At 37.1% G+C, this 72,089-nt stretch overlaps 6 protein-coding genes and 1 long non-coding RNA gene across 9 annotated transcripts in view; 3 read left to right on the forward strand and 4 right to left on the reverse strand.

The window, feature by feature from the left end:
* Positions 1–753, forward strand: part of LOC116187190 (germin-like protein subfamily 1 member 14) — a 2,473-nt gene extending 1,720 nt beyond the window's left edge. The window contains exon 2 of the mRNA XM_031515820.1: positions 8–753. Coding sequence (XP_031371680.1) covers positions 8–564 — 557 coding nt within the window. The 3' untranslated portion in view covers positions 565–753. The remainder of the gene's footprint in view (positions 1–7) is intronic.
* Positions 754–14,973: 14,220 nt separating this feature from the next.
* Positions 14,974–17,443, forward strand: LOC116187191 (germin-like protein subfamily 1 member 13). Its single transcript, XM_031515821.1, has 2 exons — positions 14,974–15,174; positions 16,698–17,443. Exons 1-2 carry the CDS (start codon positions 15,060–15,062, stop codon positions 17,252–17,254), a joined length of 672 nt encoding a protein of 223 aa, XP_031371681.1. The 5' UTR covers positions 14,974–15,059; the 3' UTR covers positions 17,255–17,443.
* A 6,427-nt stretch (positions 17,444–23,870) lies between these two features.
* Positions 23,871–25,461, reverse strand: LOC116188828 (probable aspartic proteinase GIP2). The gene is made up of 2 exons (XM_031518295.1): positions 25,368–25,461; positions 23,871–25,174 (listed from the first exon to the last, which is right to left on the reverse strand). The coding sequence occupies exons 1-2, from the start codon at positions 25,459–25,461 to the stop codon at positions 23,871–23,873; spliced, it is 1,398 nt and encodes a 465-aa protein (XP_031374155.1).
* Positions 25,462–28,268: 2,807 nt separating this feature from the next.
* On the reverse strand, positions 28,269–29,808 carry LOC116187130 (probable aspartic proteinase GIP2). The gene has a single exon (XM_031515731.1). The coding sequence runs from the start codon at positions 29,772–29,774 to the stop codon at positions 28,440–28,442; it is 1,335 nt and encodes a 444-aa protein (XP_031371591.1). The 5' UTR covers positions 29,775–29,808; the 3' UTR covers positions 28,269–28,439.
* Positions 29,809–33,221: 3,413 nt separating this feature from the next.
* Positions 33,222–34,028, reverse strand: LOC116189345. Its single transcript, XR_004152380.1, has 2 exons — positions 33,778–34,028; positions 33,222–33,533 (listed from the first exon to the last, which is right to left on the reverse strand). It is a non-coding gene; the product is annotated as an uncharacterized LOC116189345 (long non-coding RNA).
* A 9,635-nt stretch (positions 34,029–43,663) lies between these two features.
* Positions 43,664–45,204, reverse strand: LOC116215897 (probable aspartic proteinase GIP2). The gene has a single exon (XM_031551707.1). The coding sequence runs from the start codon at positions 45,178–45,180 to the stop codon at positions 43,855–43,857; it is 1,326 nt and encodes a 441-aa protein (XP_031407567.1). The 5' UTR covers positions 45,181–45,204; the 3' UTR covers positions 43,664–43,854.
* Positions 45,205–52,580: 7,376 nt separating this feature from the next.
* Positions 52,581–56,470, forward strand: LOC116189369 (R3H domain-containing protein 4). 3 transcript variants are annotated; one of them, XM_031519012.1, is made up of 8 exons: positions 52,581–52,864; positions 53,203–53,394; positions 53,473–53,544; positions 53,656–53,764; positions 54,604–54,686; positions 55,103–55,261; positions 55,557–55,658; positions 55,987–56,470. In XM_031519012.1, the coding sequence occupies exons 4-8, from the start codon at positions 53,701–53,703 to the stop codon at positions 56,137–56,139; spliced, it is 561 nt and encodes a 186-aa protein (XP_031374872.1). In that variant the 5' UTR covers positions 52,581–52,864; positions 53,203–53,394; positions 53,473–53,544; positions 53,656–53,700; the 3' UTR covers positions 56,140–56,470. The 3 variants fall into 3 exon arrangements, with proteins under 3 accessions (XP_031374872.1, XP_031374871.1, XP_031374870.1); XM_031519011.1 differs by lacking the exon at positions 53,473–53,544; XM_031519010.1 differs by lacking the exon at positions 53,473–53,544 and having other exon boundaries at positions 52,583–52,864; positions 53,203–53,273.
* The last annotated feature ends 15,619 nt before the right edge of the window (positions 56,471–72,089 follow it).

The following is a 72,089-nucleotide window of genomic DNA, read 5'->3' on the forward strand; positions in this document are numbered from 1 at the left end:
TATGCAGTGTTTGTGAATGGAAAATTCTGCAAGAATCCGAATCTTACAGTCGCAGATGATTTCTTCTTCCAAGGGCTCAACGTTCCCCGAAATACTGATAATAAGGTCGGGTCCTTTATCACTGGTGTCGATGCTAACTTGATTTCGGGTCTCAACACTTTAGGGGTTTCTGTGGCCCGCGTCGACTTTGCCCCTTATGGCGTGAACCCACCCCACCTCCACCCTCATTCCTCTGAGGTCCTCATGTGCATGGAGGGTGAGCTCTATGTTGGGTTCGTCTTATCGAACGTGCTCGGAAACAGGTTCATCACCAAAGTTCTGAAGCCTGGGGACTTGTTTGTCTTCCCATTAGGGATGATTCACTTCCAGCTCAACATAGGGAAGACCCCGGCAGTCGCATTCGCAAGCTTTGGCAGCCAAAATCCAGGTTTTATAACAGTTGGTAATGCGGTGTTTGGAGCTAACCCACCAATTGACCCTGAGGTCTTGATCAAGGCATTCCCGTTGGACAAGAAAACTGTAGATTATCTCCAATCCCAGTTATGGTACAACAACCACAATTAAAACCAAATGAGAGAGTGAAAGAGTATATTGTTTATATAATTCATCAAATAAAACCGTATCGTTAAAATATATTCGATCTATGTTCTCGCAAGGTGGAAATCTTCAATATTTCTTGTATGTTTATGTATTATGGTGGAAGTGTGGTATATCTTTCTCAATAAAAACGATGTGTTTAACTTTCATTGATCATGTTATTTCTTCTATTTTAATTCCCCCAGATCGCTCTCTCTCTATCCCTCTCTCCCTCTCTCTCTCACATGAGTGGAAGGTTGAATCAATACCCAACCTCGAGACCAACCTCCCACTCGATCTCATTTTTTGACAGTGCAAGTTTCTTTGTACTGGCTCATCCATCCATATGAAAGGAGTGCAAGTTCCTTTATAAAGGAAAATTTCGACTTGGAAAATGAAATTCACAATTGAGAGGGTTTTACTTTTTAGTGAATCACTATCACTTCGACTCGAAATATGCGGGTTGAAAAGTTACTCATAGATTTAGAGTTTGTGTTGTACCACAAGGTGAGCACAAATTGAAACCCAGATAGGGAGATTCTATGGTGCAGTCACAAAAAATAATAGTACAGCATATTCAAGTGTTTTACTAAAACTTTAAGTAAAAGTTGCTTACGGTTTACTATTATTGTAAGTAAATTACTAATGAAGTAGGTAATTTATTAAGAATTTAAGTAACTTTATCATAATTAATTTCTCAAAATACATGTAGTTTTCTCGAAAAACACGTAAATTACTCAACAATTGATCTACTTTACTCTAATTTAAAGTAAATTACTTATATGTATGATGCAACCACTTTTAAAGTGATTGAACCTAGACCTTTCTGCCAAGGGAAAATTATGCAACATTATGACATCAACTTGTTGCTTATATAATAGTATTAGATATTGGTTGATATTGGTGTATATTTTTTGTCACTGAAATGAAAAGATGAGTTGATGCTTATGGAGCTTATGCTTCCAATCAATTTAACCGGCTCATTCTAATGAGAAAGGTTTGAATCTGCACAAGAAGTGGAGAGTAAAACTAAGATGTAAAGGAAGAGAAGCGGAGTCACCAATCTATACATATATATATATACCTATTTTTTAGTACAATGCAATTGAAGTACTACATATATAGACCGGAAGAATTTTGAAAGTTCTCGCGGAAAGTAAGTTCGTCTTTCACGCTCTCGAATTTCTCTTTTACTTTTTAAAAAAAATGTAAATAAATTAATGTAAATATAGACATTACTTAATCATGAAGTAAGTAAATAAGTATGTAATAATAATCACAATAATATAACATAATAATATAATATAATATTTATAATATAATTATTCTTAATTCAATCTTATAGGTTGATTTATAAAGTATTTAAATAGGAATTGTTACATGTGGAACTTGAATAACCCAACAATACTGTGGATATGATGCATCCATATAATAGTATAATAAGGGTCGGTCGAAGAATACATCATATATTTTAATAAGGATATTGAATTGTTAATATTTTCAGATATTTTATAATGATTGTATTAAATTGAAGTAGAATTTAACTATGAAGCAAGTAATATATGTTTTTCATCATATATATATATATTGTGCATGATTTTATTTATTAGTTTTCCTGTGCATTGCACGGGCAACCCTACTACAATATGTATGTTAGGTGAATGGGGCTCTAATAATTATGATTTGTAGCTTTTTCTCTTTTTTTCTTTTAATACGAAAATGTGTATTGAACCATTTCCAATAGAAAGTAAGATTACAATCCTTAGTTTTTACTAATCGCCATGAAGTTATACGGGCATTGTACGTCAAACATTCTTAAATTAAGTTAGAATGCATATGATACTGAAATGATAGATCATATGCTTCTTCAGGAATTGATGTGGGGGTTGACGTCAGTCTTCAGCACTCCAAGCTCCGGTTGCCTGTGCAGAAGGGAAGGCCGCCGGGGAACTTTGAAATTAGCCTTTCATAATATTTTATTTTTATAATTGTTAAAAGTCCACCTAAATATTTTTCACTTATGTAATGTTTTCTTTTTTCAGTATGAATGTTGGTATCCGGATATCCAATTGAGCCATGACTAATCCAGTAGAGCTGAGTCAGCCTACTACAGGATAAAAGTACAATGATCCCGAATTTAGTGGGTGGCTCAAAACCAAGTCAGTTTTATGTCTCACGAAAAGCACAATGATTCCAAATCTGTAATCCTGAGTTTCCATGGTAATAAAATGCATTTTGGATGTGGAATTTGTTGAGTGACGTATGGCCGAAGATGGCCCATGGTATTGATTGGACTGTTTGCTTGGGGAAGCTTGCCAAGTTCTCGTTGTATAATTTGGTCTTCGACAATGGATTTACCGACTTTGCTAGTGGACCTGTTCCTTCGGAATGGAGAGAAGCTTCTGTCAATGCATTTGCAGCTCGTCATCAAGCCTGGAACTAGGAGTATATTCGAATCTACTGCCATCACAAGTCCTGCTACTGTTGCTGCGACACTGCCACCCGATGTAGAGGGAGGAACAGGTCAGGTATTTTGGAGCCTATCATCGAATGGAAAATTCTTGTTTTTTTTTTTGGTGAATACATTTATTGTCCAATTTTAGCATATATCCTACCATGTTACTTGTGTAGATACCTAATTTCGGTCCAGGCCCGAGCTCAAACAGAAAAAGGAGCCCCGGACCTATTATCAGTTGAAGAACGTAACTAAAAAGAAAAAGATGCTAAGGGATAACTCGAGAGGACGGCTTTCAAGACAGATCAAATAAGTCCTTGAGTTTTCTCCTTACCCGTTTCAGATATTCGGTGTCGTTTTCAAAAATAATACAGTTGTCGATGGCATTTTTTTGGGGCCCTCATCAAGAAAATCAATTTTTAAAAAAGGCGTGTGATCCTCGATATTTTGTTTTGACGAGACAGGTCCGCCGCGCGACGTCAGCGACGCCCATCTTTTCCCGCCTCACTCCACCGCCCCTGAACATTTGCCTCCTTTACAGAGAGACCCTTCCACCCTGCCTCTTCATTTCAAATGCGCTGCTTTTCACCCCTGTAAGTTCTCCTTCTTCCCAGTGACGCCCACTGGGCTGCGCCTGCTTTCCAGAAATGTTATCCCGCCGCCAGAACGTTTTAAATTGTCACAAAAACCTCCTCTAGCCCTCTTTCTCTATAAATTGAGGGCCACCTCCAATTGAAGACAACTTTTGGCAACTTCATGAGTTGAGCTCTTGCCAAGAGACCCCATATGCCAATTTAGCCCGTAGTTTTCCTGATTTAGTAAGGAGAGAACCCGAGGAGTGTCGTGACGTTCGTTCCCGAGCCTCGTGCTTCCTGAAAACAGCAAAATGAAATGTAGAACCCCACTTGGAGTGGGCTGGTCATTTCTTCCTTATTCTTTCATTTCCCGCACTCATATGTACATATATACTTAAATACCGCATTTTACATTATCAGTTTTACATTTGGAGTTAAATTCCTACACTTTTTTTCTTCTTTTTTACATTTCTTCTCGGTTTTCCACTCCCGTTGAGACCCTCGATATTGACATTCGGTAAAGGAGAGGGGTCGGAATGTCTCGAGATTTTTATTTTGTTAATTGCGCACTCTTACATTCATGCTTATATGCAGTATATATTTGCATATATATGTTATATGTATAATGATGTATATGCTTCTCCCACATCCTCGAGCGGACCTCTCGATGTTGGAATCCTGACAAATGAATGGAAGTCGGGATGTTTTTACGTTATTAACGTGCCTATTTATATATATATATATATATATACAATATGCTTATATATACACCATATTTATATTTACGCCGTTATAATACCCATTTATGTTTGATTTTTTTATCACGTTCATTAAGCCCGATCTAAGATAAAATCGGAGTAGAGGCATAATTAAGGAACTTAATCTTGATGGACATTGGGTTCCTTTTTTTTTTTTTTCCTTTACTAAGTCTCGGTCACCAGTTGGTCTTTGCACATGAATTTGTGTGAATGTAAATCTCGGGTCATCATTAGGAAACAGAAGTCAAAATGGAATCCATTGTCATTTGGAAATTGAATTGCAAAAATGGTTTAATCTATTTAGGATCACGACAGGGTGATTAAAACAGATCAAACAGGGTGATAGGTCACGGCCATGTCTGGATTAGACTCACAACTCAATTAATTTTGTTTCCACTAGACTCAAATTTGATTGCGACAAGCATGATTGTTCACGGCAATGTAGGGTTAGAGGTTTGGTTAGCTAATTTTGTTTATTAGGATTCCAATTGAGTCATTTTTGTTAATTAAATAAAGATTTGTGTTGAATTGGGTTTGTAGAAGCCTCGGTCATTAGGAATAATTGCTTGAAATTGAGGGAATTGATTTCAAATTGGAATCGGAATGAAATTGCCAAGTTTGTGCATATGTGTGGGTATGGCCGAGACATCTTCTTGACGTCTAACGGTCATATTGCGGTTCAATTAATCAATTGGAAGTCCAATTCGGATAATTACGTACACATGACTCTAAATTCACAGGAAAATCGAGGATAATCACGCACTTGAAAATTGAAGAGTCTAGGATGAGTCTGGAAGATCTTTGCGATCTTGAGGGTAGGTTCATTAAGATCGGGAAAATAATCGAATAAAGTCCTATTTGGTGAAAAAGGGATTTAATAAAGAAAATGGACGAATTTCATGTGAATAATGAATTATTCGCCTACCGAAAAAAAAAAAGAATTAATGGACCTAAAAAGGGAAAGTCACTTTAATTCGGCTTAATTCACGGTTTAAGGAAATTCTCTCGTCAAATGAGTCATAGGATTAATTTTGAAGGTCTCTTGGTCTTGAGGAATTAGGGATTTTTATAAATTTGGGAAAAATTGGTCAAGCATGTAAATAAGGATTTTCAATAAAATTAGAATAAATTGGAGGAGATGGAATTGTAAATAAAATTGGTAGATTTAGGAAATTGAACATAGATTTTTTAGGGTTGGGGTCTTAGACCCATTTTCTTATTTTCGAGCTCTAGGCTTACTTTCTAAGTCTACTTGGCCCGATCGACCTATGTGATGAATGACATGAATAAATGTAAGTAAGTATCCTGAATGTATGGATACACGTGCTATGTACATATTGTTTATAAACCAAAACACTCACGAATAAAGGCTCAAACTCGCAAAAACTTAAAATTTGTAAAAGATTTAAAGCTCGATAATGACTCTCAACCTGGAACATGTGGAAACAATTGGACTTAGAGTAAAATAGACAAGTTGGGAAATTAAACCAGTGGATGAGTACCAACTTGGGTGTACGGGTTTTACCTGCACGTAATAGGGCCCCCGAACTTAAATCACTCAAGACCGACAAATAAATTCCTAGGTTGTTAGTATCTTGACCACTTAGTAATTTAAAATAGCTGGCTTACAGGCCAATAAAAACGGTTAAGTGACTATTCTAAACTCCGGGTCCCAAGCTCACAATCAAATCTAACCTAATCATCATAAGTCGGTCGGGAATTAGAAACTCCATGCCGACAACTTGAATGATGAATCATTGGCCAAACAGAGCAATAATCACATGTCTCTTGCTTTCCTTCAGGATTAATACAAATAACAAGGCTGAAATGATACAACTATACCAAGAATCACTATACTTCCCTCATTTTCATAATTATGCTTATATTTATTCGACTTTCTGAATGCGAAAGAAATGATCGATATTATAGAATGAATATCTTAGCCTCGGTTGACTTTTAAAGGGCTGCCAGTGATGTTAAATTTACTGCAACTTGTGCCTACGCTCAACAAGGTACCACCGAACCCGACCCTCGACTTTGCTAGGTCGAAGTGTGCACCAATTTATGCTGGAACTGGTATGCTCCAATCATTATAGATGTCCTCGGGTTTGCTCCTCCATTAATAAATCCGAGACACAATGTGTCGTCGTTTAATTGAACCAGCGAGTTCAACCTTAGTATGGAGAAAACAGGTTGCTTGTTTTGCCATGTCAAGTAAATGTATGGCGCTTCAGGTCCAAAGCTCGTCCTTTCTACGTTCTTTGAGCTGAAGCACATGCCGAATGGCTTCACAGACTTGACCCTCCTGACGTTTGCAGCTGCCAATCCGGAGATGAATTCCTTTGTGACTACTCTGAAGATGGAAGTTTCGAGGGCGATATAGCAATTGACGATGCTGATCTTGGTCCTGCCCTTCCAATACAGTGTCATATATAGTTAGCTAAATTCTTGTCTAAAAAATTTAAGAGGATTATAGTTTATATTGAAATCAAAACAAACTTGAATGTTCAAAGCTTTTATTTAAACTGGTTCGTTTGGATTTATCAAAAGAAAAAAAGAAACTGGTCCGTTTGGTACTTTTCTAAATAATATTTTGTAATATCCTCATCTCAAGATATTTCAATTTTATTTTCTTATATTACCATATGCTCATAAAAGTAGCAGCTTGTCAGGATTGATTTTAATCTAATATGTGTGATCAACTCATCTTTGCAATAGAAATTATAGTAAAATCAAATTAAATATTTATTAGTTATACTAGTTTAAATTTTATAATTATTATTATTATTATTATTTTGGAATAATGATATATTTTATTAGGGATATTAATTGCTTAAGTAGTCAGTAGATAGATTTTCTTTGTTATTATTTTTCAACTTGATAAACACAAGAAATAGAGTACTTACTTGACAGACAGATGTAAAGTTCTCCAAGTCCATAGAAGTTATTATAAATTACCTGATTAATATATCATAACTAATCAACGTCATTTCTCTCATTATAATTCATATTATCTTTTCAATAGTAAGGAAGCTCATTGTCTAGCATAGGAACAAAGGAAGGGAAGTAAAAGAACATCGAAAATCTTTACTGTGAAGAATCAAATGTGAAATCTCTTAGTTCTAATGGGGACAGACATATAGCTCCCTTCTGAATTCAATTTATTTAGTTAGTATTTGATTTTGTGATTTGATTTTTTTTCATAACAACAAGAGAAGAAATGAACCTAGTAAAGTTAAAAATCAATAGAATGGAAGTGCACGAGAAGCCCCTAGCCAAAATTGATACCTGAAACCTCTTATTTACATTAATGAAATATCCTATACTATAAACCATTATTAATTTTGGATTTATCACTCAAAAAATCACAATCTTTATACTTTTTCCTAAATATCGCACGATTTTAGAAAATAGCACAGAAATGCACGATATTTGCATTTTTTCTTAAATATAGCATGACATTTTAAGAGTAACACAGAAAAGTACGATCTTTATACTTTTTCCTAAATGTAGTACGACATTTTAAAAAATAACACAAAAATGTATGACCTTCATGCACGATCTTCTTTTTTTTTATCGGTGTGAACCTGGTATATGAAAGCCCAATTGACTTTCGACTAATCCAATCAAGCAAATGCATGACTACTTTGTTGACGAGTTGGTGTATTCTGCTGAGACATTCTAACGACGGTTTAGAATGAGGAAGCACTTGTTCTTTCGAATTGTCGAGGGCCTCTCAATTGTTGACAAAAATCATTAGTGGCGACTTCAAACTATTCCCAACATCTTGACCAAGTTAGCCCCACATCAGTCCGGGCAAATGAATAGCACAATTTACAATGAATATGTGCAACAATTTGAAAATAATTTTAGAAAATTCAACTGATTTATTTTGTATTTTATAATCTGCCCTTAAAGCATAGTTTTAGGGGAAAAGTTGGGGTTTATGATGCAGGCTGTTAATTGCTGTTGGGAAAACAAGAGTAAATTAAGTACTATTTTTATTAACTAACTTTATAAAAAAGATATTAGTTTCTTCTTTCCCCCTTGACGTTATATTTGTGTCTTTGCCTTGTCCTTTGGAAAAAGAAATTTACTAACTAACTAGGAAGCAAATCCGCGCTTCACGATAGAGAAATATATCGATGTTATAAATATGATTATTATTTAGTAATTTTCATTTATATTTTATGTTTTGCAATGCCATTGAATTTTTCATATTGTTGGCTCTGATTAAATTGGTTTATGTATGTCTTATTATTTATTAGTTTGATTACTCATTATCTTGTATAATGGACATATTTTGGTGGCGTAGACATAACAAAACATTCGCTGGTTGGCAGTATATATGTATAATATAGTCAAATTTATTCATTTATAACTCAAACTCAAATTTTAACATGCTTATAGAACTTCCGATCTAATTATCCATTAGTCAATGTTTTGAATACCCACATGATATTAGAAGTACTTTTTACAATTACAAGAGAAAAATTAAAGTTTGTTTCTTTGTGCACCCTTTGATTAGCCGTCAATAATATTACTAGTACATGTATTAATTTATATAAATCCAATTTTCTAGTTATGATAATATTCGTGGAAATTATAAATTATAAATTTACAATAATTTTTTATATGTTAATATCATAAATTGATCATCACGTCCCAAATCACACATTAATTGTGCAAATGGGAGATATTATATTTACATTTAAGGGCCAATAACCTCAATCAATTATTAATATTATTGTTGTTGTTATTATTGTTATTACTATTATTATATAATAATTAATTTATCAAATACAACTAATTAATGTTTGTAGTATGTGTGTGCATCCGAATTTCGTCTCGTTGAGGCCCGCATACGTGCGCTCGATCGCATGGCTTGGAAGTATTCACCTTCTCATGGAGACGCATGACGGACACGCATGAAAATGAGTCACCACTACCTGTTTATGATCTAGAAGTCAAGGGCCAGTGAGTTGCCCGAGTCTAGGGATAATGGATACACCTAGTTTGCTAAGACATATGGTCTTGCGGAACCAGGGGTTCCGAATTCGAGGGTCCTGTTGTGTGTAGGTCTATATCCCGCAATCCCTACCGATACTCTAGTTTGTCTAAGATTTGTCATTTTTAGTTTATTTACCGCGTTAATTAGGTTTTGCTCATCTCGCTCGTTTTGACACCGTAAATTCGTAGAAATGATCAATTCGGCTTAAGGGATCGAAAGAGGAGCGGATCCTCAGGTCAAGGAATCGATCCACCGTCCTTGCACCTCGACTAGCCGGGCTACGATGGTCGGTTCACTACGTGGACCGGGTCCGTGACTCGTGCGGTCCCGCTCGTCTCGGGGACTTGCAAGCCGACGCGATTGATTCCAACTCTCAGACTTCAAGCTTGCCGACCGGAATCATAACATAAATAAATGTATAAATAAATACCTCACACTATACTCACAATTAATAAATACAAATTACAACAAATGGATCCTAATCGACTCACATTCGGTAATATTCCGATCGCGCTCACCGTTAGTCCTGAAAAGACCGAAATCAAAATTAATGCAATGCGGGCTCATAGGAGCTGGGGTCAGGTCTGACCGAACCAGCGTATCCCAAGAGGGCCAAAGAATCCTCATGATAGATGTGGGACTAGTCTACTATAGCATAGGCTAAGGCACGATATTCAGCCTCCGTGCAGCTTATAGACACGGTGGGCGGTTTCTTGGAGCACTAGGAGACAATATTTGGTCCAACAAATACAACATAGCCTGTTGTCGATCGTCTGGTGTCCGGACAACCAGCCCAATCAGCATCCGTGTAGGCAGTAATCTGGAGATCAAAAGACTTGCGTAGTGTAAGCCCATGAGAGATTGTTCCCCGGAGATAACGTAGAATTCTCTTCACAGCCTGCAAGTGGGTTGTTCGTGAGGCATGCATAAACTGACTAACTAGAGTAACAGCAAAACAAATGTTAGGTCTAGTAATTGTTATGTACTGTAGGGCACCAACCATACTCCTCTATTCAGTAGGGTTGCCCAATAACTCTCCACCAATCAATGACAGAGTACTACGTGATGGTATGGGTGTCTTAACTGCCACCGAGTTTGCAAGTCCATATCTAGTGAAGACATCTAAGATGTATTTTTGTTGGCAAAGAAAGAGATTATTAGAGGAACGTTGGACTTGTATGCCAAGAAAGAAATGCAGGGGACCTAGATCCTTCATTGTAAATTCATCGGAAAGAATTTTGATAAATCGGTTGAGAAGAGTTGTAGAACTGCAAGCGAGAATAATATCATTAATGTATAGTAGTAATAAGAGTGTATGGGGACCATTACGATAGATAAATAGTGAGGAGTCAACAACACTAGATACAAACCGAAGAGAGTGGAGGAAAGAACTGAATTGAGTGAACCACGCTCTAAGAGCCTATTTAAGACCATAAAGGGATTTGTGAAGACGACAAATGTGGTTAGAAAATAAAGGATGAATGAAACAAGGAAGCTGACTCATGTAAACTTCCTCCTGCAAGTAACCATGTAAGAATGCATTTTTGACATCCAATTGACGGATATCCCAAGAAGAGGAATGAGCAAGAGAAAGAATTAAGCGAATAGTAGACGGTTTTACCATGGGACTGAAGGTCTCATGATAGTCAATGCCTGGTTGTTGGCGAAATCTCTAAGCAACTAGACGAGCTTTATATCGATCGATGCTTCCATCAACCCGATACTTGTTTCGAAACTTCCAAATGCTACAAACCACATTGGCCCGAGGAGGCGAAGGTACTAAACTCCATGTTCGATTTTGAATAAAAGCATTGAACTCTTCCGCCATTGCATTCCGCTAATTTTGATCTTTAATAGCTTGTGAGTAACATGTAGGTTCTGTGACTGTAGTGGGAGACGTGGCTAGAAGTGAAAATTTAGGATTTGGTTTTATTATTCCCAATTTTTCACATGTGACCATGTGATGTCGATTTTCAGGTTGTAGCTTATCAGGTTCTGTGGTCGAAGGTTGGACTAGACAGGGTGAAGAAGAGGTAGCTAGGCTGGATGAAGATGCTGCAGTCGGGCTGAGATGATGCCTAGTTGGCAGGACAGAGACACTGGATTCAGGCTGGGAGCCGGTATGGGCCGGACAAGTTTCCTAGAGAGGCAAGCGGATAGATTGGGCCAGGGTTCCTGTAGAGGTAAGCTGACCGTGTGTTGGGTTGGACCGGGTGTTGGGTTGAGTTTGATGGGCCAAGGCTGTCAGAGTGGTCTGTGTTTGATGGCAGACTTGAATTTGCTGGATGTGGGCATGTTGTGCGGATGGGCTAAGGCCGTGAATTGAAATCTTGGGTTGATCTGATTGCATTGGACCAAACTGGCACTTGCAGAATGGACATCGGGAAAACATTTGGGCGAACAACATTTTGATTCAGGTTTACTATAACATTAGGGCGTGCAAATGGAAAATAAGATTCATTAAAACGAACGTGTCGAGACACATAGACATGATTTTTATTGACATCAAGACATCGATAACCCTTATTTTCTTTTGCATATCCTATAAATACATATAGTTTGGATCGAGCTTCAAGTTTGTTGGAAACTTAAGGCGTTAGATTAGGATAGCAAGCACACCCCAATGTACATAGAAATCCATAATCCGGTATTTTGCCAAATAATTTTTCAAATGGAGAAATTTTTTGTAAAATTGGGGAAGGAAGTCTGTTTATTGTGAAAACCGCTGCAAGGGAGGCATCAACCCAAAATTGTTGTGGAAGATGACTTTGAGCAAGAAATGTTCGAACCATATCGAGAATATGGCAATGCTTTCTCTCCGCTATACCATTTTACTGCGGAGTGTATGGACACAACATACGAAAAATAATACCCGACTTATTGAATAATTCCCGAAATTTTGAATTGTTAAATACTAAATCACCGTCACATTGGAAGATTTTGATTTTCCGGTCAAATAAATTTTCCAATTGTGATTTAAAGATTTGGAAATCAAAAACTTCCGATTTAAATTTTAATGGAAATAGCCAAGCGAATCTTGAAAAATCATCAATAAAGATAACGTAATATTTGTATCCCAAATGAGACATAATTGGAGAGTGCTAAACATCCGCATGAATAACTTCCAAAGGAAATTTTGCAATATGGTTCACAATAGAAAAAAGGTATTCTATTCTTATTCTATTGAGAGGGAGGGAGAATAAGAATGAGGTGGCCGGTGATAATGCTGGTCAAAGAGTCGAGAGGAAGAGAGTAAGAAAGCTGAGTTGAAGATGGAGAGAATCAGAAGATGGTGTTTGAAGATGGGGATGAGGCTGCTATCAGTATGAGCAAAGGAGGCGTGAGGAAGAGGTGATCAGGAGAGTGTCCTGGAAAGAAGTCGAGAGATGAAGAACAAGAAGGAAGAAAATCAGTTCATGGTTGTTCTCCCTGTGTGTGTGAGGGAGAGCTGAGGGTGAGAGGTGAGAGTGAACTGATGGGGTGTGAGGTGAGTGACGTTGGGGGAGGGTGATGATCAGAGTAATGAACCAGGGAGGAAGCTAGGGGAATCAGTGAGCTGGGGAGTTCGGGAGAGTGAACTGAGTTAGACAGAGAGTGTACGAGATTGGGTGAGAGCTGAGGGACTGAGATGAGAGTGAGAGGTTGAGAGAGTGAGCTAAGGGGAAGGGAAGTCGATCAACTGAACTGAGAGTGGAAAGAGTGAGCTGGAGGGAACGTTTAATGAGTTGGAGGAGACATCGAGAGGGAATGAGCTGAGAGTTTCCCGGGAGTGAGCTCAGGGGGTTCCTGGGAGGAATGAGCTGAGGGATCTTCGGAAGGAATCAGCTGAGGGGTTCTAACTGAGCTCAGGGGTTCTCGTTTTTTTTTTTTTTCCTTTCCTGCACCTCTTCTGTTCTTCTTCTGTTAGCTTTTCTGCTTCCTTTTCTTCCTCCGGTCGTCTGTTCTGCAGATGAAGCTAGCGATTTCTGGGTGGCTCGAGGAAGCTTCCGAATCAGCCGCAGTCTGCCCCCGGAAGCTCAGAGGATCCCGGTGGCTGGTGTTCTGCAGGGAATGGACTGATTGCGTGAGGATCCGAAGATCGCAGTAGGATGTGGTCGGCGCCGCAAACCAACTATCATCGGATCAGAGCAGGCTCGGGTATTTGGCTGGGAGGAAACAGAGCAGAAAGAACAAATGAAAAAAACAAAAAAAAGAGAAGAACTTGGTCAAGACACGTATTATGGGAGGGGTTCGGCCAAGTTGACTACTTGAGCCGACCCCTCTGCCATTTCTCTTCTCCCCTTTTTTTTAATATGTATATATATATATATATATATATATATATATATTTATTTATTTATTTATTTATTTACTCGTATGCGCATGTTCAGGAAAATTCGATTTCTCAAAATCTGTTGACGTTTCGGAAAGAAAACTTCGAAATTGGGAAATTCAAAAATAATTGGCCCCGTGAGAATTCTAATTTGCATTGACAGAGATCAAATCTCGACGAAAATCGATATCGAATCTCTGACACACATCGATTGTAATTGCTTAATTATTTCTGAAATTCAATTTTTCGAATAGGATATCCGAAAAATAATCTATGACCACCATTATGTTCAAGAAAATTCGAAGATCGATATTATGCAGAGAAATATTTTTTGTTCCCAAGTATCGTCCGGAATTTGAAAATCGCAATTAAAGACGTAAGTCTAAAATTCTCGTCTTTTCAATCGGATATCCGAAAAAATGATCTAGGAATACCGTTGTGTTTAGAAAATCAAACTTTAATGCATGTAAAGCCCGAAAACGTCCCTTAGAATATTTTTTTTGAAAATTTAATATTAAAGTTAAATTAAAGAAATGCCCCGATTTCAAAGGTAGTGAGTCTCGATAAATGAAGAATGTGATCGGGCACACCTTAATGATTCTCGAGTACTGATAGACTAAAACGGGGTGCTGATAGTATGGATAAGTAAAAGAAAAAATACAAAGAAAATAAATGAAAAGAAGTTAGAAAAAAATAAAGAGTTGACATGTGGCAATATGTGCAAGAGTTTTAGTTATACAAGATGATCTCTTTCTCGTTGAATGGAAAGAGTTGAGTTTTGACCTCAAAAGCTTTGGATGTGATTTCAAATTTTTATATAAATCTTGGTCGAATTAATGATATGTAGCTTATTTCCGATGAATATAAAGTTATATATTACAAAAAGAGAACGAATAATTTGTCTAACTTTCAATTTTCATTTTCGCCCATAAAATTTAGGTTATAATTTTTAACTATCATTTAATGGAGGATATTATTGTGATTTCATCACAATAACCACCCATTTCTCCCACTTTTCTCTCCCTCTCATTCAGACTAGACTCCATATACCTTGCATTCTTCTATATAACACTTGACTTTCTTATTTTGACTGGCCAAACAAAATTAGTGTTTTTCTTTTGGGTTGCGATCATGGAGGGAATCATCCATTACGTATGCGAATCAACAAAATCTGATTCCACACGTCACATATATAATTCGGGATGTTCTTTTTCGTTCAACTGGTCACGTGTGTATTGATCTGGTGAATGCCTCTCAGCTATCTATAAATAGGGCTTGCTATATGTGCTTCAATCCCTCACAGCCGAAGCTACTCTACCCAACAATAATTGCATACCTAGTTCTCTCCAATACATTTATATAACTTGGTCCAATGAAGCTCTTTGTAGTCCTTCTCGTGTGTGCTTTCGCGATCTCTAGCAGCTTTGCATCTGATCCTAGTCCACTTCAGGACATTTGTGTGGCTATAAAAGAGCCCAAAGATGCTGGTATTTCCATATCTATATCTATATTTTTACATTTCTGTGTTATATATGTAAACTGGCATGATTCCCCGTACATGCATGGGTCTTTCGAGTCAAGTTACTACCATGCAGAATACAACATGGATACATAAATATAACTATTTTTGGGCGAGTTGATACATATATAACCATTTGGTTAGATAGAAGCATTGATACTTTTAAGCTTTCTGTAAGTTGTATCTATGAATTTCGCTTGATAAATTCGCCTCAATGAGAACAATATGCGCTCCAAATTCATACTGTGACTGTTAGCATTCATTTATGACCCATTTTTTTCATGCGCTTTCCTTTTACTTGAAAAAGATCTTGTGTATAACATATATACCGCGTGGAGTAGTGTCACAAGACACAAAAAATATTTTTATTTTTTTTACAAAATTCTAAAAACCAAAAGGATTTGGTGATACTTATTGGCTCATGATACCACTTGGTACATGTATTCATTATATACAACACTTTCTCCTTCTTACCTATCTTCTTTCCCCAATTTTTCTAGAATTTTCTAGAATTTTCTAGAATATGCACGCCCAAAACGAAGATCATTCATTTTTTGATAAGAAAATAATATTTATTTGTATATCACCCACAAGATAATATCTATATGTTTATATATATATATATATATATCTCACTAAAAAGAAAATATTTGTTTGTTTCTCATAATATTCAGAACTTTAGAATGTTATAGTATTTATATTTATATTACAACTATATGATCCATCGTCCTTTATTTTCACTTTTAAATTGCCTAATATCATGTAAACTCGATTACAGAGGTTTTATATTTTCTTTTTATCATTCAATAAAAATTGAATTAACAATAAATATTAAACTATTAAAGTACAAAAATAGTAACAATGATAACACCCAAGAAAGAATATTTGATTATCTCTCATAATACCCAAAATTTTAGAAATTTGTAGTTTTTATATTACAATTATACAACTTTTGAATTGTTCAATTTTATTATTAAAATGCCTAGCTAATATAATAAAACGGAAATTACGAAGTTTTTTCTTTTTCTTTTATTATTCATTAAAAATAAATTATAAAATAATAGATTAAAATCTTAAGTAAAAGAAAAGCAAGGAATTTTAATTTTAAATTGCCTAATGAAACAAACAGTCTTTTTTTAACCAGCGGAAATTGAACAAAGTATATAATGTGATAAATTAATTTATTAAAATAAAGCAAAATGAAAAAATAGTTGCAAGAGATTTAAAAAATGCCATACTCTCTTTGGTAATCTTAAAAATGTACAATCTGATTTGTTGTTAGAGAGAGAGAGAGAGAGAGAGAGAGAGAGAGAGATAGATAGATTTTTATGGATATGACCATCTTTTTTACGTATAAAGTATCCTACAATATGCATGTATATACTAGAACAAAGCTTCCATTTAATTCGAACTTGCTTGGAGGGAATGATGCATCCTTTTTGTGCACATATAATCATTACCTATGTTCTAATTTTCAATCTCTTTATGCAGTGTTTGTGAATGGAAAATTCTGCAAGAATCCGAATCTTACAGTCGCAGATGATTTCTTCTTCCAAGGGCTCAACGTTCCCCGAAATACTGATAATAAGGTCGGGTCCTTTATCACTGGTGTCGATGTTAACTTGATTTCGGGTCTCAACACTTTAGGGGTTTCTGTGGCCCGCGTCGACTTTGCCCCTTATGGCGTGAACCCACCCCACCTCCACCCTCATTCCTCTGAGATCCTCATGTGCATGGAGGGTGAGCTCTATGTTGGGTTCGTCTTATCGAACGTGCTCGGAAACAGGTTCATCACCAAAGTTCTGAAGCCTGGGGACTTGTTTGTCTTCCCATTAGGGATGATTCACTTCCAGCTCAACATAGGGAAGACCCCGGCAGTCGCATTCGCAAGCTTTGGCAGCCAAAATCCAGGTTTTATAACAGTTGGTAATGCGGTGTTTGGAGCCAACCCACCAATTGACCCTGAGGTCTTGATCAAGGCATTCCAGTTGGACAAGAAAACTGTAGATTATCTCCAATCCCAGTTATGGTACAACAACCACAATTAAAACCAAATGAGAGAGTGAAAGAGTATATTGTTTATATAATTCATCAAATAAAACCGTATCGTTAAAATATATTCGATATATGTTCTTGTAAGGTGGAAATCTTCAATATTTCTTGTATGTTTATGTATTATGGTGGAAGTGTGGTATATCTTTCTCAATAAAAACGATGTGTTTAACTTTCATTGATCATGTTATTTCTTCTCTTTATGAAATTCTTCTATTTTAATTCCCCCAGATCGCTCTCTCTCACATGAGTGGAAGGTTGAATCAATACCCAATCTCGAGACCAACCTCCCACTCGATCTCATTTTTTGAGAGTGCAAGTTTCTTTGTACTGGCTCATCCATCCTTATGAAAGGAGTGCAAGTTCCTTTATAAAGGAAAATTTCGACTTGGAAAATGAAATTCGCAATTGAGAGGGTTTTACTTTTTAGTGAATCACTATCACTTCGACTCGAAACATGCGGGTTGAAAAGTTACTCATAGATTAAGAGTTTGTGTTGTACCACAAGGTGAGCACAAATTGAAACCCAGATAGGGAGATTCTATGGTGCAATCACAAAAAATAATAGTACAGCATATTCAAGTGTTTTACTAAAACTTTAAGTAAAAGTTGCTTACGGTTTACTATTATTGTAAGTAAATTACTAATGAAGTAGGTAATTTATTAAGAATTTAAGTAACTTTATCATAATTAATTTCTCAAAATACATGTAGTTTACTCGAAAAACGTGTAAATTACTCAACAATTGATCTACTTTACTCTAATTTAAAGTAAATTACTTATATGTATGATGCAACCACTTTTAAAGTGATTGAAACTAGACCTTTCTGCCAAGGGAAAATTATGCAACATTATGACATCAACTTGTTGCTTATATAATAGTATTAGATATTGGTTGATATTGGTGTATATTTTTTGTCACTGAAATGAAAAGGTGAGTTGATGCTTATGGAGCTTATGCTTCCAATCAATTTAACCAGCTCATTCTAATGAGAAAGGTTTGAATCTGCACAAGAAGTGGAGAGTAAAACTAAGGTGTAAAGGAAGAGAAGCGGAGTCACCAATTTATACATATATATACCTATTTTTTAGTACAATGCAATTGAAGTACTACATATATAGACCGGAAGCATTTCGGAAGTTCTCGCGGAAAGTAAGTTCGTTTTTCACGCTCTCGAATTTCTCTTTTACATTTTAAAAAAATGCAAATAAATTAATGTAAATATAGATATTACTTAATCATGAAGTAAGTAAGTAAATAAGTACGTAATAATAATCATAATAATATAACATAATAATATAATATAATATAATATTTATAATATAATTATTCTTAATTCAATCTTATAGGTTGATTTATAAAGTATTTAAATAGGAATTGTTACATGTGGAACTTGAATAACCCAACAATATTATGGATAAGATGCATCCATATAATAGTATAATAAGGGTCGGTCGAAAAATACATCATATATTTTAATAAGGATATTGAATTATTAATATTTTCATATATTTTATAATGATTGTATTAAATTGAAGTAGAATTTAACTATGAAGCAAGTAATATATGTTTTCCATCATATATATATTGTGCATGATTTTATTTATTAGTTTTCCCGTGCAATGCACAGACAACCCTACTAAATTATGTATGGTAGGAAAATGGGGCTCTAATAATTATGATTTGCAATGTCACAATTAAGTGCATGGATTAGCAAATTATACGGCAGTATAGTTTTTTGTATTCTCTGTGTCGCATACGCTTTTTCTCTTTTTTTCTTTTAATACGAAAATGTGTATTGAACCATTTCCAATAGAAAGTAAGATTACAATCCTTAGTTTTTACTAATCACAATGAAGTTATACGGGCATTGTACGTCAAACATTCTTAAATTAAGTTAGAATGCATATTGTCAGCACCAAATTTCGATCCATCGGCTCCAGAGGGCAAAATCGTCATTTTTCCAATTTATTACATTTTCTAAAATAATAATAATAATAAATAAATAAATAAATAAAATATATTTTTTAAAAAAATTAATTAATTAATTTTCGAGCAGGCCGGGCAGGGCTGGGCAGTGCTCACCGGCTGCCCGTGATCCCAATCGGCCCCAGAAAAAAAAAAAAAAAAAAAAAAAAAAAGTGTTCGAGCAGGCCGGGCAGCGCTCGCCGGCTTCCCGCGATCCCCGCCGGCCCAGAACCCCAAATCGCAGATTTCAACGATTTTCTCCAAAATCGGCCGAAATCTTAACGGAAACGGGGAAAGAGATTGCAATTAAATGGATAGAAAAGCAATTCGGATGGGAAGGAACAAAACCCAGCAAGAGAAAACGAGAAATTTGCCCTCGATTTGACCGATTACAGGATCGATTGATTTCGGAAACCCTCGCCGGAAAACGCGACTTTTCCCCTCGATTTCGGCCGTTTCAACCCCGGTGAAGTCTAAATCGGACACCGCGCAGCCCAAGCGGTGCCCAAAGCCATCTCCCGCGCCCTCTCGTGCTGTCGTCGCGGCGTCCAGGGGTGAGAACCGCCACCCGCAACCTCATCGCCGCTGTTCTCGGCGATCCCGACCGCCCGTCGGCTAACGGGCCTCGGCCCAATGCGCCCAGTCCGGCCCAGCGCTCTTCCGGGAGATTCCTCCTTCGGGCGGGAAATCCAATCCGACCCGATTCATCCGGCGATTTTTTTTATTTACAGAATCACCCCACAACTTTCCGAACTAGGTAAATTCTCGACTTAGTGGCATGATTAGGGTCCTTTCCTGAATATTAATGCTTACTTGATGGATATAATGTGAAATGAGTGTTCTTGGGTCGTGTGGGTGATCGGATTTGTCCCGAACTCGATTTTACGAACTTTCTATTTTGTTACATTTTAGTCCAGAGGACGCATTTTATTTTTTTATTTTTATTTTAGACCTACCCTGAACTCTAAAATTATTTTCAATCAAGTCCCGGTCACTTTACTATTTTCCAATCAGTCCTTGGATTTTCCAGAATTTTTCTAAATAAACCAACTAACTTTTCAAATTGTTTCAGTTTAGTCCCGGGACCATTTTTCACCCTTTTCAGATCTGCCCCGAATTTCAAAAATTCTTTTCAATCAAGTCCCAGTCATTTTACTATTTTCCAATCAGTCCTGAAATTCCCATAATTTTTTAAGAATCCCAAGGAACTTTCCAAGTTGTTTCAGTTTAGTCTTGGGACCATTTTTTTTTGTTTTCAGATCATTCCACATTTTCAAATTCATTTCAAATAAGTCCTAAGACATTTTCAGTAATTTTTACACAGTCCCCAATTTTTTTAGAATTTTCAAATCAGTCCCCAATTTTTTTAGAATTTTCAAATCAGTCCCCAATTTTTTTAGAATTTTCAAATAGGTGCCCGAAACTTCATCCGAATTTTCAAATCAGTCCCTGCTCTTTTAAAATCGGTCAATTCAGTCCCGTGGTCATTTTCTAAAAATATCCGACCCTTTCCTACTTGGATCACCCACCGACAATGTATGTGCCCCCATTTAAATATTTTTTTTTTGTAATTATATGTATACAACGAGATAATATCAGAAATTAGAGTTTATCAGGCGGTCAATTAATGGCTATCTCGACGACTCGAAATCCGTAAACTAAAGCATTCGGCAAATTTCTAATTAACCTGAAATTCTACATACGGGATAATCGGGACGTTAAATTTGGCTAAATTAAATCACTTGACTCTTTTAAATGAATTGTACGAACCGATTAATAATCTGTAATCGCGTCGACAGTTCAAGAACCGTTAGTCACTCCCTTTTTAAATTCACAATTTCAAAAGTATTGAGATACGTGCTACGTAATCTTGATTTTTTATACACACACATATTTTTCGATTCAAGGGGTATGACTATCGGTTCTTGTCCTGCTATTACTCTACTATAGGTTTGTGTTTAGAACGGGTTAAAATATGTAAAAACAGATTAATCTCAAAATCGGCCTAAATCAAACATGGGCAATAGTCAAATAGAGGGTTAGGTTTTTGGGTTTTAGGTGAAAATACTCTTAATCTGTAAAAGCCATATTGTCACGATACAGAATAATCTAAAAACAACCCACACATTCGAGACTTGACTATGGACATCACGTCTATCGGATCCGTTAAAATAATGCCAGATGTTACATGCCCTATCTATCACTCCTTTTGTTTGTTTTAAGGTAGGATTTGTATGCCAAGATACCTCGATTAATAATCAGTTAAGTCACGTAAATTCGGCGATAACAAAACCCCGTTATTTGTTTATTTGAGCTTGCTTGTTACATTTTTACAATTATTTGTTATGCGGATCGAGCCCGATCCTTTAGGACTCAGTTCACACTAGGTCTAGCGCCCATAACTGTCGATCACGGGTTCCAATGCCCCCATACACCGAGTGCGCATTTAATTTAATTTTCGGTCTTTTCCAAAACTATACGGTGAGCATGAGTGAAATAATGGCCGAACGCGAACCGACCGAGATTCAGTCATTGTAATTTGTCTTTTATTTGAGATAAGGTTTATTATTATACATATATTCATGTAAAAATCCCGGTCGGAGAGTGGATGGTCAGAGTGTTTCTTCAAATTTACGGTATCAAAATGCATAAGATCAGCGAAACTTAATTAGAGGTAATTAAATTAAAGTGGCAAGTCTAGACAAGCTAGAGTACCGAAAGGGCGTGTGGGATATAGGCCCACACGTAATAAAACCCCCGAATTCGGAATTTTTGGTTCCGTACAGACCATTGCCTTAGCATTTTAGGTGTACCCCGTACCCCTAGACCCGGGTAACTTGCCGGCCCTCGACCTTCGGGTCGTAAAATGGCAAGTGGCAACTCGTTCTCACGTGCGTCCATCGCGCGTCCCCGAGAAGGTGGACACTCCCAAGCCGTGTTGCATAGGCGTGCGCATACGTGCCCCGACGAGACGAAATTCGGGTGCGCACACATATAATACTGAAATGATAGATCATATGCTTCTTCAGGAATTGATGTGGGGGTTGACGTCAGTCTTCGGCACTCCAAGCTCCGGTTGCCTGTGCAGAAGGGAAGGCCGCCGGGGAACTTTGAAATTAGCCTTTCATAATATTTTATTTTTATAATTGTTAAAAGTCCACCTAAATATTTTCACTTATATAGTGTTTTTTTTTTCGACGTGGATACTGGTATTCGGAGGTCCAATTGAGGCATGATTAATTCAGTGGAGCTGAGTCAGCCTACTAAAGGGTAAAAGTACAATAATTTCGAATTTAGTGGGTAGCTCAAAACCAAGCCAGTTTTGTACCTCACAAAAGGCATAGAGATTCCGAATATGTAATCCCGAGTTTCCATGGTAATAAAAAGCATTTTGGATGTGGAATTCGTTGCGTGACGTATGGCCAAAGATGGCCCATGGTATTCATTGGACTGTTGGCTCGGGGAAGCTTGCCAAGTTCTCGTTGGGTAATTTGGTCATCGACAATGGACTTACCGACGGTGCTAGTGGACCTGTTCCTTCGGAATGGAGAGAAGCTTCTGTCAATGCATTTGCAGCTCGTCATCAAGCCTGGAGCTGGGAGTATATTCGAAGCTACTGCCATCACAAGTCCTGCTAGTGTTGCTGCAACACTGCCTCCCGATGAAGAGGGAGGACCAGATCAGGTATTTTGGATGCTATCATCGAATGGAAAATTCTTGTTTTTCTTTTTTTTTTTTGGGTGAATATGTTTATTGTCCAATTTTAGCATATATCCTACCATGTTACTTGTGTAGACACCTAATTTCGATCTAGGCCCAAGATCAGACGGAAAAAGGAGCCCCAGACCTATTATCAGTCAAAGAACGTAACTAAAAAGAAAAAGATGCTAAGGGATAACCCCAGCGGACGGCTTTCAAGACAGATTTGATAAGTCCTTGAGTTTTCTCCTTACGCATTTCAGATATTTGGTGTTGTTTTAAAAAATAATTAGGTTGTCAGTGGCATTTTTTCGAGAAAATCAATTTCTAAAAAAATAAATCGTCCCTACAAATTTATTTGCAGGAGCATAAAAGTATCGGGGATTCGCTGCATCCTATATGTTTCCCGATTATTATAAAATGAAATCCTGCACCAACATATATTGGTTCAAGTGGTTCAGTACTTGTTCTCTTTAAATAAAATCTCAGGTTTGAGTCTTATGAATGGAGAAAATTTACGTCGAGAGAGTTTTACCTCTTAGTGGGCCGACCTGGCTCGACTAAATTAATCGAAACCCAATTAGACTTTTGGATACCAGATTGCACAAAAAAAAAATCAAATCCTCTTATGTAGTGGAAGATGAAGGAAATGAAGGGGGTGAGAAAATCTCTCAAGTGCATATTGAATCCGAAACCTCTTCATTTTAGGACGAGAATGCGAGTACCTCTGTCATGAATCCCTTTGTCGATGCACCATATGTATTGACATCGTGGTATAAAATTTCTCTCTAACAATAGATTATTTACCCAGTCCGTTCCTCTAGACAAAGTCCATCACGTGCCAAGAGAACAATTCACTTAATTCCATGTCAAAGACTTATTCATCAAAATGATGAAAAGAACATCTATGCATATATAGGGCAATATTGCAATGCCATATACTCTCAGGCAGTAGAAGTGAAATTGAAGTTACCACAAGTAGTTTGTCTGCCCAAGAGAGTGTTACTGAACCCAACCCTAGACCTCGCCAGATCAAACTGTATTAGATTGTTCTCCAACTGGTACCCTTCGATCAGTACAGCGGTTTGGACGTAAGACCCTCCATCAACAGCACCGAGACAAAGGAAGTCATTATTGATCTGAACCATCGAGTTCGAGCCCGTGATAGTCCATATAGTGTCCTTGTTTTGCAGTGTTAGGTAGATGTACGGCACCGCTGGTCCAACACGCGTGCCTGGGATGTTCTTTGAGCTGAAGCACACCTCAAAGGGCCTGACTGCTCCGACCCTAGTGATGTTCCTTGCAGCCGCTTCGGAGATGAATGCCTTTGTGAATGCTGCAAAGATGGAAGTTTCGAGGACTGTGTATCTATTGACTGTGCTCAGCTCGGTGCCCCCGTGACCATTGCTTTTTATGGTCAATAGGTTTGAGTTCAACGACAGGAGCTTGTTTCCCACAGTGATGGACTTGACACCGATGAAGTACTCGTAGGACGGCTCACCCCCGAAGGCAGCAGTATATGTATGGACTGGGTTGCTCAAGAGCGGCGTGTAAGTCAATGATTGGGAGGCATCGACGTTAGGGAGGAGATTGTATGGTCCATCCCCGAAGAAGATGACCCCAGTTGAGGTGTTTGAGGATGGGAGGCAGATAGCGAACTTCCTAGAAAAGCTGAAGGCAGAGGAGAGCATCAACGGCAATGCGATCTTCGTCCTGCCGAGCGGTGCCATGCCAGTAGCCCCGCTAGCGAGCCTAAAGAGGCTGATATCAGAGCCACAGACAAACAGGAACTGGGGCACACGCACTATATTTCCTGGGTTTGAACCATCGGTCGAGGGCAACGACAGACCATCCGAGCCAAGTCCACCAGGAAAGTCGATCCTTCTCACAGTGTTCTCCCCGATGAGTATACAGGTGTTGTTGTTGCACCCTGGTACTGCAGGGGATCCTAGGCAACTGTGGCGGCAGTAACCTTGTGTTCCGCGCGCGCCCTGAGCTGATCCGCACCGAGATGGGCGGAAGGTTGAGGAGATGTATTCTGGTATGTCGCACGCGACCCACGAGTGCCAGCCCCCGAGGTCGACCACGAGGCTCAGCGGCACTGGTGGAGGCCTCTGGTGGATACAGGTAAGGTACTGGGAGGTCCAACCGTCCTTTGCGACAGGGAGGGCAAGGGCTTTGGACCAGAAAGATTGATGGGCGGGAGACGACAAGAGGAAGACGAACAAAAGGCAAGAGATGAAGGGAGCTCCAAATGGACATTTTTATGTTATTTGAACGTTTTTATAATTTTAAAAAATGTTTATTTCTTTCGTGAAATTTAAGCGTTTTAATTCTATTTAAGTGATGTAAGCCCTAAAGCTAAATAGTTGTTGTTTTTAATAAAATTTAGAGCTACTGTGCTCTTTCGTCCATTCTCAAATTCAATTCGAGTTGGATGCCGATTTTCTCGGTATTCGAAGAATCAATAGAAAATTGAAGGTCGTAGTTCCGGTATTCTGCGGAATCAACGGATCTGTGACAGGTTCTTCGCATGGACGCTGCGTCAAATTATATATATCGGGAAGGTCTAAAGTGCAAGTAAATTATCAAGCTCTAATTGATTTGCTCAATATACTAACTGAACTCAACGTTTTGAACGTGTTTTTAGAAATTAGTTGGATGAATTACTTAGGAGCCATTTGGTTCGACAATTACTGGAAATTTAAGATTATAAGGAAAATTTTAACTCTAGAATCATTTTCCTAGGACCATAGGAAAGATTGTGAGATTGTTATATTAAGTGTAGTAAATTATTGGGAAATTGAGTAATAATATGTAATATTAGTTTATAAAAATCAAAATTAATTTATATAGAGTGTTAACTTGTGGGATCCACCATGGTATTGTTAAAATACGATGTGCCAAGAAGGGAAAGTTTTTCACACTTATGACTGGAAAGTTTTTACCACCCTGAGTTAAACCTTTCCGCCTAAACATGTGATAATAGGTGGGAGAGTCCGGATCTTCCCGCGAAAGTTTGAACTTTCCAACAATCCAAATGCCCCCTTAAATATTTTGTTGTAAATATAATACGACTTTTTAAGAGAAACATATAAAGGCATGATCTTCGCATTTTTTGTAAATATAGCACGACATTTAAAAAAAAGAACAAAAAAGCACGACCTTTAACCTTAGTTGCGCATGTAGCACGACATTAATTATTTAGTTAGATTATAACGATAACAGCTAATATAGAGTTAATGATGCTACGCGGTATAACATGATTGGACGAGTAGATTCCACATATTTGTATTTATTTAAAAAAATTTAAAAAATTAAAAGAAGAGAAAGGGGATTCAACTTAATAAGAGGAAAGGGCGAATGGGCTGACGGTGGTGGCTACGCCGGTAGCTGCCATCCCCTAATTGAGGTCGCTCGGCACAGGAGAATCCCAATTATTTGGGTGGTGGCTGTAATCGGGGCACCTATCACCAGAATCGAAATTGAGGGCTTTTTCATTTCAGTGGTGGGGCCCAATTGCACCCTCGAAATCCATAATCCCCTCCTTTCTTTTCTTTTGAAAAAATATTCTTTTTAATTTTTTTAATTTTTAGAATTGTTTTTAATTAAATTAAAATATATGGGACCCACTCGTCCCCTTATGTTGTGTTACAAGATGCCGTTTGTTGTTACTGTTACATTGGATGAATAATTAATGTTGTGCTAAAATCGTAACTTAACTTGAAAATCGTGCTTTTCTATGTTATTTTTTAAAGATCGTAATATATTTAGGAAAAAAGAATAGGTCATTCGTTTTTGTGCTACTATCAAAAAGTCATGCTATATTTAAGAAAAAAATATAAAGATAGTGCATTTATATATTATTTTTTAAAAATCGTGTTATATTTAGAAAACAAATACAAATATAGTGTTTTCTGCGTAATTAACCTTTTTATAAAATATGATTTGTTCCTTCATTGATACTTAGATGTTATATGATTTTAATTTTTTTATTATACAAAAGTTTTCCCATTTGATTTTTCGTTATATTTTCGTACAGTGTCGCGTTAAAAGAGGGAAAAAAACAATAAATTGACTTTTAAAGGTTAAATTTACAATGCGTTGAAGGCGAGTGCTCCGATGCCCAGTTAAAAAATGACCCTTGAATCAGTAGACAGAAGATGCCTCTCTCTATGACATCATGATTGGACATGTGACACGATCTGATTGATGGGGCAGGAAATGAGACAAGAATATGGGGCAAAGGATTTGCATCCTAGAAAGAAAAACCAGCGAGATTGTTTTATCTATTTATTCCGCTCCTTAAAAATAAATTTTGAATGTACTTCTTAATAGTTGATCTTTTTATAGGTCGAATTTAGTTCGAATTGATTTAGTTTAAACTCATTAGACTCTCAAATTCCATAATATACACTCAAAAAATTGAACTGCTAGAAAGTCAGCTTAAATATAGTTATCTTGGTAATGTCTTTAACTAAACAAAAATGCTGAATCTATATATGTTACTTGATAAGTTTATTGCTATTGGACCAATTGAAAAATATAATCCTAGGCCCACGACACAATTTGGTCCCTGTGGACCATCCAAGGTAATTAATTGCTTGGAAAACGATCTATTTTATCAATATATTGTCTGGTCTTTTAATAATTGATCGTCCCTACAAATTTATTTGAGGGAGCATAAAAGTATTGGGGATTCGCTGCATCCTATATATATGTTTACAGGTTATTATAAAATGAAATCTTGCACTAATATGGATTAATTTAAGCGGTTCAATTTTTGTTTCCATTAAATAAGATTTCGGGTTCAAGTCTTATAAATGGAGAAAATTTACGTCGAGAGAATTTTATCCCTTAATGGCCAACCTGGTTCGATTGGACTAGTTTGAGACCAATTAAACTTTTGAATATCAAAGTGTAAAAAAAAAAATCAAATCCTGTGATTTAGTAGGGGATGGAAGACAGAAGGAACTGAAGGGGGTAAGAAAATCCCACAAGTGCATATTGAATTCGAAACCCCTTCATTTTAAAATGAGGATGCGAGTATCTCGGCACTCAATTCCTTTGCGGATGCACCATATGTATTGACATCGTGTGATAAAATTTCTCTCTAACAATTAGAATATTTACCCATTCCGTGCCTCTGGACAAAGTTCATCACGTGCCAAGGGAAAACCTTATGTTGCGTTTGGTTTCAGAGTTAAAGTAACTTTGACTTTGATTTTGATTTTGATTGTGAAAAATGACAAATGTGATGATATTATAAATTTTACTTGGAAAACGTGTGTTTTTGTTGTGTAGTGGATAGAGTTAAAATCAAAATCATGATTCTAAAATCAAACTATCAAACCAAACAAGCCTTTATAGTTTAGGAATAGACAATAAAATTATCCGTACTTACAACCTTTTTCTCAAAGAACATTCACTTAATTCCATGTCAAAGACTTATTCATCCAAATGATGAAACGAATATGTATACATATAGGTCAATATTGCAATGCCATATACTCTCAAGCAGTGGAAGTGAAATTGAAGTTACCACAAGTAGTTTGTCTGCCCAAGAGAGTGTTACTGAACCCAACCCTAGACCTCGCCAGATCAAACTGTATTAGATTGTTCTCCAACTGGTACCCTCCAATCACTATAGCGGTTTGGACGTAAGGCCCTCCATCGACAACACCGAGACAAAGGACGTCATTATTGATCTGAACCATCGAGTTCGAGCCCGTGATAGTCCATATAGTGTCCTTGTTTTGCAGTGTTAAGTAGATGTGCGGCACCACTGGTCCAACACGCGTGCCTGGGATGTTCTTTGAGCTGAAGCACACCTCAAAGGGCCTGACTGCTCCGACCCTAGTGATGTTCCTTGCAGCCGCTTCGGAGATGAATGCCTTTGTGAATGCTGCAAAGATGGAAGTTTCGAGGACCGTGTACCGATTGACTGTGCTCAGCTTGGTGCCCCCGAGACCATTGCTTTTTATGGTCAATAGGGTTGAGTTCAACGACAGGAGCTTGTCTCCCACAGTGATGGACTTGACACCGATGAAGTACTCGTAGGATGGCTCACCCACGAAGGCGGCAGCGGATGTACTGATTGGGTTGCTCAAGAGCGGCGTGTAAGTCAATGATTGGGACTCGTCGATGTTTGGGAGGAGATTGTATGGTCCATCCCCGAAGAAAATGACCCCACTTGAGGTGGCCGAGGACGGGAGGCAGATGGCGAACTTCCTAGGGAAGCCAAAGGCAGATGAGAGCTGAGCCGGCAATGCGATATTGGTGCTACCAAGTGGCACCATGCCAGTAACTCCGCTGGCAAGCCGCTCCAGTTGGAGATCATAGCCGCAAACGAATAGGAACTGAGGCACGCTCACCATCCTTCCCGGGTTTGAACCATCAGTCGAGGGCAACGAGAGAACATCCGAGCCGAGGTCACCGTTAAAGTCAACCCGGGTGACAGTTTCTTCCCCGCTGAGGACACAGGTGTTGTTATTGCACCCTGGTGCAGGAGATCCATTGCACCCGCCGCAGTAACTATGTGTGCCGAGAGCACATTGAGCGGATCCGCACCGAGATGGGCGGAAGGTTGAGGAGATGTATTTTGGTTTGTCGCATGCGACCCAAAAGTGCCGGCCCCCGAGGTCGACCACGAGGCTCAGCGGCACTGGTGGAGTCCTCTGGTGGATACGGGTAAGGTACTGGGAGGTCCGACCGTCCTTTGCGACAGGGAGGACAAGGGCTTTGGGCCGGAAAGATTGTTGGGCGAGAGACGACAAGAGGAAGACGAACAGAAGGGAAAAGATGAAGAGAACATTATGTGAGTTAACAGAAGGAGAGGCCATGGCCATTTTCGATCAGATCGGTGGGTGAAGTTAAGTTGCAGAAGAGTGTGTAAGGACAAGTTTAATTTATATAAAATGTTCATGGCCAAGTTGGGGAGAGGGAAGGAGCCATTGCAAGTGGCTGAAGTTAAGACTGTCAAAGCTGGCAGCTTCCGTACAGTCAAGGCTGGCTGCTTCCGTACAGTCAAGGCTAGCTGCTTTCTCCTATATGGTTGTGCGTGAAGATTATTCAACGACCACTCCCACGCGGCATGAATAATTCGAGATTTTAATTAGTTTGATGAATTACTTAGGAGTCATTTGGTTCGGTATTGTTAGATTACTGGAAATTTATAATTGTAAAGAAAATTTTAACCGTAGAATCATTTTCCTAGTACTATAGGAAGGATTGTGAGACTGTTATATTAAGTGTAGTGAATTATTGAAAAATTGAGTAATCATGTAATATTAGTTTATAAAAATCCATATTAATTTATATACTGGTGTTAACTTGTGGGATCCACCATGGTATTGTTAAAATACGATGTGCCAAGAAGGGAAAGTTTTTCACACCTATTACCTTAAAGTTTTTACCACCCTGGGTTAAACCTTTCCACCTATACATGTGATAATAGGTGGGAAGTCCGGACCCAAGTTAGAGAATAAAAGACGGATAGGACTATTTCCACCCCTTGAATGGCTAATCCACCCCTTTTTCTGTTCATCTTACGAAAATACCCACAATACTTATTAATTACAATAGGTAATATGGATAAAGACTCCTTAAATCACTCTCTAAATTTTCATATCTTCAATTCTTAACTAATGAATACAACTTACTTTCCATTTCAACAATTTTCGTCTCTTAACTCTAAATATCCACTACCCAAAATTATTTTATACATATTTCTAACTTTTGTACACTAAATAAGCAAAAAATTATAATATTACTCATATAACCTGAAATCATATTTATTTAGTGTTCCACTATTCATTTAATTTTAATTAAAAATAAAAAGTAAGAAAGAACCAACTCCTCATATTTAAATAAAATGATTTTCATGACAAATATAAATACACAACAACTTCAATTAATAAGAAAATATATGTAAACTTATTGGTTTTTATATTAATTGAGATTCTTTTATTTTTATTGTTGTTTATTTTTTCAGGAAAAAGCATGTATATAAGCAATGAGTTTGTGCTTTTCCAAATAATATATTTATATAGTTACACTCATATAGTTATTCTTTTTAATTTTCGTTAAGTTTGATCATAATCTTTCTAACTTGTGAAATATCAATTTAAATAATATTTATGAATTTATAATTCAAATAATTAGTGCATGATAACAAGAACTTTGAATACATCATTGTCAGTTATCTCCCTTGGGGCAAGAACGTTGTCTCATAAGGGAACACATATTCTAAATATTTATTTTTTTTGTACTTTTAAATAAATATTTAATTTTGTAGATATATATAAATTTTACTGTGTTATGAAGATTTCTAACCAAATATTAGGATACGGTAAAAAAAGATATTTTGTACAAAGAGATAGCATTTTTTTTCTCATTCGTAATAGAAAAAATGGAATTTTTAAAGTTATAGGATGGGGTATGCCCATTTTTAGTATAAATAAAAAAAAAGTTTAAGATAAGTAAGTTTAATGCATTAGATAGTGATTTAAGGAGTTTATCCATATTTAATTAAAGTAATTAATGTGCAATAAGAACATTTTGGTACAATGGATAATAAATGGAGCGTATTAGCCAAAACATGGTGGAAATAACCTCAGCCTAAAAGAAAAGGACATTACACATTTTGTAAAAGTGGAGTAGTATCATTTTTATACTCAATTATTTATTTCCCTGAAAATGATATTGTGCACAACTTTCTATGTATAAAATACATGTAGAAAGAAAAGATGAATTTAGTGCTATTGGAGTGTTAGCCTACTTTTCAGTTGTGGTGTCTCGGGTTCTAATAGATCCCGCATTTATTTCTTCTATCATTTTTCATTTTGTTTTGGTAAAAAATATTATCATTAAATCCTTCTCTTTTAATTTGAAAACATCACAAGTAATAAATTTATAAGATCTCGACTATCCAATAAAAATATGAATAATTTAATAAAATGGTTAGTTTCATTAAAATGTATATTATAAACTAATGATATTAAGCTAAATTTTTGTTCCAAGCTTTACATTAGGTACTTTATATAACAATCTCGATGCTTAGCAAGAATAGTATAGTAAGATAATGTAATTCGAGAAGTACCAATAAAATAATAATACTACTAATAATAATAATAATTATTATTATTATTATTATTATCTGAAAATATTAATGATACAAATATATAATATTCCTATATATAACTGCTTGCCGCATCGAAGCGCAACCTTTCCCCCTATTACTAATAGTAATGGACAAGTAATAAAATTTAAAAATACAAACTTAGCAGCTTATATTAATTATATATTCCTGCATACCCGTCCTAGAATCACCCTATTAAATGCTATCTACAAATTGATTTCTTATTCTACTGCGACCGGTTAACGATAATTCATGTACACATATGACAAAATAACTATCTTGCTTCCATTTCTGTGCAGGGCTTTATCGCCGAAGCACATGAGATCTACCCATGAATAATGACCCCATAATTACTGCATAAAAAATTTGGAATTTGCGACGGAATTCTATATGGAAGTTTTGTAGGATACTTCTTAAAAAAATAATAAGAGAAAATAATCAATTTTTGACAGAAATTTCATCCAAAATAGTAAGCATTTTTAGATGAACTTAATTTCAGCCTGACCTTTTAAAAAAAACTTCAAAAAATAAAATGATTTTCGAATCTTCATAAAAAAATCTCGTAAAAATATAAAAGTACTTCCGATGGAACTTTTGACAGGAAATCTTCATGAAAATTTTTGAAAAAAAATATTGTAAAGAATGAACAAATTTAGACTAGCAAAGAGTTTTAAGGGGTTCCTCCAGTATAGTGGCCAAGAATTCGAACCTCTTTTACGGGGAATTAATTGTGTTGGACGAATCGGTGCGGTTTGGACTATTGTCTAGTTCAGTTGATTCAATTAATTTTTTCCCAAAAAAAAAAAAGTCCAATGCGCACTACGCCGACAACCCACCCAAAACCCACCCCCCTTAAAAGAAAAAAAAAATAAAGAACCGAATTTTCTTACAGGAGATGAATTTCCTTGGAATCTTTACTTTGATTGGCTTCACCGGATTACATTTTTTTTATTACAGAGACTATAAATACTTTATTTTTTATTTGCAGCATCTCATTTTTTCGAAATACAATCAGTCCCTATTAATTCAAATTTAATCCAGATAGATCTACTTTCTCAAGAACTGTTAAAGCAATCATAATTTTTTTTAATTCAAAAATTTGATCCGGAGAGTTTACTTTAGAAGAAGAGGTGCCGAACTATTTGAATAAATTCACTTTAATATAGAAACTTTATTTGATCCATTTAATATAACTAGGAATGTTACACGTGCGTTCCACATGGAAGTTCCTTTCGAGAGTGAAAAAGTAATTTAGAATTACATAGGAACATATTGAATAGTAATAGTAAGCATATATTACTTATAAAAGCCAAAGTCTGTAACAAGTCAAAGGAAAACCGCAGGTTTTAAATAATGCCGCACCACTCCATGCATTAGGAAACAATGGAAGCATGGCTTCTAAAGGGCTCACAACTCCTTGGGACAGGCCAATGGCCCAAACCCAGTCATCAATTAATGGAGATATTCCCTATCGAAAAGGAAAAAAAATTAATAGAGATGTTAACGTGTCATTGAGATTATATCAATAAACAAAATAATCCTACTATATGAGAAAGTACTTTTGTTTTACTTCTATCATTAATCTACCAACCAATTCCCTCAGGAAAAGAATGTCAAATTTCTGATAGCGAGTAATTCAACAAGAGCAAATTCGTTGCCTTTTTAACATGTATAATTGAAAATAAGACTGGTAGACAAGGGTGTGTGGTTACTGTGAATGGTCTGTAGTCCTTGCATAGTGAAGATGAGACAAACTATGTTGAAGTCTTTATCATGGTGTCTGGAAGAGCGATTGCCTCGATGAGTTTCTAGAGCGGCCCCCATATCGGAGTCATCTCCTGAAAGTCTTGGACACATATATGATCAGAAGAGCAAAATGTAATGGATCTAGAATACTTGATTTTAAATGGAGGAGGCTGTACATGGAGCGAGATGAATGGGCATCTGAGAGTTGATGCCAAACGGTTTTTTCAGACAAGATCAAAAGAGGTAGTTGTAAAGGAGAAATTTATATTTGAAGAGAAGAGGCCATTATTGAAGAAACACGTGCAAAACGGTGCATATTATCATTTGTAGGGGCATATGTCGGCGTCAATGCCTGATGGTCAAGCAGTGTTGGTTCTCTTGAGCATGTGAGAGTGAGGAAGCAGGAGTAGAGGTCCCTTCGCCTATCATTTGATTGGAATACGAAGAAAACACTTATTTTTTTCATATAGAGTAATATTTTTTTTTTAACATTAAGATGTTACAATTGGAATCAGTGAAACCACACGAATGAGTTTCTTTAATATAGAATAGTAGATTCATATTACGAAAAAGTTGTTCATAAATTTGTCCTTCGACTGGGAACGGGTGGAGGTAAGAGATGTGCATAGATGTAACAATTAAAAAAAAAAAAAGAAGAAGGAATTATGACATTGAAAATGTGTTGCATATGGAAAAGGTGCAATTGATAGCTCTAAGTGTGAAAAGGCTTCAGAAACTTTACATCTTCTATTGCAGGTTTAGATAAGTTTTTTTTAAATAATTAAAATGAAGTGACTTATGAAAAGAAGATTTTTCATTTGATCTCTAGAGATGCATGATTTAATTGAATGCCTATATTTGATGGAAAAGACACCGTTAAACTGAAGGGTCATGCTTCACAATAATAAGATGTATTAATATAAATATTGTTCACATACGGTGAAAGCATAGAATAGAGAATACAAGATTGTCTATGGACATTGAACGAGTGAATTAGTATCTACAAGAAGTGTCCAGATGCATTGCATGATAAAATGGAAATTTTGCATAATTCCCATTTTACTGTTCAATGTATGTAAACAATTATTATAATTCATATTTTCATTTATTCAATATATCTGAATATCCCAGAAATTTTATTAATCCTTCCAACGTATTTAGACATATTTTCTATTAATATTTCAATCATGATAAAACACGACCCTTTTGTAATAGTGTCTATTAGGGAAAAGAGTTATATTTTTAATAATTTAGAAATATGATGAATATATGTCTTTTTATCGTGTTGTAATTTGCTAAGATACTTCATACATCAAAAATTAAAATTAATCTATTATTATTATTATTATTATTGTCAGCACCCCGTTTTGGTCCACCGATTGCTACAGAGGTCAAGGATAGCAAACCCCAATTGCAACACGAGCTCTGACAAAAGACAGCCCGGCCAAGCCCAGACTACTACACACAGTCAGGTCAATAGGGTCAACCGAACGGCCCCGTGAGCAAGGCACAGAGGATCACAGCGTGATAAGAATTCAAAATCGATAAACTAGCATGATCACGAGGAAGAGAGGCGAAATCGTTATTTATGTCATCCATCGGAGGGAAGTATTTTTGATTAATTGCTCAAACATTCACGGATTTTAAACTTGAGGTATTTATTTAATTTAACTTTAATTTTACATTTTTCAGAAAAGTACTATATGCAACGTTTTCAGGCCTTACGTGCGTCAAATTTGAATTTCAAAATCCGGAATAAAATTCGAGATTGAAAAATATTTTTCTGCATAATATTAATCCATGAATTTTTTTGAGCACAATGGTGGATTATTTTTCGGATGCCTGGTAGCAAAGACAAGAATTTCAGACCTCACGTGTAGCAATTTTGATTTTTTTCAAAATTCGAGTCGATGCTCGAGATTGAAAAGTATTTTTTCACATAATAATGATCCTTGAATTTTTTTGAACACAATGGTGTTTTCAGATTATTTCTCGGATATCCATCTAAAAAGAAGGGAAATTCAAAAATAATCGAGCAATTATGATCGACGTGTATTAAAAGTTCAATATTGATTTTATCGAGATTCAGTCTCCATTGATACAAATTGAAATTCTCATAGAGTCGATTATTTCTCGAATTTTTACGATTTTGAAATTCTCATTCCGAAAATGTTGACGGATTCCGAGGAGTAAATTTTTCATCCGAAAGATGCCCGTACGAAAAAATTAAATAAAACATATATATATATATATATATATATATATCTGTACGTACAGAGCAGAGGGTTACCCCCATTTTTATTTTATTCGTTCTTCTTTCTGCTTCCCTCCTGTTCTTTTCTTTTCTTTCTTTCTTCTTTTTTTTTCCCCCCTGTTTCTCCACCGAGCCTGCAGGTTGCTTTTCCCTTTCTTTTTCTTCTTCTCGGCAAACTTCTCTGATCACCCACAGCGAGCTCTGTTCTGATGCCCCTTTCTTCCTCCTTTTCTTCTTTTCCATTATCAACTTCCACCCTCTGCAACAAGAAAATGCTGACCACACCCACGATCCTCTGCATGGCTCTTGCAACTCCATGTATGCTGAGCTTCCTGCTTGCCACCATCGTCACTCTCTCCTGATGGTTTTCTTTTCCTTTTTCTTTATTTTCACCTCCTTGGCAGCCTGGTCATCTCTTGCTTTGACTGTTTCTTCCTTTTTTGGGCTCGTTTTCGTTTTTCTGTCTTCTCGGTCATACCCGAGCCTGCAATTCTTTCTCTGGAGCTTCAATCCAGACCGATATCACCTTCTCCTCCCACAGCTCATTTTTTTTCCAAAAGAACAAAAAACTCACGCCCCCAGCTCAACTTTCCGATCCCTCAGATCACCCTCAGTTCTCTCATCTCTCTCTCTCTCTCTCTCTATTGCACATCTGACGATCTTCACCGGCTTCTCCTTTTTTTCTTCCTTCTTTCCTTCGTGCTAGACCCGCCGGGGGCCATCTGATGCGGCAGACAACCTGACAAGTCGGTACCTGAAGAAAAGTAGGTTCTAACGACTCTATTTCGAAGGAAACGGTCTCAGGAGCAAAACTCACGGTCTTTGGCCGTAAAAAGACGAGATTTAGGCCGAATTCTATCGTTTAGGGTCTCAAACGGACAATTTATGTTAATTAGGGCGTTTTTTGCTATTTTAGAAAATAATTTATCTTTAAGAATATTTCGATATTGTAGGAGATAATTTATCTTTAAGAATATTTTGTTAGTTTATCTTTAAGAATATTTCGATATTTTAAGAGATAGTTTATCTTATATTTTGTTTTTTTCGATTTATTTTCGTTTTCTCTATTTAAACATTGTAAGTCCTAGGGCAAAAAATGAGTCGTCTTTTGATTATCAATAAAATTCAGAGCTTTCGTGCTTTATCCAATCTCGGATCGATTCGAGTTTGATGTCTATTTCTTGGTATTCGTAGAATCAACAGGTATAGAAGGTCGTAGTTCCGATATTCGTGCGCGAATCAACGGGTCTGTGACGGTTACTCGCGTTGTACGCTGCGTCACCATCACCACAGCTCCCTGATCTTCGTCTCCAGTTTTCACTTTCAGCTGTGGAACCATCACCATGGCCAGTTGGTTTTTCTTCTCTTCGGCTCAGGAACAGATCACAAACAACGACCTCTCTCCCTCTGATTCTGACAGCTTCCCTGGATCATCATCTCTTCCACCTCTCTTACTCGTTCCTGGGCACTTTCACCACAAGGTCACCAGTTATCCTCACCTTCTCCTTCCTCGGCTCTTCATTGACTGCACGCAGAGCTCAGAGAGAGACGGCTAGACCAGCAGCCATCTTCCTCTCCCTTTCACTCGCGGCCCTCCTGAGATAGCAGAGGCTGCCGTTGCTTATTCATGTCTGCCGCTGCTATGAAGCTCGTCCCGAGTTTGTGCATCCCTACGACCCCTCCTCGAACTCCCTGAGCTCGAACCCCTGAGCTAAGCTCCTATTGCCTTCCTCTCTCTTTATTCCTTTGTTCATGTCCGCATTATCTCATTGGCTCTTCCTTGCAGCTCAATCCAATCACCCCCTTCACTCTTCCCCGAGCTTTAACAGCTGCTGTTCCCCCCCCCCCCCCTCCCCCAGAGGTTCCGGGGTCGGACAGCCAGAAGCCATTAAGCCGATGTTCGTCTCAAGCTATTCCTTGAGGAACCGCTGCTGTCCCCCTCACTGGGGTTCAGCCGGCCCTCCCTCAATGTGTGGCTGCCTTGAACAAAAGCTGGAACGCACTCGAGTACCCCTTCCCAATGTTGGTTCGTGACAATTCTCAAGACTTATTCAGGTCCTCCCGACAATAACTCGGGAGAGGTACAATAATCTCGAGTTTAGTGGCATGTTTAGGGCTCCTTTTATCGATTGACTTGATGATATTGACAGGATTGCCGTGAAACTTATATTTCAACCAAAAAATAGCATGAACCAGTTTAATTATTAAACTTGACTCTTTTAAAATTGGCATGTTATGATGAAAATCGACTCAAACACGAATATTGACTTTTTAAAGAATCGGATAAAAAAATTGGTTGTCTGAAATGAGAACGAATCCACACTAATTGAATTTCATGCTCACTCGGCCTAAAGGAATAAAACCGACTAAAAAAATTAAATCGGCTTAATTGATCACTAGAGCTTAAAAATCGGCAAATTAAATATTGACGTGATTTTGTTTTCCCATGATTCGTGTGTTTTTAAAGTGTTCATCGTCATTTTTTAATTAAAACCTCACATGAACTAGATTACTCATGTAAAGTCAGCTTAAAATCGAATTTAATTTCGAGACGATCGGGAATTAGAGTCGCATTGAACGGTCCACCAATAGCCGGCTCAACGGCTCGAAACCCGCAAACAAAAGCATTCGGCAATTTCTTGATTAATTTAACAATTCCATGCACGGGTAATCGGGACGATCCATTAGACTAAATAATTCACTCAGCTCTTAAATAAATTGCATGAATTGGCTAATAACAAGTAATCAAGTCAATAGATTATGGACGGGTAATCGTGCCCTTTTAAAACTCACATTTTAGCATACTAATGAGATGTGTGGTCCGAATAGCATGAACGTCCAAGAACGACTCGCGTGTCATGACTCGGGTCTACGCCTGATATCAGGCGACCCAAGTTGGAACATGGGAGTTTTTTCCTAGATCGCTTCCGAGCAGCCCGGCCAGTCTTCTGGTTCCCTCGGGGTGCTCACACAACCCTGGAGGATCAAGGAGATTGATCGACATCAATTACAGGTTGAGGTGGTCCGCATTGCAAGGTCTCACTTTTTCTCAAAATAATTTTTTCGTCTCAAAGGCATTATTACATGCTCATAACCTATCGACATCTCAAGGGTTAAGGTGATTGAAACGCACCAAGCTATGGGTAAGGGTGGGCGGCTTGTGCAGGTGCGAGTTTCATCTGCATAGCCCTTTTTGACCGATTGAAGCGTTTTTGTCATCTTCGCATAGATCGGGCCGCTTAGGATATGAACAAAGATCTTGGCACCATTGTGGTGTTTCGTGCCCCCGTTTCTCTAAGTTTATGCTCAGAGTAGGTCGGAACACAAAAAACAGATTAATTTCAAACTCGACTTAATCAAATATGGGAAAACAGTTGAGCAAAATACCGGGTTTTGAGTTTTAGGTAGAAACACATTCTTGTCATAATAAAAGCCATAGTGTCACAATATGAAACAATTTAAAAGCAACCCACACATTCGAGATGTGACTACATATGCAATATCTATGAGATCCGTTAAAATATTGCCGAATGCAATGTACCCTCCTAGGGCGATCCATGATCGATTCACGTTTAATACATCACCCCGTTTGTCTGTTTAGGGTAGGAATTTGCTTGCCAAGTAACCCTGATTCATAACTTAATAAATAACGTAAATCCGACAATAACATAATTTGTCTTTTTTTTATTTGTCTCTGTCTGTTTTTCTCTATTTTCTTGCAGATCGAGCCCGACCCTTGAGGACACAAATCACACGAGATCCAACGCTCATAACCATCGATCACGGGGCCCAACGCCCCCCACACACCCGAGTGAGCGAAACCCGAGCGTGGAATGTGGTCTAGCATCGAGTTACCATTTTCGACCCGAGTGATATCCAAATGGGGTTAGACAATCACTTGGGAGCCCGGCAGATCCCGCGGATATCTTGAGGACCATTTGATCCTCCTGGGATCTGCTTGTTTGGTCAGATTTGACCCTCGGCTCTCATTAGCCCGCGTGGCTTTAATTTCGATTTCGATTTTTCCCAAACACCCAGTGAGTCTGTGTGGAATAATGGCTGAACGAGAACCGACAGGGATTCAATCATTGTAATTTGTATTTTTATTTATTTGAGAGAACAGTATGATGATTTATTTTGTACATTTATTCATGTAAGAATCTCGGTCAATGAGTGAACGGTCCGAGTACTAAGTTGGTCGAATCGATCTACTTACTTAGGGACGAATAAACCCAATGCTTCGCAGTTTTGGATCACGCAGAATGTCGACAATCATGGTCCGATGAACCGTTAAGCAAGGATAGTGAACCGATTCCTCCATATACGGGCCTCCTCTTCTCTCGACCTCTTAGTCTTAATCGATTGTTTTCTTTGAATTTACAGTGTCAAAACGGGTAAGACAAGCGCAGCCTAATTATGCAGTAAATAAATAAAAGTGGCAAACCATAGGCAAACAGAGTATCGATAGGGCGTGCGAGATATAAGCCCGCATGTATCAGAACCCCCCAAATAAATTTTCAATTTTGCAAGACCAATGCCTTAGCAAACTAAGTGTATCCTATACCCCTAGATTCGGATAACTCACTGGCCCTCGACCTTCGGGTTGTAAGCAGGTAGTGACAATTCATTCTCATGCGTGTCTATCATGCGTCCCTACGGGAAGGTGATCACTCTCAAGTCGTGTGATCAATTGCACGCATGCGGATCCCAATGAGACGAAATTTGGGTCCGCACAATTATTATTATTATTATTATTACCATAATAAAAACCATAATAAAAGTATAGAGCTAGAGAAAGTATTTCTCGATTTTTCTTAATTCTAGTTTTACCCTTTCAATGAATTTAGACATATTTTAATTTATATTATACCGATTAGATGAATCTAGTAACTTTTTACACATTCAATGTATTTTGACAAAAATTAATTCATTCATGTATCTTACCACATAGAGTCACGCTTATTTACATTTAGAGTGATAAATATGTTCTTTCATACATCGAGACACGTCCCTTTATTTTATCTATGCATATTGACTAAAAGATGCATACATGCGTCTTCACTTCATCTAATCTATAATTCTTCGGTATGATAAAATAATTTTTTTTACTACGTGCTTTCACTCATTTAAGTAACGAACTTGAAATGTTTTCTTATTCATAGTTGGGTTAAGTGTGTCAATAATCATGAACCTTACCTAGTTTTTCAAATCCAACATGATTCTTTTTACAGACATATACTAATAATCATTTTAGTTTTAAATCTAATGTTCATCAATTTTTACATGACATGGCAATCAATTAGTAATATGGTACCAGAAAAATATTAAAAGTAAAACAATAAATTGCACAAAAATAAAAAGGGAAAACTCATAAATTTTTTAAAAAAATAGAAAAATAAAATAAAATATAAACAATTAGAAAATTAAATTTAAAATAAAAAATAGCAAAATTCTAAATAAATTTAAAAAGAGTTAGGAAATTAAAAAATAAAGTTTGAACATAAAAGAAATTCAAATTCTAAAAAAAGAGAAAGAATCCAAAATTTACATCTATAATAAAAAAAAATGTGAAATGGCTTGAAGTGTTTTTGCACTTGGAGATGCCAATTGTGCCCTTTCATAAATTCCTACATCTTATCTCTAATTTATATGTTTCCCGCTAATGCCTCTTCAAGGTTTTCCCTTTCCGAAAATTCCCTACTCTTTTCCTATTCCCGTTGATGGTCAGCAATGGAAACCACTCTCTATCAATACATACATCCCTTCTCACAATTATATCACTTAGCCCTGTAGCGCCCCCCCCCCCCCCCCCCCAGCTTTTCATCCCTAAACCAAACAAACTTCTTGGTTTGCACAAATTATTCCAATGAATGCTGCGTGACTAAGACTCCAAATTATGGTGAATCAGTCTCTGATTCATCAATAGATTACAAGAATACGGGAGACTTTGATCTCGAGAAACGCATGATTTAATTGAATGGTCATATTTGAATGGAAAAGACACTATCAAACTGAATGGTCATGCTTCACAATAATGAAATGTATAAATAAAAATATTATTCACATACATTGAAAACGTAAGAGAATACAAGATTGTCTATGTACATTGAATGAGTGAATTAGTATTTTATGAGAAGTATCCAGATATATTGAAGGGTAAAATTAGAATTATGAAAAATCAAGAAATATAATAGTAAGGTCTACACTTTTATATATTATAATAATAATAATAATAATAACAACAACAACAATCATAGATTAAGTTCTCTTAAATGTGCATATCTTTTCAAGAAATGTTATCTGCTCACCAAATTCCAGGGATCCGGCCCTGGAATTAAAAGAGAATCGGTTGCGTCTCCGTTCACATAAATTTTCAGGGATGGGAGATCCGATAACCTGAACAATAATGATTGTTTATCGCTTGATTTGTTTGGTAGGCGGACAATCGTTTATGGGTTGATTGTGGGCCGATAACATGGGTTGGCAAAGGTTTTTCTCTTTTTTTTTTTTATTAAGGATCACCCAATATACTCGACTATATTTAACGATAAAAAAAAATTAGTGTGACTTACCTATCGTTCTGTTTTAATCATAATATATTTTTAGTGAGTTCTGAATTAATATAATCTGTGTAAATTTCATCCCATGGCCATACAATGCCAATTGCGCCAAACAATTCGGGGCTGCTAGCTTGGCACACGCCTCTTAATGTTTGGGAGCAGTAAACCATAATTTATTGGTTTAGTAGGTTCGGCTGTTCTTTCCGTTTTATTATGAGAAAAGGACCGCTTGGAATTGCGTTCATAAATAACGGCTAGCTAGGAGGACTTTGACCTAATGTAAGATAAGTTGAAAGTAGGGTAAAAAGTTTCGGTGATACAAAACTTTTCATGGATGTAACTCTTTGGGGGGTTTGGAGCCTGAGTCTGGGCAGAGGAGAGGAGAGAGAGAGGGTAGGGAAGAGGACGAGAAGAGAGATTTTTTTTAAAAAAAAAAAAATTATTTTGTTTTTATTTTTATTTATTTTATTTTAATTAAAAAAAATTAAAATTATTCTTTATTGTATTGTTTTAGCGACATTGAATGCTTTTGTAAAATGCAATCTGCCACGTTGGAAATCATTAACGGCATTAGTGTCAAATTAACGAAATGTAGTTGATGGCAACATTTTAAAATGTTTTGTACTCGATTATTACCAAAAAAGGGGTTTCGCATTAAAGAATTACATTCGTAAAATGTTTTGTACCACCCAAACTTTTTATCTATTGAAAGTATTATTAATTACCAACGGATTAATTCAGGAGATTCAACACATTTTCACCTTAAATAAGTTTTGAAATTTGAGTAATGTATAAGGAAAAAATTCACAATTGAAAGGCTAATTTGACTCGAACCTGAATTAGTTGGGCTTCATTGGCCGACTAGGCAATCAACTACGGAAAAAGTTGAAAGTGCTATTATAATTAACAACTTAATTCTCTTTGGAGTTGATGGAACTCAAAAGGAGTCATAGTCCAAGCCATATAAAAAAGGAGCCAGTTTTAGCCAATAAATTCAAATTACGTCTCGCAATATATAGGATAAAAAAACTTAAAAAAGAAACAAAGAAAAACAAATATCATTTTTTACGTATGGAAAAAGAAAATTAATGAACTATAGGACAAACCAATCTATTTCACATTGTAATCCGGTGATTATTCAGTCCATATATCACATCCAACTTATTTCATCAAACTGTAACTTATTATCAGTGTGTAACAATCTGACTGTGAAATAACGCTGGAGACTCTCAAGGGTTGGCGGTGACATTGAAGTTAGCACATGTGGTTTGCCTGCCCAAGAGAGTCGAGCTGAACCCGAGCCTCGAAGTTGCCAGATCGAACTGCAGCAAGTTATTCTCGAGCTGGTACCCTCCTATCACGATAGAAGTCCTCGGGTTTTCTCCTCCGTTGACAAATCCCAGGCACAGCACGCCATCGCTTACCTGAACCATTGAGTTTGAGCCTGTAATGGTCCAGACGGTGTCTTTGTTCTGCAGTGTCAGGTAGATGTACGGCACGGCAGGGCCAACACGCGTGCTGGCCACGTTCTCTGAGCTGAAGCAAACCTCGAATGGTGCTACGGATGACACCCTGGTGATGTTCCTAGCAGCTGACTCGGAGATAAATGCCTCTGTGACAGCAGTGAAAATGGATTTTTCGAGGACGGTGTAGGGATTGACGGTGCTGATCTTCGTCCCACCATTACCCTCGCTATCGATGGACAAGAGGGTTGAGTTCAATGGAACCACTTTGTCACCGACCGTAATGGACTTGACTCCAATGAAGTACTCCGATGAAGGCTCGCCCTGGGAGTAAGCTGAAGCAGTGCTCACGGGGTTGATGAAAAGTGGAGTGAACGTCAAGGATGCGGAGGCATCGATGCCTGGGAGGAGATTGTAAGGTCCGGGCCCGAAGAAGATGACCCCACTCGACGAGGGGGAGGATGCAAGGCAGATGGCAAATTTCCGGTTGAAGCTGAAGGCTGAGGCAAACTGCGATGGGAATGCGATCTTAGTCCGCCCGAGCCCCGCCATGCCCTTGACCCCACTGGCAAGCCCATTCAGCAAAAAGGTCGGCGCACAGGCGAAAAGGAACTGTGACACGTTCACCACCCTACCAGGGTTCGACCCATCTGTCGAGGCTACCGAGACAACATCGGACGCGACCTCCCCTCCTGTGGCGGTCCGAGTGACGGTGTTATCGGGAATCACACCACAGGTGTTGTTGTTGCACCCGGGCCGGGGAGAGGAGTTGCACTCCCCGCACCCGCTCGCTCGAGCCAGCGAGCACTGGGCCGAACCGCACCTCGCGGGGCGGTACGTGGAGGACACATAGCCTGGGTCCTCACAGTCGACCCAAAGGAATTGGCCCCCCAAATCAACCACCAGGCTAACAGGCACGAGGGGAGTCCTCTGGCCGATACGGGTCACATACTGGAGGGTTGACGCGTCCTTCGAGACGGGGACGACTAGGGCCTTGGGCCGGAATGATTGCTGGGCAAGGGAGGAAGAAGAAAGAGTGAGGAACAGAAGGGAAGAGATCAAGACCAACTGATGGTAACTAGAATAAGCCATTGTTTGTGTTGTGAAGAGTGTTGGAGGAAGCATTCCATTTATAATGTGGGTTTGTCGGTGGTAGGGTTGGGGGAGATGTCCGGCAACGTGGGCGGAGGATCCACAGCAATGTAGTGGGGAGGTCAAAGATGGCTTCCTCTATGCCAACTCAGATCCATCTCCAGAAGATTGTTTAATTTCATTTTCTTTGTATTTTAAGTTTTGGATTACATTAGATAGCATGAACTTGATATAATAAAATAGAAAAAACTTATTAACTAATAAAATAAACACAGCCAGTCCTATTCTAAGAATCGAAGCTGTAACATCTTCATTGACAAGCGAGTACGTATCCAACTGCACTACTCCCTCTATTTTCTTTTTTTTTTCTTAGTTTATTAGTTTAATTTTCTTTGTTTCTTTTTTCGTAGTATGACTAAATCTTTTGAGTCCTTGACCAGCCTTTAATAATTTCGTTATCCATTGTTGAAAAGGAAAAACGCGTAACCACATCTAGCCCTTAATTTCTTTCAATTGTTTAACATATATTCTTATTAATTATTCACCAAATGAACTTTGAAGATCTGAGAATTAAACTAGTTCTATAATTATTTGATTACACTTTTACACTCTTTTGATTCTTGTTATTTGCAAAATTGCTGAGTTGATGATACCAAAATTCAATTTTTTTGAAGATATTAGTGATCTTATAAGGCCCAAGAGCATCTCTTCCCTACAAGAAGCATGATTTTTTTAAAGGACAAGTTCGCATAGATTATGCTCAATCATCAATAAATATTTCTTAGACGGGCCTTTTCTTTTTCTTTTTTTTGCCGGTCCATATGATGTCATGATCCCCCATATAAAAGGAGAGTGGATTATGTCACTTTTTTTTTTCGAGTTTGATTAAACATATAGTTGGATCCATTACAGAGCAAAAATTTGGCGTCACTTGTATTCTAGCATTTTTTATTAAATAAAATTATTGTAGTCACGTATATCAATTGTAACTAAATTTTGTCTCAAGTTTCTCGTATGAATTAATGAATTACTGTCCAAACGACTTGGTAAAAACCAGATAAATGAATTTGGAGAATCTTCTTTTAAAGAGCTGTTCCGTATATTTATAAGTTATCGGATTAATTTTTATAGTGAAAGTTACAACACAATTAATAGCATTAGCAATAGGAGATAAAAAGAAACGACTTTTTTAAGAGATTTTAATCGAATTCAGCATATGCGGTTCTCGTCAAATTCATATCAGATAGGGCGATTGAGACGTTGATCAGATCATAAACAGAATGATTGATAAGTTCAATTATTTAATTAATTAATCCCCTAATATTGCAATCCGTATGGTCAAAATAGCTGCAAGTTTGACCATTTAAAGTCAATCCAAACTTTGTCTTTTTTTTAATTATTATTATTATTATTATTATTATATTTTTAGTCATCAAAACCAGGCATCATATCCAACAGTGTGTCTCCTTTCTCAAGGAATCCTAGTCAGTCTGAGAAATCATCCATTTCCTTTTCACATTCTTAGAAAAAAAATGTCACGTGCTTGAGGTCACGACTACGTGATTGAGGCCTTCGAGGCCAAAACGGTTCTACCTGGAGATGAGCGCTCGGGAATAGGATATATCAATGAGCCATAAGTGATCCAACTAATTAGAATCGAATTTGTGACAATATTAGCTCTAGGTGGGAATATCGCGTCACTGTAACACAGTACTAAAGAATATAATAAAATAAAGAGCTAACTAATACTGTGTAAACAAAGTAAGCCAAAATTAATCAAAGAGGACATTGCATAGTACACTCTCATTTGATAATCACGAAATTTCAAATTCGATACTTAATGAGACTATTTGCGTCTCTTTATTAGCTATTAAAATTTATATTTCATTTTATTAAGCCCTTAGGCCTCCCTCGAAACCAAATAAAAATAAGCTAATAGTATTGTTATTATTTTAGGAAAAAGAGGTTACTAATATAGGCATGTGAAATGGAATGTTTTAGTTTAGGTGGTTCAACACTTCTTTTTCTTAAATGATGTCTCGATTTCAAAATTTGTAGATGAAGAATACGCAAACTTGAGAGATTTTTATTCTTTAATAGATCAATCTGATCTGAGTCTAACCTAAATTAGTCAAAATCTATTAACTTTACATACCGTGTGATGCATTCCAAAAGAAAAAGGCATATGAAAATATATTATTTAATTCAATATAAAGGTTCTTGTACTCTCAATTACCTACTAAGAGATCCGGCTTCAATTCTTATTGGCAATTTAAATATAAAAAAAATGGTTGGCGAACGTGCTACATTATACTGCAGTACTCTCCGCAAGTACAATTAGCTGGTGGAGGGGCCCTTGGCTTTGGGTGGCTTGACTCGTTGCGACGCTTGACCGCCCTATGGTGAACCTTCTTGGACTCTGGCTCTTCATCTGGCTGATCATGGTGAGCCGTCTTCATCTGGCTGGCCCGGTGCTCCTCTTGGCCAGAGCTCTGACCAACATTGTCAACGGTGAGGCAGATGCTGCGCCTTTGGGTCAGGTTGCTGCGCTGGGGCTGGCCAATCTCCCTGTTCTCCTGGAGCTGCGTCACCTCAAAGGCCCTACACTGGTCCCCTATGATCACCGCCTCATTGCTCGTCCTGGTGATGGTGCTGGCACCACTCGTGTATTAACGGGGCGGTTATATGGCAAGACAGAATCTCGGCTTTCTTCCCGGCATGAGCCAGTAGGTCTACCAGTGCTTCTGGGTTCACGGTGGTTGAGACCACCTTAAGGCTTTGTTTGGCAACAAAATTTTTTTAACTTAACTCACAAACAGACAAAAAGGGGTGGAACGATAAAATTGAGGAACCCACCAAAGACTGAAGACGAATGACTTGTCTTGCCCTATTTTTTTTTTTAAAAAACTATTGGTGGCTTTCTACTGAATGTTGGGTAGGGGTCCTCATTGTTGCTGATCGAGGGAAGAATAGCCTTCGACGGTGTTGAAGCTTTAGCATCTGCCCCAATTTTGACCCCATTTTCCTTCGCCGCATCCTAGAAGACATGGACATGGGCATCTTCAACCTCCTAATGCCTTCCGAAGAATTTTCTCCACCTTTCTTTGGCACCCATCGCAGCTGATGTTGACTTTCAGAACATAAGTCCACAATAGAAGGTTAAGTAATCAGCATTCATATAATAATGATAAGACTACTAGTATGATGTTTCTGTTCGGCAATTAAGATGAGACGGTAGATGAGCGAACACAGAGCTAGAACATGTAAGGGTCTCTAGTTTTAGCAATGTAAGTAAAAGGAATTTTGAGTTCTGATTAAACTGAAGTAAAAATCCATATCACTAAACGTACTCAGGGAGCGTCCGGAGTGCTCATCGGGCTCGATGCTCTCTCTTCCTTTGTGACCAGAAAAACTTCGATTTTGATCTCCTATCAACTGTGATACTGCGCAACTTCGTAAGATATAGGTGATATATTGTATATATGGAGTTTATGTGTGTCTTGTAGTTATACATACGCACACACAATGTTGCTATTTTGGAGTATATCTTTTTCTGCTAATTTGGGAAACAAGGTGCTGCCCATCTGCTTTGAGGTTCACTTAACATAGGAAATTTCTGTTTGAGGCAGAATATACCGTATATATGGATTCCAAGATATTTGTAATTCTTTCCCGATTCCGTTGTTTCCAAAATTTTGGACTCATTCCTACCTCATAAAGGAAAGCAAGACAACTCAAAGATGTGACAATTGACAGTAGAGAGAAAAAGAGGTATTTCTATAATTATCATAGTATTTATTATTTTTTACTAGCTAGATTAAGCACAAGTCGTCTATTTGAAATAATGAGGTCCTGGATTGTATACTCGTCATTAAGACTTTCGTATCCTTATAATATTTAGCTTTTTGCTATTCTTATATTAGATTATAATTCTCTTATATAATTGGGAGAAAAAACGACTAGTTTAGCATAATAGAAATATTGATCAAATTTAACAATGAAAAAGGGAAAGAAGGGAAAATTAGAGAACTGTTTGAGATCCTCCACTCTCTAGACAATGGATTTCTTCAACGTTTGTATCCTACTCTCTTCTCAAAACCCACCCTCAGAAAAACGCAGGCTTTCCCGTCATTTGTTTGTGCCCATTGATTGAGTTCTTTTCCGATTACGAGGTTCATCAACTTATATAATGAAGTAGAAATCCTAATAGTTAATAAGGGGTATGGTTAGTCCAATTGAATATCGAACCTAGAATATTTATGCTACCAGGCAAGGGTGTGCGCTACTGCGCTATACCCTCTTTGGGTTGTTTTGAAAGACCCAAGAGATCGGCGAAGAGGCATGTCGAATTACCTCAAATATCAAAGTAAAAAAATATTTATTTATCTGCATTAATTTTTTTAACAGAATACTAAATATACACATCTTTCCTAACTAGATGGGTCATATATATGCAGGAAAAAATGAGAAACACGAATATACTTTCATATTAAAATGAAGTCCTTAATATGACAAGAAAATATAAATATACCTCAATTATATTTTTCACAGGCATCTATATATAACCTATTATAGGAAAACTATATTTTTACATTGGCATAATATATCAAACTGCTATATATATATATATGTCTCTGCTACTATTAAATTACACTATATATTTTAATATGTCAAAACATATATATTATAATATGTAAAATTTTATGTTATCTTCACCTACTAATATATAAATTCCATTGTATATCAAATATTTCATATATATTTTTCCATATAATATTTACATGATTAAAACAACAATGTGACTTCGTGAGAGAGACTGTACGTGATGAGGTGGCTTCTTAACGTGCATTTCATATTTAGGAGGTGATTGCGATAGAGATAAGCAAGCAATTTGTTTATATATATATATATATATATATATATATATATCGATGCTTAGTGTTGTTTTTTAACAAGAACAATGATTTTAATCAACTAGATCATGCATAGTGATTACAACTGAATCACAGAACCTGTTTGCCTTCTGGGGTTCTTGAGGAATTGGATTGGTGTCTAAGCGCAGGAGAGCTCATGGCTTGGCTAATATTTCTGCAACTTATGCCACTAATCTTGCCATCATCGCAAGCTGCTATTGCGGTATTTCCTTGCTTGTTCTCTCAAGATGTTGAGGTTGACTTATGCCATGTAGTTATTGATGTGAGTTCATGAGAGCTAGGGAGATTGGATATTGGGTTTCGACAGTGAACCCGGTTACATCAGATTCATGCCTGCAGAGGATTAGGCTTTTGGGCTAATGACCAGAAGTCTGTGTGTCAATAAATCTAAAAGCATTATGAGTTCAGGGATACACGCAATCACTGGTGTTAGGAGGAGTTAGATTGTTGACACCCGAAGAACAGAAGATGCAATTTCTAAGGTATTGAAGTAGGTAGGCCTTGATCAGAAGCTGCTAAGATATTTATGACATAGACTTGAGTTTCCATCAGGGCTTTCATAATGATTCATACGACGCCGTAGTGGACTAGATGAGTTTCCTTCTGCAGCTCAGAGCATACCTGTTTTTTTCTTTTTCTTTTTTGCTATTTAGAATCGTTGGCTATTCTTTTGACAATGGGACATGAGATGTGCACATATAATTCTGTTTTTGTTTTTTTAAACTTTAAGTGTCGGAATAAAAATTCTCATAACCTGTCCTGAAAATTCTCTTTTTCATTACTCTGTCATATAATTATCTTCTCAAGAGTAGAGGAGTCCTCTACAATGCTTTGGCTTTCAAAACTCGCAGCTGTTTGATCACTAAAAAATAGTTTATTAACAACTAAACAATTTTTTTTAGTTGCTAAAAAGTAATATTTAACAATTAAAATATTTTTTGACCATATATTAATGTAGTTATCATACTCTTTAGCTATTTCACTGTGGCAATTGATACGCAGCCAACTCTTTTTAGTTATAAGTTTTAGCAATTATATTTTGCTATTTAACAACTAAAAAGTTAGTTTTTTATAAAGAGTTTATTAGTTGCTAAATAAACTCTTATAGTGTGTTTGATTTTATAGTTGAGTTGAGTTGAATTTTGATTTTAATTGATTTGTAATGATTGTGATGTTAAATTATGAGAAAAAGTGTGAAAAGTAATGAATAGTTGAGAGAATTTATTATTAAAAATTGAATTGAATGGTTAAAATATTGAAGAAAAATGAAAAAAGTAATAATTGTATTGTTGACATTTGTTGTGTAGTGAATAGAGTTAAAATTAGAGTTAGGGTGTGTTTGTTTTTAAAAAAAATTTCGACTCAACTCAACTCCACTTATTTTCAATTTAATAACACAATCATTATTTTTTAAAATTTTTTAATTTTTTTAGTAATTCAATTCAATTTTTAATATTAAATTATCTCAACTATTCATTACTTTTTCACAATTCAATAACACAATCATTACTTAATCATTACTTTCTCACAATTATTCATTACTTTTTCACACTTTTTCTCATAATTCAACAATACAATCATTACAAATCATTTAAAACCAAAACTCAACTCAATTCAACTCTAAATCCAAACGCACTCTTAAAATCTTAAAATTAGATTACGAAATCAAACGGGTATTTAGAAACTTTTCGCTTTACTAAATAGTAAAATGTAGACGGCTAAGACCTATAATAACTAAAATAACTTGATTACATATCAGTTGCCATAGCATCGTGATAGGTAAAAGCGTATAAGAATTGCCCGAGGTGGTATAAGAATTGTCTTTGCTATTATCTTGATTGTCCATTAACAATGCATGACGGCCATCAGCTTTTAGCACCTGAACCCAAAATTCTTGGTGGCGTAAAAGTGTGCATCGTGATGGTGGTTGAAGTTTCAGCATGTTGTTTCTGTTAATGTTAATCAATCATTTTCCAACTCTGCAGGAGCTCGGGAATTAGTCGGAGTAAGTTGAAGAGCACATCCTGATGATCTGCTAAACAAGTTTCTTAGGATTTCCTCTTAACAAGAATGGTAATTGTCATCACGACGGCTATGATTACAGTGATTACAATTGATTCTTCCATCATATCACTCTTGATCTTAGACGGCTAAATAAAATTTATTTCTCCATAGCTAGCTCCTTTTTCTCCCTCAGATGTATCGACTTTAATTAGTTTTCAATTCCTTTCTTCTAATATGCCCCACTAATTTGTGTAAAATTTTTAAAATATGGCCGAAAAAAAAGCAAAAAAAATAAAAAGACAATAGGAGACCTTTGCGACCGCAGCTTGGGTTTGGATCCAAAACGAGGCCTTTGGGCTCTTCAGGCCCAATGGGCCCACTGAGCCGTCCACTAAGCCTATAGAATCTCCTCTGTCCAGAGGGAATATTCCGCTGTGCCGTCCCCGACGTAGACTCTTCTGTGTTTCGGTTCGGTCCCTCCGCTTTATCTCTCTCCCGCAAGGCTTCGCCTCTCTCCACTCTTCTTCCTCGTTGAAGGAAGCTAAGCTCAACTCCATTGACGAAGAAGAAGAAGAACAACGAACCTTCAGTTAGTCCTCACAGCCTCGACCGCACCGATTCGATCCCGATCTTGTCCGTCATTGTTCATTTGCTCCAGCCGGAAACTCTCGCCATGGCCACCACCGAGGTTCTGCAGCGCCAGGACGACCTCCTCTTGCAATCTCCCTTCGTTGATTCTCGCGCAGGTGCCTCTCTCACATTCGGACTTCATTTCTCGATTCCTTTGTTCATGGGCAGTTGACCGCCTCGGCGAGGGAACAGGGGATATATGACATACCCATTTCCATTTGAACTGGATGAGCGGGCCAATTTGTGATTTTTTAGCTGATTTCAGTGTTTTTCGTTTGTTTCGGATAATTTTTGCTGCTGCAATTCAGATTGCTGATGATTTTAGCGTTTGATACTTAGTAGTTATGGTGTTTTCAATCCACCGCATGTGTAGGACACCATAAATCGATGTGCCCTGCGAGAAAGGAGAAGTGATTTAGCTTTCCTGAATCTTGTTTTTTTGTTTCTGAGTTAGGTGAGAATGCGAAGTCCCAAGGGATGTCCCTAGAGAAGAAGATCGAGTTTCTCGAAAGTCTGACCGGCACGGTAAAGTTCAGTTTTTTAATCTTTCAGTTTTATCTAATTTGCTTTCTGATGATTAATCAGGGAGTTGTGATAAATGTGGTTCCGTTGGATTGCTACGCCACTGGATGTACTTTCCAACTCGGTAGTCCTATACCTGTGATCTTCTGTGGCTCAAGCTTTAATATGATTCCTCTCAGTTAAAAAAGAATCAGTTCTGCAGGGAGAGAGTGTTGAGGAGTGTCTCATATGGGGGCTTTAACAACTTTTAATACCTTGTGTATGGGGCTATTAGGTGCAGTGAAGTGATTGTCAGCTTTTTGCTTTCTATTGGAGTCGTGAATTGGATCATTTTCTACCTCTGATCAAGAATTAATTTGACATGTCAATCTTCTGCCCATTGCAGGTCAGCAACCGTAGATCTCGCAGATGGATTAATGACCGATTGTTAATGGAGCTTGTACCCCGCTTAAATGTCGAGGAAATTAGAGGCTTGTTCGCTCCACCACCCTGGGGTAATAAGTGAAACAGATTTTTATGTTTGGTACGGACTATGGACAAGTAATTGCATCATGTGCATATTTGGCTAGTCATGATAATGATTTGATTGTGGATGCCGTGACTATTATTCTATTCTTGTATAGATCAATGCATGCTGTATTTTGTGCTGTGATTGTGCATGGAATGGAGCTCAATATTTAGCGGGGATGCATTGTGATGTGTAAAGCACGTTCAACCTTTTAAGACTTCAAAAAATTTTGTATCTTGTTATTATGTTGCCAGTTAAAGTTTTTATATAACAATGCTATCACTACTTAGTTATCATCACTCTGGACCTTTTTTTTAAAATCCTAAAAGCTAGTCTGGGGAAAGGAAATTGGTAAGAATGGATGGAGTCTACAAAAGAGGCTGAAACGTGTAGTTCGCTGTTGTGCTTAAATTAAGTAGTTGAACAGCCCATGGGAATCCTGTAGACCTTTTTCTACCTTCCAACCTACCCTCTTTTGAGCTGTTGAAAATATCTATGAATAAATGCATCTTATATGTATTCTATCTTTTAACATCGTGAATCATGTTAACTCGACAAGTTAGCTTTTGACCAGTGGATTTCATTGGAATATATAATAGGTACGGTCAGCCTCTGCTCAAGAAAATTAAGCTCAGTAAAACATAAATCTATTTGTCTTCTGTGCCATCAATTCAAACAATTATTCTCAGAACTTGGATGTTGGGATGGGAATTTTTGATAACTGAATTTACAGTTCACACCTGATGCGACGTGCTTACATGAGGCAAATGTGTTTTTATCTAGTTTCACCGAGATATTGATATAATCCTGGGGTTTTCTTTCCAGGTGATGATGTCCCACCATCTGCATTTTGCATGACTAATGTGAGAGAGTGGGACAAATTCAGGAATATTGACATGGACAAAGAGGTATTTGTTAAGCAATCTTTTCCAAAAAAAATTAGTACAGAACTATAATTTCTGTTGCTATCCAGCGAAATCTGAAATATTAGTGAGTACTCAAACATAACATTGATATTCTAGCCCAAAAACAAAAAAAAAATGACATTGATTTTTGGTACACTGGTCTAAAAGAAGATTTATCATTAACATGTTATTGGGTTCAAAAAATGTGATGACTGAAGTGATGTGTGTGGTAATGACAGTGCAAATTGGCTTTATTTTGTGTTTAATGGTTCTGCAGTCATATAAACTTGAGAGGGAAGACTGCTCATGGCTTTTATGGCTAAATGTTAACTACCTGACCTATGAATGCATCAACTATCACGAACTCATGTAACTATTCAGAGGATCTTTTATGTCTCTAATTGATGAGGATTTTGCAGGCTACTATAATCGATGCCCTGAAAGGTTCTCCCAAAAAAAGGAGAGGTCCTGTTGATGCTGACAAGGTAGCTGTCCTGAATGCATGGCGTAGGGTGGATAGCCGCACTAGGGAGGCACTTAGGCGGAGTTTCCTCCCTGAGCTGATTGAAAGCTATGAGGTATATTTTTCTAGAAATTGTACATTCCTAATTAGATCATAATTTTCCTCCCCCCCCGCCCCTTCCCCCGATTTTTATCTATGTGCTATCTCCAAGGAGAGGAAAATGTTTGATTGGTCCTTTTTCAAGTATGGTTCCTCTTTAACCTACATAACCATGCAACTAATGTTGAGAATTTGATTAACCTGTAAATGGGTGTCTAGAAAGATGAATGAAACCTAAAACAATTGTATTTGGTTATTGGATTATAGACTGATAATGGATGTGTGGTAAAAGAGGCTCTCTACCTTTCTAGGGTTGTATTAGGGCTTTCATAACGGAGAGTGGGAATGAAGATGTTCTGCAGCTAAAGATCCAAGACCCTTTTCAGCGACTGTTGCTTCACGGTGTCTGTGAGGTACAATTTTGAGCACCGAAAGCTCTTTCAACTTATTTCCCTTGTTGAATTTGGCTATTATAATCCAAATGGTATTGATATTTGATGAAGAACCTGATTAGTTTTCTGCAAGATGAGAAGGCCATAAAATTTCTTGATAAACTTAATGAGTGTCTGATTTCTTGTAAGATTGGTCAAGTACATGGTGGTATTCTTTAGTAGAAAGTGAAAAAGATGTGTTCTATGCTCGCTACAGGGCTAGGATCTTCAAAAAATGATGTATTCTTCAATTAAGGTTTCCCTATCATTTTAGTCATCATTGCTTTATGCCAATTTTTTCTTTGGGCAGTTCTATAATTTGGCTTCAGCCACTGTAACTCAATCAAAGGGTGCTGAGTCTATGAAAGTTACAAGGATAACCCGGAAGAAGTCAGGCTCGGTCGAGCTTACGAACATAACCCTTTCCCATTTCCTGAGGATGTCCAAGGAAGGGATATGGTGACACTTTCTTCCGCAGATCTACCTCTGTAAAATAAAAGTAGATCATGCTCTGTTCAGGTAATCTTAGTTGTAACATCAAAATAACAGTCTCAGGTAAGTTATGGGCAATCTCTTTGCAATCAACGTGTATGTAGTTGATTGCTTATTGATTGTATTCCGAAGGTTCCATTCTTTAGCTTCTAAATTTAAGTTTCCATTAGTTGGTTGGATGTCTCAAGGGGGAGTGTAAGCACTTCATGTGTTTCCAGATGTTGTTAATCAATGGATTCGGAATAAAGCCTTCAGTTGGTAAATAATCAATGAAACTCAAGTGCTCTGATTGTTCCCATCAATTGCGTTGTTTTGCCTGTTCTTACTAACGGAGTCTTGTTAGGTATATCAGGCATCTCGTCTTTGAACCTAGATATCAGTTGGTATACCATGGTGAAGTATGCGAATTCCACAATCCAGGAGGCACATGAAGGAAAATGATAGGAATGGTTTTAGTAGCTATATACGGCGGCCTGTATCTTTTGTCGTTAAGGAAATATTTACTAATTAAGAAAACACTACGCGCTCCTTGGCAGCACGGGCGAAATTGGATTTCTAGTCTGGGATTGCTTCTTGTTTATATATAGGACTGAAGTTACTCAAATCTAGCGTATGGAGCTTCCCGGGATTCAAACATGGAGTAAATGTACCCTTGAGTAGATGCTTTTAAATTTCTGAAATTAAATTAATATAAAAAAATAGAAGTAATTTCTACATATAAGTATTTAACAAAAATAAATAAATTTTATCGTACAATACGATATTTTATTTTACTTCTTTTCATGGCATAACATCTTAAAAAGTGGAGAGTAGGGGGTGGCGGAACAACGCAAGAGGTCGTCAGTGACATTGCTTGAACAGTGGTGGCTCGGCAGCCTCCACTACCCAGGAACTTTCCCCCCTTTTCTCTCGTCGAAGAGCCACCACCGCTTTGGATTCATCCTCTTTTGCTCTCCTCGAAGAGAGAGAGAGAGAGAGAGAGAGAGAGAGAGAGAGATGAGGCTGGGCACGGGCCTCATAGAGCCTCATCCTAGGAGCAAGGAGGGTATGTACCAAATTGATATGATGCGACAATTTGAAACATTGTTTGATTCCCAAGTAATAATTGAGACAGCTTGCAATTTTGCAATGTGAGGTGGTGAAGGAACGATTAGTATAATCATTAGACAAAGACCTCATGGTGTGTTCAATTTTGAGTCTCATCAAAACTGACATAATGCTGAGATTCCTCGATAATGAAAGATGCGTAAGTAGTGTATACAACATCAGATTACTTGACCCACTTATTGAATATTATGAGAATTATTAGTTCATAAATTTGAGGGATGCACATGCTGGTCTAGCAATTTATCACTACAAATTGAAAACTTTTGTTAATGCTTGATTTTCTCGATCCCTCGCGGTTCATTTCTTCTCTATTGAGAGAGCAATATATAGCAAAAAAAAAAAAAGTTATCCCCAAAAAAGATAATGGTGAAATACTTATACTATAGAATTTCTTTATTGACTGACATTTATAGGGTTAGCATTAATTGGATAGAATATTAGCAATCACTCGATGTAAGACCCTCTTTATCGTTTATGGCGGGATACAGAGTTTCATCTCAGCTTTGATATATTTTATATAGATCCTAAGATTTCATTTCATAATATTTAGTTTATAATATTCTACGTGTCATTTTATTCGCACGATAAGATAGTGATTGAATTGGACAGAATTAGAAATGAGATTCTTATTCAAATCTTTTCCTCAATTGGACTCAGAATAAATGTGAAATCTGATTAAATTGATTGGTAAAAATACCAAAATACACCAAATGTAATACTACTAACAAAAAAATTATTAATATTAATAACTATCATATATAAAAGTCGAAAAGCATGATGTGGATGCTTTATTTAAACTCGATTTTGAAACTCTTAGCTCTACAGAGTCTGTCCTTATAGTTCCATTAAACGGATTTTGCCACATTTTTTTTATTAGGTTGAGTTCGATGAATCATTTCTAATTAGTCTATATCATTTGTACATATTAATTAATTATTAGGAAATTTCTCTTAAATAATGAAAAACTTAATATGAGAATCGAAAGGATACTTCGAGAGCGAAAAGTTTTTTCACATTATTTAGATATCAACAAATTTGCTTTTAAGTACGCGCATACTTTAAATAGATATGATTCTTTAAACTTAAAATTTTCATTTTTTTATTATAAAAATTAAATAATATATTATCTTTATACTTTTAATTTTAATTTAATATTTTATAACTTATGAAAATACATACAGCTTTGTATATGATGAAATTCTCTGTGCGACGCACGGATTAACGCCTATTTTTTTTAGAAAAATTAAAGAAAGAGGAGAGAAAAAGATAACGCCTTGGGCTTGCCGGAGCTAGCCTTGGCAAACCTAGGGGCGTAAGTGATACTACTTCGTTAATTAACCCGAACTTAATAGCTGTTATGATGAAATTAGGAGGAGCACTATTTTAAATCCATAAGGAATTAGAGAGAAATCATAATGGTTGTCATTAAGAAACTTGTTAAATTTTTACTAGGCCTATAAGTGCTTGGGTCTATTTGTTCCCAAAAGTTTGAGCTCGATACCTACTCTTTTGTGACAACATATGATTTTCCACACTCGTCATCTCATGCCACTTGACCCTTAACACAAGGTGTACCTTGCCTGCTCTTGATACTAGACAGAATAGTGCGAGCCTGGAGAGGAACATGAAAACTTGCTCAGAGTTTAGCTCATCTTTATTCGATAAATCCAAGCTTATAGAATAATGGATCCAATTGTCTCATATACTCAGAAAAATCTTTTCATTTTTTTAAGTGGGATTCAACTTTGATACTGAACTTCTCAACAAAACCAAACATGGCATAGAAATGGCCAATCAAACATCAAGAAAAATGTGAAACAAACAAGGATTGCAGACTTCACAGGATAATGTGTTAAACACTTAGTGAAGAGTCACATATCTGTCTCACTTAATAATGCTTTTCTCAGGAACCGAACATGCTATTAATTTACTAGTATGTAGCATATAAAAAGAAAGTGGGAACACGTGCGAAGGCCGTAAGTTTCTTTCTCATCGTCATCACATCAATCATTCTCGTTCAAAGCTTCACAAGTCCTCTCTCTAAGATGTCTAAATCCCTAGACTTTAGGGTGGATAATCATAATGCGTGATCAAGAATTTGAGATTAACATGAGCAAGCCAGACTTCGTTCATGAATTTGTCCTGTGCGTGTATTTATTTGACTAATCAATCTGTACCCCCACAAGCACAGGCGGGCAGCTTGATGTTGATGTTCTAATAGCTTCATAAAACTGACCACACAAATAATCGAAGCTACAGCTGTCGTGTTGCAAGAGATTGATTAAGATGATGTTCGGGGACCCGTAGTCCCGAGTTTCTCGTTTTGGAATAGATTTAGTGAGGCATTCGATAATTGTGGATGAAAGTTTTTTTTGTAGCTATATTCTGGAAAATATCTATTATTAGGAGCATTTTAAGGTCCCATTATTATGAGTTTAATGTAACGGGACAACATTTAAATGGAGACCAGGAAGAGTAAAACCATAAGCTCATGGAGCAGAATAATAGACATCCGGAAAATTCCGCGCGACATCTTCAAATTTAGGATCACTCAGTGCTCCTCAGAGTAGATTCACTTAATATGTAATTCGATAATTTGAATGATCATAAGACATGTTTGGTGAATCTCAGAATAGTCCCGACAATGATCTTCAAGTCAATTGAATTTTTTTTTCTTGGTAAAAAGACAATCTTAAAATTGTTACATTTGAGATATTGTATCATTTTGAAGTCGATTCTAGATTTCATACTTGAGATTTCATATCCTCGGGACCAACTCAGTCATTATATTGCGCTTTGGCATAGGAAGTTTGAAATAACGGCCATATTGATTGAAGGGGCGGGCCAACGTATAATTATTCCATCAAAGTTTCTTTTTACAGATCATATGAAAACATATGAATTCAATATTCAATTCCATTTGCAAAAATGTCAAGTGAGAGTGTGATCAGACAACATATTGGTAAAAAAATATTTAAAAAAAGAAGAAAAAGATAGCATATAACCGTGATGGGCTTCCATTTCCGTATTCAGACTTATGATCGCGAGGTCAGCTTCTCCTTCCACACTAAAGCAGAGAGGAGGAGGAGATAATTGACTTATGAGGCGGTCTTACTCTTTCGTGGTCAGATTTACTGAATATTGATTATTGAAACAGCCGAAAAGAAGCCTTTTCCTTTCCGCACTCAGACGAAAACTATAAGCGGTTACGCCCATGTCCTATCTCAATCTCTAAGAAGTTCATTGGATTTTGTCTTTTAATTTTTCCATGTGCCATTACAACTCTCAACAAACGGCAGAGATGAAAAGTATTAAAAATAGTGAATAATATTCTCTAAATGTAGATACTACTATATGAGAGATGAAATACATGTGAGCAAAGATCTTACTACCATATTCTGAACATGTTTAATTAGTCCATATTAGAAGTCATGCAATTACCCTCCAAATATTTATTAGTATATATATATATATATACGTGACATACTTAGTGAATCCTTAATGAATTGAAATATTTTTTCGGTAATAATGAATTGAAACCTTATGCACCCTCTCCGGAGTCCAATTGAATTATTGGTGCTAAATTACAGCGTAAAAGATATCTCAAACATCCTATCAGAAACAGGGGAAAGAAGAACGAAGAAAAGCCAAAAAGGAAGGGAACTCTAACATGGAAGATTTATATCCATAATTCATGCGCTTTGTCCTTGATGTCATTTCAATCTAGTATCCATATTTGACATGTTTTAGGTGTCAACATAGGAAAACGAAAGCATGCATGATCTCAAATGTGGGATAAGCTTCCTGGAACTGTTTTTTTTTTTTTTAAACCACTCTTGGAATTGTTAAATTGCAAAAAGTTGAAAGTGATTTTCCTTAATTTCTACTTGCCAAACAATTTTTTTTAAAAAAAATCCTATATCTTATATGCCGTTTGTTTTTCCTTCCCTTTTTTCGTGAAATTAATATTTCGATTATATATATTTAATATTCCATTACTTCAGGCGTAGTCATATGTGAATTACCTGCAACAGTAACAACGAGGTCGACAATAATAATAATAATAATAATTAATCCATATTCATAATATCCTTATCCATATATACATATAAATTTCAAGATTTTGGGTTCTTCTGGTGGTGAATGGAACTATTTTCCATACTATTGTAAGTATTGTTTGTTTTTTTCTTAAATTTATCTTGTTTTATACATTGGGTCATTTTTAATTAATAATAAAAAGAAAAAGAAAGAAGGCTCCTTACATTTGATTCCAATTTTTAATCAATTAATTAAATAAAAAGTAGTATGAAGAATTCAGTTACACAATGGGTCAATGGATGTGGCCACCCTAGAACAAAAGGCGCACATGAGTCGTGGTGTTTCTTTGAAATACACTTTTCTACGCCTATTAGAAATATTTTTGTTTTATAAAACCTTGAATTCTAAATCTAAATGTATAGTAAATCCACAGAAGATTCGTGTATATCGAAAATAGTAGTTAAACAGGATGTTAACCCCTATATTTATATAGAGCTAGCCGGCTTGGTGTGCTATGATGCATTCGACATTATTGTCGAATTAGTTTTGAGTGTATTAGGATGGGATATTTCTTCAATCATGTGCGACAGGTTACTAATAGGTCGAGGCGGCCCCAGGGGAACTTGCGCCATTCCTTCATCTCGAACTGTTCATAATTCATACTGTGTGTGTGGGGTGGGGGGTACCATTGGATTGCCAAGGACTGGCTCATCCGATGGCCAAGTCCACATCTTAAACGGTTCAGTGAAGTGTGGATGAGAGAACTTCGCTTTGGATCATCAGTTTGCCAGTGCATTTGAAGATTGCACTTATGTCTACATCCAAAAAATAAAAAAGAAAGAAAGAAAACGATGGTCTATATATAGAGAAATAGAATTCCCTGTTGATCTTTGGACATTTATCCCACTTTTTGATTTGATATTTCATGGGAAAGTTTTGGTAATAAGAGTGCCAATTATTATTGGGAAAAAAAATCAAAGAAACAATTGATGTAATTAGGAATGAAGTTGACTAGGCTTACGGGCTTTCCTTTTAATCGAAAAAAAAAGTTGAATCTCTATGGTGCATGGATTTTCTTAAGAAAATATGCAAAAAAAATTTTGTTTGTACTAGAAATTTTTATAAGGTGCAAAGTTTAGAGGTATGATATTGAATATATATTCAATTTATAAGCAAAGAAATTATGTAATATATTTTTTTGTACATCATTTCAGTTATTAGATGAATCTTAACGAAAAAACTTTCAAAATTCTAAAAACAAAAAAATCTCTAGTTTTATTTGATAAAAGAATAAAAGTTAATCTTTAAAAGTTTACAACTTTAGTATTTGCTTGTACTTTATTATTCTCACATTACATAATTAAGTTTCATTAGTTCGAATATTTTAGACAAAATCATCCAATCACTTCAATGGAAAATTTACTTAATTAAGATTATATAAGATTAGCTATGCAATACTTCTAAAAATTTATGAGTAATGAAATAAGAATCCTTTTTCAATACTTATTTGAATATTTTCTTCGTACTCATATAGTTTTATTAACCACAATAATAATTATTATGCTTTAATTTCTATATATATAGAGATGTAGATTTAAGGGAAATTAAAATTGGTCTGTAATATTTTATTTATATATTTGTCCTTATATAATTTGATATTTTTCTTTCTAATTCTATTTAGTGTATTTTAGACAATTTTCTTTGATTACATAAAGAGGCCTATAAGTTTAGTGTAATGAAATAAAAATCGTAATAGTTAATAAAAGGATATGGGTGGTTTCCAACAAATATCGAATTTGGAATATCTTGATTATCAGGTAAAATCATACGCCATTATTGACAATCATATGTATTATATATAGATGGTGGAAGTTAACTTAGAAAAAAAAGGCGGATTGTTATCTGACACAAAGGTGCTTCCAACACAATAATAATAATAATAATAATAATAATCCAAAGGAAGAAATACCCCCCTTGGGCTGAGGAAGTTATTCGTATTCCGGATCAAGTCAATGTCATTATTTGGTCTTTCTTAATAGATTGGAAATAATCCAAGTTTTCTTCAGGATATTTCATCAATATTTTTAGGGTTTTTTGAACTTTTCGGATCTCAGAATTTATCACCTATCCCAATTTAAATTTTAAATAAATTATGTTGAATTAGAAATCTAATAATATAACTTTGCGCTATTTATATTCTATGTAATAAATTATCGCTCACAATTTTTCTCAAATTTTCAAGCAACAAATGTCTCCCTATGTGATTTAGAGTTACGAATGATATGAATTACAAATATATATTAGAAGAACAAGGGAAACTTATTCTTGATGCAACTTATATTTTGCACATAAATATTGATATTTTAAATTTTAATAAGGTATTGATAGAAGTAATATAATATTCAAGTTCAATTAATAGTTAATCATTCCGACTTTCAAGTAATTAGAGTTCGGGCAGTTATATGAAACAACTACAAAAATGACAGGTGAGGATCAATAGATATGATAATGAATGCCGAGTGAGCAAGTAAGAGGACCAAATTCGATTTGGACAGGGTTAATAATGCATTAAAAATAATGAACTTTATATATTTTTTAAAATTTAGGATTCTTTTATCAAAATGCACAAACTACCATTTCAGCTCTAGATCTATCATCCGTCAAGTTTTTGCATGTTTTCTATTGTGGTAAATAGCTCAGCAACGTGGCACTAAAAAACCCCCGAAAATATTTTAAATTGCATAAAAAGTTCAAAAAATATAAAAAAATAAGATAAATTTAATAAATTATAAATAAAATGTACAAATATAATTAGAATAAAAAGTTAAGTTAAAAATTTTAAATCAGGAAAAAAATTCTAAAATATAGCTCGGACATAAAGGACAATTATAGTATTTTTCAAAAATACCAATTAAATTAAATAATTAAATAATTTAAAGAGATCTAAGAATAAAAGAGGGACAAAATCTTACATTGGCGACCTCACTGCTATTGTTTGAGTGAAAAACAACTACTGGGAAAAACTCACTGACCTTATTCACCCAAAATAAAACTCATTGACCTTATTTGTCTCAATGAAGCCTACCCAAATCGTTGTGAACTTGTTGAAAAATGATTGAGACCAAACCAGTCTTGAGGCCAAAATCATAGGAATAAGCTAGTCCGGTCAAGACCTAGGAGGCAAATAAAGGGCGAACAGGTGGAAAAATGCGTGGCGTGGCAAAAAAAGTGGGAGTCATGTTGATCTTAAGGGATTCTACCGCCTCCTGAGATTTTCAAAACTTAATTTAATGCAAGTATGAAAAGAATAAGAATAAAATTTTAGTTTTGGCTTTTTATATATATAAATTTAATTATTTTTTAAAAATCACAACAGAATGTTGGATGCCACGCCTTATACTCTCCACTTTGATTATCCTTTAATTTGCCTCCAAGGTCGGGCCCGAGATAGGGCAAGTCCAAGAAGCAACACAATGAAAGCAATGATTGCGTGGTACTATATGATAGTGCATTCTTGTTTCAGAAATTTCAAAACTTCGTTATCGAATAGTGATTCAGAGTTAATGATTTAAAATAATTATCTCAATCACTAACTTAGATCTATATTTTATACCGAAGATGTGATCATCAAAAAACATTGCTTCCAAAAATTTAAAAGCTTATCACATGACTTAAACAATTCTCTGAAAAATCATTTGACTTAATTTTCATTTCACTTTCACTCCTTTACCCTCCATTAATTTTTATTATTAAATTCTGATGTAATAGCATCTTTTACACGTGGCATGCAACACACTCATTGCAAGCCATAATACTAGAGACAACTAAAATCTGAAAATAAAATAATATATATATATATATATAAATAAAGTATTTGTTGAGTGATAAGCAATTTTAACTCCCGTAATAATAAGAACACGAATTCAAATCTCGAAAAACATACTTATTGAAAGGGAAAATAATCTCTATCTAAATATATACTACTGAAACAACTAAATACTATTGGGAACGCGAAAATCGAGTTGATATCACAAACGATCCACTTGCAAATTCCCAATGAAGGGTCCACAGCTGTCGATCTAGTTACAAGCCAAGAACACTGCACCAAGGGAAACTCAGGAGTAATGTCCCGATTTTCCTCTTCAACACTCAAGTTATATTGAGTCTTATGTGCGAGGGAAAGAATGCAAGTAGTCGATTAACCCTAAAAGTATGCAAGAAGCATGTATTTATAAGGAGTTTAGAGATAGATTATGTTACCACCATGAATAGATATTCAATATATCGTTCGATCCCATATCTCAATATATTAGGAAGTGTATCTTATAATTACCGAAATTGCCATTAATGAAACACCTTGTGAACGAGCTCTGCTGGACTTGCTCAGCTTTGGAAGTCTTTGTCAGCATCGCCCTTTCAATGGGTCAGGCTTCGCTCGGCTCATCGGGCCTTGTGGGCCTTACCAAGTTAGTACTCAAAATCTAGTCCCCAACATTGCACCCTATTTAGGCACGTGCAACGCATGTGGTCAAGGAAGTTACTGACACGTGTCGCCTGATGGCTCGCGAAGCATACCTCACGAGAAGCACATTTCAGGCATTATGAAGCCATTGGATTTGACTTGATCCAACAGTGGATGTGAGGTCAATCCGTGTTAATCCTCTCCATGCCCCCCTTGTCGTAAGATCAATATCGCATTACATACCCTTGGCCTTTTGATAAAGCATCGTTTCGTCTTAGCAGTGTGTTAGAAGAAATGATGGTGGGAAGCCATCATATCCCACGACCTTTGATATTCCAATGGGATTCTAGTATCTATAAAAGGCGCCATTTGGGAGATATCTCTCATTCTTGACTCCCTTGCTCTGAAACTCTGTCCATTTCCCTTCTTATTCTCTGAGCACTATTTGATGATCTCCTCCAACCACCATTTTAATGTTAGTGCAATGGCTTCCAAGAGAAACAACGATGGGGCCACGTCAGCTAACAGGGTTGAATCTTCCACGAGTAGATCAAGCGAGGATCATGAGGTTTTCGCTCTAAATTAGATTACTACTGATGAGTTTCAAGAGGTAGAAATGCTGGGCTGCCTCACTGATGAGAAAAATCCTCACCTTCCTCATCCAAACCGTAGGCCAAATAACCCTAAGGATAGGTAGATGTACATGTGGCCTACGTTGATCTAGGTGCGGTTTCGTTAACCCCTTCATGAGGACATCGAGGAGCTATGCAAGCAGTACACAACAGCCCCTTCGTAGGTGCTCCTGAATTCATGGATATTGTGGTTCACGTTTGCGTGTGTTGTAAGCTCCATAATATTGTTTATTACCTCAAAGCCTTCCTCCACTTTTACAGTCTCTAGGAAAAGCTCGTGGGCTAACCCACGAGTACTTCTTCACGCCTCACTATGGCAGAATAAAGATCCTCTTCGACTATCGTAGTACCAACTTGGATTGAAGGAAAAAGTTGTTTTTCATAAGCCAAGCGAAACCTTGGAATATTGAACAGTAATGGGTATGGCGAGCAACTGCCCTCGATTCTGACCCAAAACTTGGCTGAACAATGGTCTGCTGTTAAGGCTTGGAAAGAGATGGTTTAGCCAAATGAGGGGTATCCCATTAAGCATATTTTCATTAGGCATACCCTGAGCAAGCATTGCCTCGAAGCGACGCAATTGATTTCTAACTGACTAATCCAAATTAGTTGGGGATATACTAATTCTTATCTTTTTCCTTTGATTGACAGGTCATTTGTCGAGCATCGCCCACTTACTGCAACTTTTACAGGCTCTGTGTCAGTTGCCCCCTACTTGCCCTAGAGCATCCAAGGGGTCAGCATTCTGACGTGAGTTAACACGCCCGTCGCTGTTATCCCAACTGCCCCCAATGCTTTTGCTGTAAAGCCCTTGCGCTAATGCGAGGAATGCAAGTCTTTTGTCGAGGGGTAAAGGAAGAAGTGTTGGGAATTGGTGTATACTCTAGAGACAATCTGTCATCAATTCTGCATTATGCCATGTATTTCATTATAATACGATGCATTTTGTTATTGTGTGGGTTATGCTAAATATTAATTTTACACAATAACTTCCCTAGAATGGTAGGTTCGACAGGCATCAAGTTTGACTTAATTGTGAGATCCTATCAATGATGAACACTATTCCGAAACGTCCCTGGTTGAAGTATTATCGTTAACTAGGACGACAACAATACAACAAGGCCATTTTGGTGGTGATTGATGACCAAGTCTCACAGATCATAAATGTAGAGACATCAAGTCGCACCACAGGTACGCATTAGGGGTAATGCGTACTGGACTGACCCACTATGAGACTGCTACATGAGTCGTTACGAGATTGTCATTAGTAGTTTTTATAGCGACTATGGTGCAGAGGTCCTTTGACTTGAGGCCACCATGGTTTCTTACATGTAATGTTGTATACTTTGATGCCGTCAAACGCCACCGTAATAGGCTGGTTATAAAGACAGTTATTGGGTATATGCCACAGAATATGGAGAGGAATGTTAGTGACTAAGATAGGATTTGTCCCTCCGTTGTAACATGAGCGATATCTCACTGGGCCCGTTGGTGGGAGAAGTCTAGAAGTGTATGCGCATATTCAAATGAGTCGATACAGAGATATCGAGCTCATTTGCTCTGATAGACTTACTCGGAACCAAAAAAAGAGATTAAGCCATACAAAGGATGACACTGACCATGCCTTAAGCTTGATTGAGATGTAGAGGACAAAGGGACATTGTTGCACAGTAACATAGTCCATAGGTTCGTCAAACAGTCGACTTTATGATTGCTTGATCGTAGTGATGCATTGCTAGATACCGCTCACTACTTGTAATATCAAAATTGAGATTTCAATATTACTGCCAACGTAATCGGGAACCTACAGGGTCACACGCAACAACCGAATTGGCGGATGATGAAAGCGACATCATCTAATAGAGAGTAGATGAGGTTAAGCACAAGACAGAAATGTCGGAAGTTTAATGAGATTAAACTTCCCGATTAATTGGATTTCGATCATAAGATTTAAAGGATCAACTAGGGGATCGAATCTGGCGATGACACTTGGTCCAATCATACAATGATAAGTGGACCAATAATGTGCCGACTCGTGGTGCGATCATGCAATGACACTTGGCCCAATAAGGATTTGACAAATGGCCCCTCCAAAGCCTTATAAATAGGCACCTAGGTCCATGCTTTGAGGCATCGACGCTCGGGTTCAAGAATTACCCGATTCGATTACGGTAAGTTGTAATGCGATTACAATTTGCTCAAGGGCCTTATTAAGGTCCATTAGTCTAAAAGTTTTATCTTGTGCCAGCGCCTTCCTTCGGGTATAGGCTGCTAGCACCGTCAAGCCCGGAGTTCCATCGATACGGTTGGCGTGGACACTAGTAGAGGCGCGACACGTGGAGCGCTTGGTTTGACAACCTAGTATCAGTTCTTCTAGTATGATCCTAGTTTTAGGTTTCACACGGTAGAAATTTTTGAATTTTCAACTTTCTACCGCTTCCGCTGTTGCTTTGTTAGGCACGCAATTCCTACAAGAATAAAGCGAGGATGGAGACTATGTCTCCTGTTCAGGTCAAGGATGTCTTGGAGGATTCAAGTCCTCCGTTAGAGGGTCGAAAGACAGGCTTGGCCTTAAGGAGTTCTATGGCTACTGCTACGGAGCAGCAACGCGAAGAGGTACCTTGTCCTCGCAGCCTATACATGCCTTCATCTAATTGGACGATGATGGAGGACTTTTCCATTGAGGATTTTGGAGTTTCCATGCGGCTTCTGGAATTCATCTATCTCATTGAGGATAAGTAGCAAAGGAGAGACTTCATTGGGGTGCCTTGTACAGAAGCGGTTCATACTCTCCTAAGGGAGGAGATGCGCGTAAGTACTTCGTTTTGATCCTTAATTAGGTACCTTCACTTGTTTTTTAACTAACACAGAACACCCTCTGAATACAGGTCCTCCATGGTCGCTACAAGGTCTTGAACAGCCTATTTCACGATGTGGCCAAGCTCAAGAAGGCCAACGAAAATAAGGATCGCCTAGCGAAAGAGTAGGAGTCTTCGCGTAAGGCTTTTGAGATTGAGCTTGGCCACTAGAAAGACCATGTGGCAGCCTTGGAGACGAAGGTGAAGGCTCACAAAAGAGACGCCAAGAAATAGCAGCAAGAGAAGGAACACATGACTCACTACCACGTGACGGCAATCAAGGCTGTCGGGAAGGAGAAGAAGGTCGCCCTTGATGCGGCAAAAAAGGAGAAAGAGGAAACAGTGGCAAAGGCTGATGCCTAGGCTGTTACTAAGAACAAGGCGGGGACCGAGTGTGCTGCAGACCTGGGTTGGGTTCTATTTGAGTTGGCTCGAGGAATCCGAGGGGAGCTTCGCGAGAAGGACCCTCAAATGGACACACGGAAGTATGACACTTTCACACACTATTATAGCAACAAGGTTGCCTTGGGAGAGGCCGAGTCCCCAGCTGAGGATGCCACGCCCACGTTTCATCTCCCGTCGCTCAGGAGACGAGGCATTGACACAGCTCCTGCAGCCTAGGTTGACACGGCAACGAAGGCCCCTCACGATGACGCAGCAGAGGCCTCCAGTAAACTTGAGGCTGCCCAAGAAACCTTCTAGCCTGAAACAGAAGCCACTCGAACATAGATCTTCTCTCCTTACCTCAGTTGTACTTGGGAATTCATGCGCTTATCCTTGTAAATATTCTCAACATTAATGAAGTCCTTTTCATCTCCATTCATGAGCGTCTTTAATTGTGTTTGTACGATCCATCTGATCCACGCGAAGCATTATAATTTAGCGATGCTATAACATACTTTGAAATTTTAATAATTCCAAATAAATGTTTTTGTCGAGGAATAGTCATCGATGCTACTCCCCCCCCTCCAAAATGGCTTATGTGGTGACCAATACCACTAAATCTTTTAGATTAGCGTCGCGTTCGATGCATAGCGAGGTGTACTGTGACTGATACTACTTTTTGATGATGACTGGTATCTTTAAGGCACCAATCCATAATATGGTTCAAGCTTATGGTCACTAATACCACTCTCGAGTGATAACTAACATCACTCGAGCACCTCATGAGCAAAGCGAAGGTGTGTAGTTACAGATACCACTCTCAACTGATAACTGACATCACTCGATCGCCTTATTGAGTGAGGTGCGGTTATTGATACCACTCTTGAGTGATAACTGACATCACTCTAGCACCTTGTCGAGCGGAGCGAAGATGTGAAGTTACTGATACCGCTCTCCAGTGATAACTGACATCACTCGAGTACTTTCTTGAACGAAGCGAATGTGTGCAGTTACTGATACCACTCTCAAGTGATAATTAACATCACTAGAGCACCTTATTGAGCGGAGCAAAGGTGTACGGTTGCTGATACCTCTCTCAAGTGATATTTGACATCACTCGAGCACCTTATTGAGCAAAGCGAAGGTGTGTGGTTGTTGATACCGCTCTCGAGTGATAACTGACATCGCTCGAGCATCTTGTTGAGTAGAGTGAAAGTGTGCGGTTATTAATACCACTCTCGAGTAATAACTAACATCATTTGAGCACCTTGTTGAAAGGTGTGCAATTACTAATACCGCTCTCGAATGATAACTGACATCACTCGAGCACCTTGTCAAGCGCATTCCCTTCTTGCCTTATGTGGACGTTGACAATAGGCCTTACTCATTGCCCCATCATCACGTATCCTAACACAGGCTTGGTAGAAAAATCAGTCATGAACTGCAAAGAGAGCAATTTGAGTAAATGCTTATAAAAAAACTTTCTTTGATAAATGGACCTTTGCATAACATAAACAACGGTAACATCATAGACCGATACCTAAGACCCGTTAAAATACGACTTTGCATGAATTAAAAGAAATACTTGCGAAGGTGCATAGCATTGAAATTACGAGGGAGCTGCTTTACATTCACGTCCTCGTAAACATACGCGTTGGGGTAGGGAATGCGGATGAATTTGCATAGGCCTTCCCATTTGGGTGTGAGCTTGTTCCGTCACGACAGCCTTGTGAATTCGTTTCTCCTTAGGACCTAGTCACTCACTGTGAACTGTCTAGCTTTGACTTTCCTGTTGAAGTATTTGGCGGTAGCCTTTCTGGCACGGGCCATGGAGTCAATTGTATCTAGCCTACGCTCTTCCAAGATATCCAGCTCCTTCGCTCACATTCGATCATTAAGGCTCTTGTTGTAGATTTCCACCTAGTACGTGTGTAGCCCAAATTCCACGAGAAGGACTACCTCAGACCCGTAGACCAAGCTAACGAGGGTTTGATTAGTTTCCCCTAGGCGTGGTCCTATATGACCAGAGGACATTGTATAACTCATCAACCCAATTTCCTCCTAGCTCTAAGAATTTGATGCGTATGCCATGTAGGACTATTGGGTTTGTCCTTTCCACCAACCCATTAGTTTGAGGGTAACCCGCGGAAGCAAACCTGAACTCAATTTGAAGCTCATTGCAGAATTTTTAAACTCCTTTCCAGGAAACCACGTTCCATTATCTAAGGCCAACGTGTGGGGGACCTCAAATATGCTGATAAGGGTCGTGAAAAGCTTAATGATAGCTCTCTCAGTGATAGAAGCGACGACTTTCGTTTCCACCCACTCGGAAAAATACTCTACTGCCACAATAACAAATTTCCGTTCACCAAAGGCAAGTAGGAGCAGCCCCACAATATCCATTCCCCAAGTTGAGAATGGACAAGGGCCGAGGTTGATA

The sequence above is a fragment of the Punica granatum genome, chromosome 8 (genome assembly GCF_007655135.1).
Source record: "Punica granatum isolate Tunisia-2019 chromosome 8, ASM765513v2, whole genome shotgun sequence".
Classification (NCBI taxonomy): domain Eukaryota; kingdom Viridiplantae; phylum Streptophyta; class Magnoliopsida; order Myrtales; family Lythraceae; genus Punica; species Punica granatum.

What these genes read in the sequence shown, in the direction of transcription:
- LOC116187191 (XM_031515821.1), top strand. Translation starts at nt 15,060, where the DNA reads ATGAAGCTCTTTGTAGTCCTTCTCGTGTGTGCTTTCGCGATCTCTAGC. An exon ending in AAAAGAGCCCAAAGATGCTG is followed by an intron (nt 15,175 to 16,697) that starts GTATTTCCATAT and finishes CTCTTTATGCAG; the next exon opens with TGTTTGTGAATGGAAAATTC.
- LOC116188828 (XM_031518295.1), bottom strand. Translation starts at nt 25,461, where the DNA reads ATGCGAAGAACCTGTCACAGATCCGTTGATTCCGCAGAATACCGGAAC. An exon ending in TTCGAATACCGAGAAAATCG is followed by an intron (nt 25,175 to 25,367) that starts GCATCCAACTCG and finishes GTCCATTTGGAG; the next exon opens with CTCCCTTCATCTCTTGCCTT.
- LOC116187130 (XM_031515731.1), bottom strand. Translation starts at nt 29,774, where the DNA reads ATGGCCATGGCCTCTCCTTCTGTTAACTCACATAATGTTCTCTTCATC.
- LOC116215897 (XM_031551707.1), bottom strand. Translation starts at nt 45,180, where the DNA reads ATGGCTTATTCTAGTTACCATCAGTTGGTCTTGATCTCTTCCCTTCTG.
- LOC116189369 (XM_031519010.1), top strand. Translation starts at nt 52,792, where the DNA reads ATGGCCACCACCGAGGTTCTGCAGCGCCAGGACGACCTCCTCTTGCAA. An exon ending in GTTCGCTCCACCACCCTGGG is followed by an intron (nt 53,765 to 54,603) that starts GTAATAAGTGAA and finishes TTTTCTTTCCAG; the next exon opens with GTGATGATGTCCCACCATCT. An exon ending in ATATTGACATGGACAAAGAG is followed by an intron (nt 54,687 to 55,102) that starts GTATTTGTTAAG and finishes AGGATTTTGCAG; the next exon opens with GCTACTATAATCGATGCCCT.